General features: G+C 48.6%; 2 protein-coding genes across 6 annotated transcripts; one reads left to right on the top strand and one right to left on the bottom strand.

The window, feature by feature from the left end:
* Nucleotides 1–35,094: 35,094 nt before the first annotated feature.
* Chn (zinc finger transcriptional factor charlatan) lies at nucleotides 35,095–50,388 on the bottom strand. Of its 4 annotated transcripts, none has more exons than XM_076803334.1 (8): nucleotides 50,253–50,388; nucleotides 44,797–44,958; nucleotides 43,978–44,163; nucleotides 41,346–41,653; nucleotides 40,326–40,921; nucleotides 39,801–40,112; nucleotides 38,189–38,293; nucleotides 35,095–36,722 (listed from the first exon to the last, which is right to left on the bottom strand). In XM_076803334.1, exons 2-8 carry the CDS (start codon nucleotides 44,894–44,896, stop codon nucleotides 36,227–36,229), a joined length of 2,103 nt encoding a protein of 700 aa, XP_076659449.1. In that variant the 5' UTR covers nucleotides 44,897–44,958; nucleotides 50,253–50,388; the 3' UTR covers nucleotides 35,095–36,226. The 4 variants fall into 4 exon arrangements, with proteins under 4 accessions (XP_076659449.1, XP_076659450.1, XP_076659451.1 ...); XM_076803335.1 differs by lacking the exon at nucleotides 50,253–50,388 and adding an exon at nucleotides 48,070–48,339; XM_076803337.1 differs by lacking the exon at nucleotides 35,095–36,722 and adding an exon at nucleotides 36,783–36,955.
* Nucleotides 50,389–56,236: 5,848 nt separating this feature from the next.
* On the top strand, nucleotides 56,237–69,571 carry Dhit (regulator of G protein signaling double hit). Of its 2 annotated transcripts, none has more exons than XM_076803354.1 (4): nucleotides 56,237–57,428; nucleotides 64,079–64,428; nucleotides 68,217–68,592; nucleotides 69,067–69,571. In XM_076803354.1, exons 1-4 carry the CDS (start codon nucleotides 57,420–57,422, stop codon nucleotides 69,304–69,306), a joined length of 975 nt encoding a protein of 324 aa, XP_076659469.1. In that variant the 5' UTR covers nucleotides 56,237–57,419; the 3' UTR covers nucleotides 69,307–69,571. The 2 variants fall into 2 exon arrangements, with proteins under 2 accessions (XP_076659469.1, XP_076659468.1); XM_076803353.1 differs by having other exon boundaries at nucleotides 64,079–64,431.
* Nucleotides 69,572–71,556: the final 1,985 nt, after the last annotated feature.

The following is a 71,556-nucleotide window of genomic DNA, read 5'->3' as shown; positions in this document are numbered from 1 at the left end:
CCCCGTCGGGACATTGTTGAAAAATGTTTTAATGGAACGAAAACAGCGCGCGCACGGTGTTCCGGTTCGACAGTCGTGTTTGCGCGAACGGGGGCGCTGTTGTTTATGTTGAAATCGGGATCGGCGGACGTTAATTAAAAAAATTGAAATGGACCGCCCCGTTGAGTAGGAACGATTAATCCTTAGCGTTTCGATTCAATAACGGAATCGCGGGGAAAAAGCTTTTTGCCGTGATTCCCGCGTCGCGTAGCGTCGCGTCGCGTCGCGTCGCCTTCCGTTGCACTCGTCCGTGTGCAGCTTTTATTTTTGTTTTTGTTTTCTCGCGGCCCCCTCCACCCACCCAACCCGGACGACAATAATTATAAAAGATGGCGCGACGGCTACGATGAAAAATGGCCGACCTCGAAACGAGCAATTAATCTTCGTTCGACGCTGTAATTGACCGAGAGAACAAGTGCACAACGCAACAACGACTCGCCCGGGCGTCTCAAGTGTGATATATTAACAAACGCAAAACACGTTAATAACCGTGCTTTTACGAAAGATATTTTTTAGCTCTGGTTCCGACGTGACTCTAGAACAATGGGTCCTATTTTTCTTCTCGACCGCGTAACGATCTTTTTATACACGGTGGGCCAGCGAGAACTAAAATAACTCGGTTGTATCGAAATACAACAACAACTCGAACAACTATAATCTCACCTTTTTTATCTCATTTGGTTTTGACATATGAAGGTGACCTTGAGTTCTTAATGAGAATGAATCTTTCTTTACTACCAGGTTGTTGTCGATGACAACCTTGAGTTGACCTTGGCTCGCAAGATCAAACAAAATCGGAAAACAGAATTTGATATCCTAAGCTTTTTGCTGAAAGCGATTTCAGACGATTTTCGCGTGGTTTATTTATGGGAACGAACGGAGAAAAATTGGCTGTTGGGGGGTGGGGGGTAAATGGCGGAACAGACAAACATCCGGTTAAGACCGAAACAATCCCGCCGCGCCGGTTCGAAATATTTTCGCGAAACATGCCCGCGGAGAACATACTTGCCGGGGTGGGAGGAACGCTTTCGCCAAGCGAGCTTTGGAATGTTGTTCGGCAACGGGGTGAAGAATCCGGCCATGGCTCTCGAGACGGTTTCCCTTGGTTTCTTTGTGCGAGACCGATGCAGAAATGACGAACATTATTCGAATCCCGGAGGATTTGCGCACACAGCTTTTCCGGGAGATCATTTTACAGTTAATCGCCGGAAGAATTGGAAAACTGCGGGGAACGTCCGGATATTTCTCCGGGCGATATTCGTTTCGCCAACGGAAATATCGCGCTTCGTTTAATTATCTATTGTTGAACCACGGGGATGATGTTTATACGAACTCCCCGGGCTCTCTGTGAACGAGTTCATAAAACGAGACTAAAATGTTTTTCGACAATTGTGCAGCGCTCGTTAAATAAAACACGGAACAGAGGGGAAAACTAGTTTTTAATTAACGTTGTTCTCGGGTCTACTCCTATTTATTTCTATAACGACCGTCCCGACTACGCCGTCGAAAATAATACGTCGGAACAAAAGACATCAAATCGAATACCGCATATGAAATTAATCTCTCGGATCTGGTAAAGGAAATTTAGACAATGTTTTAAAAAATTATCGAAATCGTCGGATCCGTTCGGACCGAGCATTTACCAACGGAGGTTTATCCGTCTGATTAAGAAGTCCGACGGCGTGTTGCGTGAATAATCAACGGCGGTTAATTGAATCAACAAAGCTGCAACCGATTGGTCCCGGGGAATGCTAAGGGAATCACGTCGGTGGCATATTTTTTCTTTCTTTTCTTCGTTCGACTGCGCCGTGTTCAGCATAACAGAGGCCGGTGTATTCCGGCGGACCGTGTAACGAGTTTGTTACAGTACGCGCATTACTGTAACGAACTTTCGCTCGTTCCAGTAATGCGTATTACAGTGGGCTCGCGTGTGTTTTGTTGGTGTTAGCGGGGAGGACCGGTTCCGGTCGTAGCGGTAAGTTCCGTTCAACTGCCGTATAATGCCCTGTGCAGTATCGGGGGAAGCCGAGCAGAGTGTAAGAAAACGGGACCGAGCGAAACGCCGGACTTTTCAGATCTATCGCGCGTTTACGCGAGACAATGCACGGCCCGCACGTATTTCTCGGATTTAACGCGAAATTATTTTTACCGGCCTCGCCGTTTCTCGGGAACGTATTTCTACTCGGGGATGAATTCTGAAAATCGGAAGAAAGAGACGTACAAATCGTTTCATTCGAATATTGTCGGTACTCTGCGGCCACCCTGTATATTAACCGAAACCTGGCTGTGAAACTTCTCAAGTGTATTTTCGAGCTATTCAGTCCCGGGAACAAAGCGATCCCGAACCGATAAATCGTCGGAGAATTCGTGCTTAACTCCCATAAAACGGAGTGGATACTCAACAAATTGATCGCAGGATCAAGTTCACGGTCCCCTACAATCTCACCCCAGTCTCGCGTGACTGAGAAAAGAACACGGTCATAAATGATCAACCGTTTCCACGGTGTTCTCCGCGAACCCCAAACACACATTCGCCAACCCTCGAAAAATCTCTAGTATCCGTCCAATGCTGTACCTTTCATAAATTACAATATAGAGTGGGTTAGTCGGGTATTCGGCGAGCGATCTAATTACAAACAAATCTGCCGAGTCGAGAGAAGCCGGCCACGTTCGATCGGAACACGAACTCTGAGGCGAACGGCAGAACAAATTCGCGGTCTTCTAAATCGAATGGATCTTGTCGCTGGATTTACGTCTTCCGTGGCGCGTTGCAGGGCGCTTAGTTGCCTCGGCGCCCCGGAGTATCTGTAAAATTAGGAACACATACATAATCCAAGGCCATCGATCTAATGGCGGTCCCGGCGAGCAAGAGGAGAGAAAATGAGAAAGAAAAAGAGAGGGAAGAAACGAGAACGGAGGGCAGGTGAAGTACAAATAAATCTCGAGGCAAGACGTCGAACGTTTCTCCCCCGGATGGCCGGTTCGATGGCGCGCAACAGTCCCGACAACATCGGAGCCGGATCTCTTCCGGCCTGATGCCAGATCAGCCAGAAAGGGAGCAAACCGTCGAGGGGGTTAATAGGTCGAGGATCCCGAGGGAAACACGAGCAACGGTAGCCCGAGGGAAATTTATTTCCGCCGCGCCCTGTCCGTCATAGATCACCGGTAAATCGTCCGCGAAGATTTAAGTGGCCGACCGCCGGTTCGACGGTCGCCTAACTCGACCAGAATTTTCCCTTAGATTTCACACGCCGGACTCTCTCGATCAGCTGACTCTTCGGGGGTCGATTATACTCTCAACGAGGCTCTCGGCTAGGTCTGGTTTGGCCTAACTCGACCAGAATTTTCCCTTAGATTTCACACGTCGGACTCCTCTCGATCAGCTGAGACTTCAGGGACGTTGACGATGCTCTCCGAACGAGGCTTCAGGTTAGGTCCGGCGGCTAAGCCTAACTCTAGCAGAATTTTCCCGATCAGCCGAGGCTTCGGGCTCGAGAGGACTTCGGGGAGTTGATGATTAGGCTCCCTCCCTCTCGAGCCTAAATACGTCCTCGAAGTCATAGCGGGCGAAACGACGAGGACAACGGCCAAAAGCAGGATGGTCTCATTGATTTTATCAGGCCGGGAGAGCCCGTGAAAGAGCTCGATGGTACAAACTGGATTTCCCAGCCTCCGGTTCTGCTATACTACGTTCAGCCACCACCTTTCCCTAACCGTTCGAATTTATCTTTACGGCCAGGGACCGCGCGCGCCGACCGGAATAAGATCTTTCGACGCTCTGTGTCCCTCCGTCGGAGCAATATATTTTCCTTTTTCCTCGACGAACACGCGCGTACCCGACCCGCTATCGAATCGATTCCGTCGATTCATCGACTCGGCGGCGAAACGATCAGCGACCTCGACAGAACTCTCGATATATGTCAGCAACACGGGTTATGTTTACACTCCTTCGCGTCCGAGGCCTCTCGATCTCCGTGCCCCCTCGCGGAATACACCCCTAGGTAGTGGGGACAACTCCGCGACGTTTATCACCGAGGCGACATATACAGAGAAATCGCTGTAAAATTTACACACGGCTCTAAATGGCGACGGTATTGTCATCTACTTGCTCCTGCCATCTCCTACGCTGGCCAGCAGATGGACAATTAGATAACAACACCTCCGAGATTTTTTCGAAAGCAGAAAGCTTGAGAGGAAGGGGTGAAGGTTTGTTCGCTCCTGATTAGGACGTTTCGAGGAACGGTTCGAATCGGGAAGGGCGCGGGATATTTGTACAAGGGTTATCAGAGCCGTCGATGAATCGAAGCAACGTACCCGGAAGCGGCCGAGTGAACTGTCTCGGTTCTTAGCCCATTTCGAGCAGCTGTTCCGAACGAGGTACACTGAGGCAAACAGCTCCGAGAGGACACGTTTCCGGGCGGAGTCCTCCGAGCACGACGTGATGCCGCTTGTTTTACGACGCCGAACGCAGTCCACTCCGTGGTAGAACCATGGTAGATGGCCAGTCTGGCGAAGATGTCGTTCATGTCGGCGATCATGCACTGGCTTGATACCCTATCCGATTGCCAGCGGCTGTCGTTCGCTGCGCTATCTCCGCGTATTTTGATGAAAATTGAATGTGTCGTTTAGCGTCCGGCATACCGACACCGTCAAACCTGTTTATGGAACGGGACACCATAAATCGCAGTGACTTTGTTAACGGCCGCACACACCGGGGGAAAGATAAAAACGATCTTATCGTATAATGGAGATGTTGTGTGTAGACATGATATAGCCATGCAGATTTTACGCGCTCGTGGTCCGAACCAGAGAAATGCTAAATATTGTACGTTAGATCCGCAGTCCAAGAACTTGCGTTTTAATCGTTGGTAACGAAATGAGAAACTTCGTCGGTGCATCGCAAGATTAATTTCAAAATAAAGTGCAAACGGTACATTGACTTCAAATGGAGCGCATAATTGCACGCTGCACCAGCCCCCATCTCGTTTAAGATAAACCATGATTTATCGCCGTGGTACACGTACATTAGCATTTATTATTCACAGCGAAGGTCTAGGTTGAAGCGTTTCCCATTTATGCATGAGTCCCGGTGAAAACGTCTCGAGGTTACGCATCACCTCACCACAATAGATGATTTTTTTTTTAAATTTTGACTTTTCGCAAAATAACTAGTAACTTAGCAGTAGTTAATAATTTGTAAATTTGGAAAATGGCCCTAATGGTCCTAGTCGTCCCAATTTCTTCACTGGGTGGGGTAGAACCAAGGAAATGGTAATTAAACCTGTAGGGAAAAAAGAGTGACACCGTAGCCGCGAACCAATCGCAGAAAAATGTGTACCGTCGCTTCGAAAAGAATTCGTGAAAATTGTGAAATTTGTGACATTTCGCAGCGTTCGCATGACGACACCAACTCCGTTGAGGTGCGCGGTTGGCCGTGCGTCGGTGACATTGCCGACCAACAAACAATTCGAGCAGCTCGTTTGTCGTCGGAATTTCGAAAATATGAAACGCGGTCGATTGGATTCTGCGCCGGAGTCGGGCCAGCGAATCTCGGAGTGTGCTCCGTTCCGATAACGCTTTAATTCAGATCGTTGCATCCGGCGCAATCTGACCGAGAGACGCGAAAGGCGCGAGCTTGTTACAGGATAAAAACGGCAGATAAAAGAACGGTACTTTATTCGTTCCGGCCGCTGATAGCGGAGCAGCTACCGACAATAACGCGAATTTCATGATCCCCGGCGATACTGTTTCGGTATTGGCTCAATGAAACCGTATATTGGCTCGTAAAGCGTCGTTTGGCTAGGTCAGGAACCGAAACGGCGGCGCGGGTTCGACTCGATGTCATACGCCGGCTTCTGCTCAGCTTACTATGCCGACTATGTCTCTTTCGAACGCATTTTAAATATTTGCTCTTTGAGCATAAAGATTCTGAGATTATAAGAATATAATAAAGCATAAAGATCGCCATAAAGATTTCTGGCAGATTCACGGTTTAATAGCTCGCGAGGAACTCCATTTTCTGGATGGGCAATAAGCATAATTAGAACAGAGATTATTGTTTGTATTGCTCGACGCTAGGTTCAGTGTCCATTATGATATTAATGATTCGCGCTTCACGGTATCGTAAGCAATTACGAATTTGAGCAATCAGTGCTCGCACAGTGTGCGATGCGACAAATTCTTTAAACGTGTAATCATCAATACGGAGGAACGAGCAAAATTGCGGAGAAATTAGCAAAATGCAATTTTTACGGACCAGCAGAGATTAGAGCCAGTAGAATTAGGTTGAATTATAGTTGATCGCAGTTTGATCCGTGTATGTAAATCCTGCGGGATAATAATACTCCGTAAGCGTGAATAATGATCGTATAATTGCACCGGGGCTTTCATGCGTTCGAAACAAAAATGGTCACAATAACGCGACGGATAAAAAAATCAAATTTTCTTCTCCTGCTTTGTTCGATGTAATGATAATGCATCTCTGTAACTATAATTCTAGTCGATTTTCCTGCCCTACGCGAGGGCCACCCCTTAAGTTTGACACGAAGATGAACCAGCGCGGGGGGGGGGTGAGAGTTAATTTTTCAAAATTAATTAACAAGGGTGCAAACGGAGCGAGGGTCGTACAATGACGTCGAGAAACGTGGTCTATGCTGGTCGTTGAATCGAGCCCCGTTACACAGGGTCGGCGTTCTCGTCGAGGCGTCGCGTCGCATAGCGTCGCGTTCCCCCGAACTCGTAAACCGTCCAGAAGCCCTTCAATTATCCCGCACTCTTACGTAATCGCGGCATTTCCTTAATTACCCCGGGGAGGAGTTGGACAGAGGTGGGGTGGCAGAGTCTTACCGGCAGGAGGGTGCGGGTTCTTGGAGTCACGTTGTGTCCTCGGTACAGGACGCATGAGGCGGGGAACGTGAGCGTGCCGGCGACGACAATGTAACCGCTAAGGGCCACGATAATCCTCGTGGGCCCAAGCACCAGCTGGATCATGGGCAACCGAACTAGGAAACACCAGACACCGCTGGACACCAACGTGCACGCTACGGTCAGCAGCAACGTGCCGCAGAAGAACAGGTAGATGCTGACCACCGACTCCCGATGCACCTGTATACACCACGCGACAACGTGAGTACTCTCCCAGAATCAATACTGAAAATCATGGTCAATTATAATGTCTCCTCTTTGAACGTTTCGACAAAGAATCGCGTGATTCTGCGCCCTCGGTTCGGCGGAAATTCAAGTAAAATATCGCAAAATTAACTTCAAGGTCAAAAAGGTCATCCATTTCTTTCGATCGCATCGCATTCTACTCGTCGCGAGGAGTGAAACTGCAACAGAAACCATCGGTCAAAAGTCAACCGTTCTCCTGGAAAATTGTGATAAAGTTTCCTCGTGATCAAACTGATTTCATTTATATTTTATTCTCAATATATTTCCCCCAACGACTTCATCAATATCACGGCTATACACACCAATTCCGTCCGACCGAGAAATTAAAATATCAGTAAAATTATTCTTTGAGAGAACAGTTTTGAACGTTTTTTCCTCTTGCACTTTTCACTCAAGTCGCCCCGCGAAAATGTTAAATACAAGAAATTTTGCTATTTTTCGACGAAGTATTATTTCGGCGGGATGGTTTTAACTGGCTCGCCCCGTGCGCGAGTGAGACGATATTACGTTCGAGCGTGGAGGCCGCGGAACGTCGACGCGGCCATCTTAAATCGTCGTCGGAGCTCGCGGTCGGTGTTATAATACAGAGAGAGAGAGAGCCAGGCCGAAGAATACCGCGGGGAGGATCGTAGATTCGGAGACAGATAGACCGAAATCCGGCGCTCGCCGCCAGGTGAATACTGAATACATTACCGGCGTAATGCAGTTCGCACATAAATTAACATACGCCACCGTGGAATCGCCCGTTCCGCGAAAGCTCCTTAAACTTTCAATGGGCCGCGAAAACTTTGCAGCGAAATGAAAATTTCTCGCGAGCCTTCTCCTCCTCCTCCACTTCATCCTCCTCGTTCTTCGTCTCGTTCTCGTCCGTTCGGTCTCTTCACCTTTATTCCCCTTTATTCTTGCGCCGGTCTCTCGGGTTATTATGAGTTCGTTAAAGTACCGGAGCTGGAAAGATCGGACTTATCTGCATCTGTTCGATCGATTTCACCGTTTTTGAATTGCATGGAGGAGCTTTCCCGGCGCGAAGCACATTGTCGACGGGGCCCCTGGAACAAGGAAAGTTCTACCGTGCGGAAAGTTGTGGCGATTCGCGGAAAGAATTTCGCGGCGGATCGATCCGCTTAACTGTTAATCACGTCGTCGGCGACTACAAAGTAACGTCGTTTCCGGGGGGTTTCATTAATTATGCAACATTACACTTGCCGCGTTACACGCGTACACACCGACAGCGTCGCGCTAATGCTGCTAAAACGCAATCGATTACTGGCAACCAAACTCCCATTAAACGATCCTAAACCTCTCGCCGCGGTTCGTCCAATCAAAAACTCATTCCGACCGCCTAAACCCCGATGGGGGGTGGTTCGACTATCGCCTCTCCCGGTTGCTATAGTCGGATCTGATTCAATTTGTCTTTCGGCGAACGTCTGCGTTCCTCGATCTTCGGACCGATAGAAATTCGGGATAACGAAGTCGGGAGCGATTGAACTATGCGGCGGAACAGAGACCGCGACTGGACGACTAACTATGCCTCTAACTATAATCGATCGTCCCGTCGAACCTTTCTTTTACTGTCATTTTTTGGGTTGCTCGATTTTAGAAGGAATTTTTAAATATTCCAGCGCTTGAATTAAGCGTCGAAGATTGCACTTTAAAATATGAAAGCATATGGAAAAATTGAGAAAGCAGTTTCAGGGTCTACCCCATCGATCAATTATGATCTTTGCGTCGAACCTTTCTGTTATTGTCATTTTTGGGTTGCTCGACTTTAGAATGTGTTGGGAATTTTTAAATATTCCAGAGCTTGAATTAAGCGTGGAAGATTGCACTTTAAAATATGAAAGCATATGGAAAAATTGAGAAGGCAGTTTCAGGGTGTACCCCATCGATCAATTACGATCGCAGAGCGACGGGGTGTACGTTCGGAGCTGGTATGTCGGCATTTACGGTTGTTTGGCATTGATTTCGACCGAATCGGATCGGTAAGCGTGAGAAGCGACCCGTTTCTCCGTGTATGCGCTTCCTCGGCTCCTAAGTCGGAGGGACGTCCACGTATGGCAGCTATAGCTCGCGTCCGTTCGTCAAATATTTACAGAACGCTAAGTACAGGGTTTGCGTTCCACCTGTTACAGCAATACTTATCCCCGGCGTACCTTCTAATAAAGCGAATCGATCATACAACTGCGACGGGGACGTGGCTATTAAAATAATAGACCCCCGCTAGTATTATTAGGTTCCAATTTTACCGTTTACTAAAAGAAGAACCGTGAGACCGGTAATTTGACCGGGATAGTGATGACTCTGCAGCAACTTCGATTCCAAGAAACCGTTTTCATGAGATTTCGGAATTAGCGATGACGAGAAGAAACCCGGGCACTCGAAATGCTCGATTCGCGTGTTCTTCCACCGGGCGAAATATATTTTTGCCGAAACGGCAGGGGCTGCGGTTAACTGGCGAAACTGATAAGGTTGTTTCACAGACGAACGATCAAGTGGCGAGAGAAGCCCCTTTCGCGAGCCGGGCTCAGACTGTACGCAGTATCCAATTATAGCGCGCGCGTGCGACGTGTATTCGGCGTCGAACGAAATTTTCTCCGAGAAACTGGCTCCGTTAATTATTAATTACGAGGAAGTTATCGAACAACGTTAATTGCCAGGCTGCGGACGACGCGAGCCGCGGGAACAAGGTGGCCATTTGTTTACCAAATCCCCGTGACTGCGAGCATTTTTGGAAATTATTGGTGGCCCCCGAACGTCCGAATAATACCCGGGAACGTTATCGATGAATGCACGGGGGAATGAATTTTGTAATTAATTTAATGACTGGTACGCGTTGACCGATCATAATCGACTCGTTAATAATGACTAATTATAACTCTTTTCACCGGAAATGCTCGGGAATTTTTCACGGCCGTTCGGCCAAATCGAACGCAGATTCGCTATTGGTCCTTTGTACAGGTATCATTAATGATTTCATCGATATTAATATTATTAATAGCTTTTATTGGTACTACCGCTACAATAATAGCGGAACGCTTATGATTTTGTCAGCATCGATTCGGTCAAATTAATTTCCCGCTGTTTCGGTGTTTCTGCAATTAAAAAACCGCATTCGCGTGGAGGCACGGGTGGGGCCCGTCCAACGCTTGCTTCCCCCACCAACCTCCCCTCCGCGCAGCTCCGTCGCGTTCATTGACATAATGCTCCCATTAGAAATGATTAAATAAAGCTTTTCGTTCGAGCACATATCGCTGTAAGAATAGCGGAAAATCTGAATGAATTCAGTCTCGTAATTTTTACGAAATAAATTCAATCTTGTCACGGTTTTCTCCACCGTATTTGTCGCGACGTAACACGAACTCCTCAAGGCCGTTTTTACGATTTTGTTAATAAATGTCCATAAACGCATCTCCGCGACGCCGGTCGGAACACAGATTATTAAAAGACAACACAGGGTTGTTTGTGTAAAAGCTAGTTGCGCAGAATCACATGCAACATTGAAACAACAAACGTTCCGGCGGCGGGCGACCATTAATACGGACAAATTAATAATTGTCAGGACGGCGCGACGATACTGTTATTATGTTCGCTTCCTCGCCTTCGTCTTTGCCCCCCGCGATGTTATTGTTATTGCCGGGGCTGTGTAACCGCGCGATATTATGCCATCCCCGTAAACGCGCGTGTATGCATGCACGTGTGTATGTATATATATATATATATCACCGTAGTATTAAGCGTGGCAACGACGGCGGCGTCGCGAATCCTCGAGAGTTTCGGGGACGCTTTATTCGGGGCGGCTTTAGTCGCGAGAGACGCCTCCGAAATTCCAACGGCGAGGCAAAAGGCCAACCGGGCGCGTTCAATTACGATACTTGCCGTTGTTTTCGCCACTTTTAGCGGTCCCGCGGAATTGCCGGATGCTCCTAACCCCCCGGGTGAATATCGAAGGAATTGTTGCCGGTCCGTGAATGCCGGACCGTGCACCGAATTGCGACGTTAAAGGCCCTAGAATCCTTCCGGAACCCATCATGCGCGAAATGTTCCGTGCAATTGGCCCAAACAGAATTTTTCGCCCGTTAGAAACGATCGCTCGAGTCGCGACGCGTATCGAGGCCGTTCGCGCTCGGAAAATTGCAGTCGCGAAACGTAACGTTCAACAAGCACAATCTTTTTCCTGAATAAACTTAAATACAATTAAAGTTCCGAGCTGAATACACGGTTTCTCAAAAAGGGGAAGAAACTGCCCTCTAAATTTTCCACAAAGGGGAAGGAACTACCCTCAAAAATTAGAAAATCTCAAATAATTATGTCCACGGACCGAACCCCCACCACTGTGAGGATGCGTAAGTGCATCGAGGGGACATAGCAGAAGTGGGTGACTTAGGCTTTTTCGGTTCCGTTTTGTGCATCTACCGAGGCTCTCAACCGTAGTAGCATGATTTTCTATCAGCCGGATCGTGATGTTTGGTCCAGGATGCGAGGCTTGTACATCGAGAGCGCAAAATCGATCGGCGATTAACGGTCTTACCGGTAAAAAGATTATCGTGTAGCGCGTTGGCGGCGGCGGCGGCGGCTAAAGAGATAGTATTGGTTACAGGGTTGGCCATCCGACGGAGGGAAGGAAGGGCGGAAGGGAGGAAAGGGTATCATCATCCGGACGCTCGTCGAGCCAGAAAATTGCCACGACGTCGACGACGTCCTCGTTCCGTTCGCTACCTGGATTTATTCCACGCAATTACCGCGATAAGGGGCCGCTTTAATAATCGTTCGTTAATCGTCACCCCTCCTCCCCTCCCTCCCTCCCCCGACCGCCAACCCCGTCGGCTTTTCTCGTTCGAAGCCAACCCTCTAAGGGCACCGCAGCATCCAACCGGGCAGGGTCTTATCGGTTGTAAACGATGCGTGGACAGTATTTCGACGTTTTTCACTTTGCCGCCCGTGATCGATGGGATTGTTGAATTCTTGATCCCCCGTGGGCTAATCTCACGGAATAGTGAGCGACGGCGGTTCGTGGCATTGATTGATTCTTGGGATCTCCTTGGCCCTTGGTCTAGAAAGTCTATCTCGCTTTTCTATGACGTATACTTTTCTATCGAGTTCGTTCCACTCTTAACTCTCGCGCGGGGGATAGGCAGGGTCCATTCGGACCCGTGCGCAGACGTCATTTGTCGTTCGAAATGATTTTCTGAAGTCACGGGAAATTGTGACACACGCACGACAGATGAATCGTTGCGTTACATTTGCAAGCGACTATCGCTTCAGATCAAAATTCTGACAAGCACATGACGAAGCGGAATCAACGATAATTACTGTCAGCCATTTAATGATCGAAGAATGATTTCCTGCGACTGTTTTATTTGTCGATCACGTGTATATACGTCTCTGACTCCGTTGAAGCCTTATTATATATAGCCTTATTCGGCTATTTTGTTTGAAGAGAAATTAATTGCCAATATATCGGACTTGAGTGCTTTAATAGAGCACATTAGGAAAGCAATTTACATAGTTCGCTCGAAAGTCATGGCACGGCAGTTTTATTAATAGTTGGCTAACAGTTTTTACACGGGCCACCACCACCCTATTGGCCTGGTTTATGGGAATCGAGCTCTAAGCAAATTGGCCCGCCTACATGCCCGGAAATTAGTTAATTAAAATAAATCCATTAACGAGCAGCTATGAAAGCAATGTTCCAATAATGGCGCGGAGATTGCTGTGCAAATGTTTGTTTAAAAGAGGGGACAAGTCACGACGAGGTGTCTCGAAGACTCACGGTTCGCGCAATTTAGCGGGGCCGCGTTCCGGAAGTAATTACTTGTACACATAAGTACTCGATAGTCACATAAATTAGTCGGCGACGCTGGTTATTGAACTGAAAATTATTCTTCATTGAAATTTACAACCCATTCGGAAAAGTATATTTAACTATTATTTCGTGCAGCCAGAATTGAAATTATTTATCATTTTAATTATATGTATAATTAAGAAGAGAAGCAGGACCTTTAGAGACTAGAAAAATGTGGTTGAGAGCATGGCGAAACATTGTGTTCGTCAGAAAAGCAGCTCGCTTTTTGTTGCATATTTATATCGTTACATCCAGTCGCATTTATTCGGCCGCCTTTTATCCACTTTCCATGGACGACACAATGATGCAGTAATTTTAATTAACGCCAGCACCGGAGCCGTCGATATAACCTTCGAACAAATTTTCCGCCCGCCAGCCAGCCCCGATATACTGAAAATTCGTTGCCGCGATACATAATCAATAAATTCAACGGGACCGTGTCGCCTGTCGAACCTTTCAATTACTAGTTATTGAAAAATCGAGGCTGCGCGTGGGAATCATAATCGATACAAATGAGAAATCGAAGCTCGTCCCGGATTCCAGAGGCGGAAAAGGTTTATAGCGTGATATCTACAAGAGTTTGAAATTTCGCGAAAAAAAATTACCACCGGACATCCGTTGCGGATACATCGATCCATCTATTAACGCTGCCCGCCGCCATGTTGGATATCCGGTCGCGAAACAGCAAACTAACATCGGTTGGCTTTCTATTTTTCGGTCCACATCGCTGGAAGTATTTAACAATCGTCATTTCTTGTAATATTCGATTTGTTCGGGGCTAACATTGATTCACAACCGAATATACATATTTATTAAGGAAAGTCAATTAATCGTGACCCACGTTCCCTACGATTTTTCTCCTCTTCCAAAGATTTTCATCGATTCTAACCGGCAGAGCGTGAAATCTAAAGCAAATTTGCGATTGATAACGGACTCTGTATTTACCTGTAATACCTGGATTTTTGTGCAGAAACTAACAAAGTTGCGACAACAATTCCTATTTTATTAATACGAACATTCGAATTTTTGTTCCAGTACGAAAAAGACAGAATCGTCTGTAGCGCGCGGTTAGGGGAGCAATCGGCAGGTATGCGCGAGCGTAATGGTATATTAGGGTTGTTACTTATCCTCACGTACGTACGTCGAAACTGTATCCGTATAACGCCAATGCCGCCATTACTCCGTGACATTAGGCGTTTCTGTTCCCCGCGAGTGTCGCAACGTGGCTTCCACCCCCCGGCCTGCCACCCCCTGTTTCTTCCCTCGGAGCTCGAAACGGGTTACGTCAGCGAGATATTTACACGGAGGGGTGGCGCGGCACCGTCACCCCCTTCTCGGAAACCGAAGAAGCTGGATACGTGACGAGCGTCGCGACGCCTCACGGCAAATTATAAGCCGCTCGAGGTTTAACCCGGGACTCTTTGTCGTCGCGATTGTTTCCCCGTCGAATTTGTTCCCGTCGAAAGGGCCCGGGGGAGAGGAGGCCCTTTGTCGAATTACTCGAAATATTTCGCCAGGCGGTGTCAATTATTATACGGGGCCATCTGTGCTTTCGAAGGCAATTACTCCCCAAACAAAATACAGCGATGTGTCGCCGAGGACTGGATCATAAACGTCGCGGAGTTATCCTTGGGGGACCGCGAAGTTATCCTTAACACCAGATTTACGGGACCCGTCAAAATGATGGGTTTCATGTTCTTTAATTTACAATTATTGGGATTGTAAAAATGCATTTATAGGAAATTTATTTAACACATTTATTCCTTGGAACGTATATTATAGTAAAAGCCTGCTAAAACTCTGGCTGAATATGTTCTTGGTATTTTTATAAAATAATACAAACTGGCCGCTTTTAGTGCTCCGTAAATCTAGTGTTAAGGAACCGCGGAGTTATCTTTGGGGGACCGCTGAGTTATCCTTGAGAAACCGCGGAGTTATCCTTTAGGGACCGCCTAGTTATCCTTGAGTGACCGCCTAGTTATCCTTGAGTGACCGCCTAGTTATCCTTGAGGAACCGCGGAGTTATCCTTGAGGGACCGCTGAGTTATCCTTGGGGGACCGCGGAGCTCGAGAGGCCTCGAGTAAGTCTCCTGTACGAAACATGTCGCTGGCGAGACCCGTTTCGGTGACATAAATCGAGAATTTTCGATATGAAATTTTCTGAAGATCGCAAAAGTAATTCTTGTGCAGTTTTTGATCCGGTATGAGCCAGGATCGTGGTTCGGGCTTCTGTGCGTCGTTTCGCAGCCCTCTCGGTAAATGCGGGGGCGGTTTTACTGGGAATTGGCGGCAGTCACGTGGACAGGAGGGCGCATCGGGAGGGTCGTAAGTAGATCCGACAAGCTCCTCCTTCGGCTAGAAGCTTTTTGCGAGCAGCTCGGTTTCGCCGGACCCCGGTGATCGATGCTGACGGGGGTTGTTCCCCGTTTTATTGCGCGAACCCGCGGCCCGGCTTGTCCCCCGAGCATCGCTCGAACTGCGAGCACAGCCGTTCCTTGCGTTTCGGTAATTTTTATTGCGTAGCCGAGCGCACGTGCATCGCTGTTTGTTTTATTCATTAGCTCGGATGTTTACGAACGGTAGATTTCGGTTTTGGCACGCCCTGTGCGGCGCAACGTTCGTTCGTTCGCGTTGCAAAATTCTGCACGCGCAAACATTTCGGTGCAACGTTTTCGGATTTTTCCACCGTTTCCCGGGCAACCCCGTGTATTTCTCTTCTGTTGGAACAATTAAAATTGTTGATGATAAACGCGGTTTCGCGGATCAAATACGCGCGATTTGTTTATCATCCGAAAGCTTCGGCTCCGCGTGTTTTATCTTCTTATTCGTTCAAATCTGTTCCGTGTGCGTTTTCACTGGACACGGCGCGGATCTCGATGGAAAATCGATTTCTCCGGATCGCAGCACGTATGGCTTCAATTCGAGCCTTTCCCGCTCGTGACAATTGTCATAACTTGATGCGGTCGTCACACCAATATCGTGCTGCTTGTCCATACATTTCCAACCGCGCACGCCTGCCAACCGTTGATCGTTTGTAACAACATCATTCGGCCGTTTCCATTATTCTGTAATCCGCGCTAATAACATCCGCGTATCGCAGTTATTAATCTCCGCCGGTAAATAATCGGAACGAACGATTAAATCGTTCTATCGGCCGGGATTCAGCAAATGATGAAATCATTGGCGTCCCTGAAAAATAAATCGTCGAAGCGAATGGTTAATCATTTCGAGGCGAGCGCGAACGTCAACCGGGTTCCCCGAATCGAATTCATCGTGTCCGACCGCAGCGAAATTAATTAAACGCTCATGAAGTCATTCGGAGCGGTTAGATTGTATTTTTCGTTCTACACGGGCCGAGCGCGTTTCGTGCTCTCTCTTTCTCTCTCTCTCTCTCTCTCTCCCCGTCGTTCGAACAATGCATTCCCCGGCGACGATAACAATGGCCGATCGTTCACGGGTTCAGTGTACCGTTCTCGCGGGCAACAATCAATCTTGTCAGATGGCTCGTCTCATTGTCTAATAACAATCATTTACGCCGGGGACCCGATTAATCAGCGGCTTAATAACCCCGCAAACATGACTGCATCGATCCGAAATCATTAGCGGGAGCGGAGCGTCTCCCTTTAAACATTCATTCATCTCCGCGCGAATGAACTAATACGGCCCTGTGTCCCTGATATGTGGCCCCACCCCCCACACCCCCCGCCCCCATCCCCCGGAAACACCACGGGATCTGCGGCGGGTTGCCACGCCGCGGAATGCGTATCCCAAGGTGATACTAATTCTTCGGAGACGCCGCTGATCCTACAAATTGCACCGACTGTCGTCGACCTGTCGGCGACGTTCCGGACGATTCGTTCCCCACGTCGATCATTATTAAACCGCGCAAATTCGTTCATTAACCAAATCTATAATTTCATAGATTCCATAGGTTCAGCACTCTGGGATTTCTTCCATCAGTTTTCGTCTCTACTCGCTCCGTGCCACGTGGAACTTCCCGGTCAGAATTATGCGAGTAGTACAGTAAAGACTTGATCTAAGCCGAACGGAGCTACACGATCTTTGCTCGCCTATCCCCTTCACTGGGGGCCAACAAGCTCGAGGCTGCCTAGCAGTGTAAACACGCGCCACGTAATCCGATACCGGCTCAGGTATGTCGGTGTGAACCACCACTCATCCAATTGGACAATACTTCTTCATTTTTCATTATTTTCTTATGGGACTTTCGCCGGCTTATTTGTGGCAGTTTTCTGTTTAACCCACCGAGCCTTAAAAACAACTGATACGCGTTATCTTATAAAAATTACGAGATTGAATTTATTTGGATTTTGTGCGGCATTCTCTCCTAAATATATTTATTGAATCATTTCCCACGAAAGCACTTCTACAATTTCAGTAATTGTAAAATAAAAAATCTGGAACGGTCATTTTCGGCGGTGGTAGGTTTACTGTTAAAGTGACACTGAACACACGATACAATTTGAACTGTATTTAGTGGCTGCACGATCCATGTCACAGCACGGACCCGAGGATCGGACTTAGATCGAGACTGTGCTGTATTTCGAATGCATTAAAATTAGAACAAAACGAGAACACAGTGTGATATTTTCGCTGCAGTAACACCCTGTGGAATCGAGTGCAAGAGGGTGCGGAGCAGCTCCGGCAACATATTCATTTTCGCATCTCTCGTGGTAACACGTGTCGCGATAATATTTCCGGGCCGAGTGCGCTAATGGTCGATCGATTCGCCGGCTCTTTTAAATGCATAAATCATTGTATCGGCTCCGGGCCCGAGGATATATCGTTCCGAAATGAACTCTCTTTCTTCTTTAAGCCTGTCGACGGTGTTTTCCGTCGTGTTCGCCTGAAGCTAATCGACCATTGTCGGCACAATTTATTCACGTCCGGTTCTCCGCGCGGATCCTTCGTCGGCAGCTTCGAGATCGATTATCTGGTGGCAACCGGGTATATTGCCGGTCGGGAATTTTTCGCGCTGGGAAAGATGGCGGTGCGTTCGGACACGTTAACCCGATCCCGAGCTTGCATCAAACTAAATGATCCGAAACGGAATGATCCCCGGGACTCCCAGCGTTTGAACGGAACAATGCTCGGGATTTATTTTTCGCTCGAAACGCGAGATCACACGTGATTTTTAGGAATATCCGATTCTAATTGAAACGCGAGCGTGCATTGTCGGTAATTGGCGAAGGAAGAACCGCCGCGTCGTTTATTGTCGAAGGTGTCCCGAATGTTTTCCCGTTTTCCGAATAAACGCGACGCGTCGGCCCGTGAAAACAGGAACGTTTCTGTGTACAAAATAATTCCGGTTTAATCGTAGGCGGATTTTCGCGGAGCACGCGATCCGTTGCATTCGGCCCGATCGCGAATTAACGTCATTATTTTAAACGATTATCAAAATTACTCGGGTTCGCCGTGTTCCGCCCCCCGAGGAAATTCATCGAATTTTCTGCCGCGGTGGAGGGTCCGACGGATGACGATGGAAATTGCACAGTGACACTCATAACAACGAATAAAATCATTAACGCGCGCTCGACTGTTGCCGGGGCGCGGCTGTCACGTTTGACTTTTCTAATCCACTCGACTCGATAGCGCTGCTCCGACCGGCAACAAAATTTCTCATTATCGTGAACGCGATCGACGATCGACGAAAAATATTACTACAGAACGCTTTAAACGTCAGTTTAAATTCTGTCGGGTTCCGATTAAAATCGAGAGAAAATTGATAAAATTCCGTGTAACACAGTCCGGCAAAAATACGATTCTTCGCCGCTGTCATCCAAGACGATATAGCAGCTTCGTTAAATTCGTTTCGACTGTTTCGCCGATTCCGCTCGGTCGTAAACGCGTGACATTTATTGATCAGCGACTCGCGGACATATCCCCATGAATATCGAGACCGGCTCGGATTCTATTCGGTTTTTCCCCGAGGGTCCTGCAGGTGAAATATTCGCCGCAAAAGGAACACAGGTTGGCTCGGCGATTTTCCTTTATTAAGGAGACTCGGAATCTCGAGTGTCCTTTAAAATAAAGTTAGAGGGACAAGAGACATTATTTTTCATTGGAGCAGAGCAGAGCAGAGCACCGGTTTCCTCTGGCCGAATAAATTAATCGTACCGCGAACGGCCGGTCCGCGTTTTGCAGGCCGCGTAAGAGCGACAATTATCAACGGCATACACTGCGCCGGCCCCTCGTATATTCGTTCCGGAAATGGCACTGACCCTGCCTCGTTTCCGTCCTTCCTTCCTTCCTGCCCCCGTGTAGCCCCGCATATCGTGGTTGTAAATTCGTTTGGCCATTAACTCCGGATCCGATGGGGACTCTATAGCTCGGCCATCGAACGACACTATTAGCTTGCGCAACAAGCCTGTGTCCGCATACCAAACTTTCTTAAACGCAACGCATCAGATTTACATAACAGACTTTATCTACAAAGATTTATGCTTCTGATCGGTTACGTTACTCGCACATTTCGATATACTCTTATCAGTGCAACACCGGTATCCAAATCTCAGTGAATCTCAGTCAATTCTCGATATATGTCACGGGTCTTGCCAGCGTCGTGTATCGTACAGGAGACACTCCTCGGTCCTCTCGAGCGTCCTAGCCTCCCACGGGATATGTCCCCCGATAGTGGGGATAATTCCGCGACGTTTATCATCCAGGCTTTGACGACATATATAGAGAAATCTCTGTGTTAACAGTAATCCTTCGTTTTTCCAGGTCCCGTCAGCCTAGTCTCAAGTCGCAGCTGAAAATAACATGCGCGCGATACAATTGACTTCACGGTAGATCGAGAACCCGCTGAGATCTACAATTTGCAAGGGCGAGATCATCCGACGCGTCCGGGGCTCGATGATCGTTAGCGACTGGTGATTAAATGTGTCGCGTTAAGAATCGCGAGATTTAACGAGAAGAAATTCTCGCGTCGTCCCCGGTGGGTGGGGGTGGGGTGCTCGTTGGCTCATCGACTCGTTAATTTTACGTAAGTCCACTCCAGCGGCGTGATAATTGGTAAAACATCGGTCGTCGGGCACGCGAGAGGCGCCCGCGATGATAATCGTGCGATCGCGCGATCACGATCGAGTCCGGCGTCGTGGCTGACACGTGAAACAAGGCCACGGGCCCCGGAGGGAGACTTAACGAACGACATTAATTAGAGACGGAGATCGACGGAGGAACAATGCCCGGCACGTTTCTCTGCAAAATAGTCGTTAGCCCGCGAAATAATTACACGGACGAGTGTCGCTCGAAATAATAGCTTGTTATCGGTAAATAATTACTGCGACATTGATTGTTGCCGGCAGACCTTACTCTTTGTTCGCCGCGAGAGCACGGCCGATGATGGAATCGAACGCGATTTTATGCGAGTTTACGAGGATTTGCGTGACCTTGGACGGGACCGGTTCGTTGCATGTCTCCGTGTGTCGAAAGGGTACAGAAATTAGGAATTTATCTTTTTGAAGGAAGCTCTTTAAATACTAAATTTTTAGATATATTTTACAAGATTAAGTATTTGGTTGAATAGTCGGTGAATCGAGTCGCTAGAAAATTGTTAGAACCTGCCCGGTAGACAGAAAGAGTCCCTAGAAAGACACCAGGTTTTCTAGTGAATCCTAGAGTCCTTAGGAAGTTATTGGAAATTAGAAAAAAATATTTGTAGCTTTCCTGGGTTCTCAGAGTCCCTAGGAAGGCATTAGGAGCGTCCAGCAAACTTCAGATTCCCTAGGGAGACATTAGAACCTTCCAGTAGACTTCGGAGTCCTTAAAAGAGACTAGACGCTTCCAGTGAACTAGAAAGAAACTCCCTAGAAAGAAACTAGAAAATTTCAGTGGACCCTCGAGACATTAAACGGCAAGGACTCTAAAAATGGAAGAATAGAAGGTTAAACTGAATTTCACGTTACCGTTAAATCACTAAGAATCAATTTATTTAAATAACAATACCTATGATTTTGGAGCAATAGAATTTCGGTCCAGCAAACGGGCTCTGCAATAATGCGCAGCGCGCGTTGCATTCAATTAAGGTTTAACACTTTGAACGCCAAACTAGAAACCCCAAAAATTCCATAAAATCAAGGTGAGTTATTTAATGAAATAAAAATTGCAAACAATTAAATGTACGATGCTGAGTAATCCTCCAACTTTCTTGCATGTTACAGATCCTAATCAAGTTTAGTGCAATGAAATATATCAACGTAAAAATTCATTTTAAGACCTGCACGAATAATTCCGTCAGCCGCATACGGCTGACGCGGCGTTCAACGTGTTAAAAATGGCGCCGGTGAACACACGAAAAACTGTACTTCTACTAGTATCGTCGTTAATACGGGGCGCAACAGCCCGCGAAAAATGTCGAAAACGAGGGGAACGAGAACATTCGATACAGCGAAACCCGGGCCGACGTCTAACCACAATTTAGCGAATCGACGATCCCCGGCTCTCGAACCGCAAGCGACGCAGATGACGCGCGGGATCGAGCGCATCGCCGCGCCGCGCCGCGCCGGCCCTGCGCGCGTCCACGAAAATTATTTTTTCCCAACCGCGGGAATTTACGCGGGCAACGAGCAACCGGATTAACTTTTTAATTAATCCCGACCGCTGCTTACCGTTATTTCATCCGATCGGATTTGTGCGCGTGGAACGGGGTAAAACGTGCCGGGCCGGGCCGGGTCGGGTCGGGTCGGGTCGATCATTAAATGAGAGCCGTGAATCGATCCGGTCGAACAATATCGGGAGCCCCCGTGTAATCTATTCGAGCGAGGAGGGAGAGGGGGCAGGTTTCGCGGAATTTCGGCTGGCGAAAGTAATGAAGCCATCAGTCCGCTGGATCCCGCTGGAAGATAATGTCGGGCGCGCATCGGTCGACGGGTCTGCCCGCCAGAAGATTACGTGTTACGTCGTGAAATAGACTGGACCGGAGTTGTATTACGGGGGCTCGGAAACGCCGGCCCATCATCATCCGTTCGATCGGCCGTCGTTTCCGGTTATTTCCAACCGGTCCCCCCCCCCTCCCCCCACCTGGACAGATGCGAGAGCGAATCACAACGCGCGAAACGAGAATTGATTCGCGAACCATTCGCATTCGGAAGTTTCTGCCCGGCCGACGAAAAGAAGAACGAGAGAGTTCGCGGGGGTGGTGTTCGCCGCTATCTCGGCGTTAAGTTGCCACCCCTGCGACGGTCCCGTAAAACCGGAGGCAAAAAAGATAAGGGACTTCATTTCCCGGCGATATCGCCGCCGGAAATCTTTGATGGTCCGAAGAGGGACGGTTAATTATGGCGAGAAGGAAAAATTGCGGGGGTGGACCGACAGATAAAATATTCGCTGGGAGTCGGCAATCACCGGGGAGACTGGACGCGCCGCGGCCGATCCTGGGGCAAGGAAGATTAATGCCACGCGTGGCCGACGCGTACGTGTCAGCGCGAGGGTTCCGCCAACTTTCCTCGGCCAGAGTTTGCTAACATAATTGAGATGATCAAATAGCTTGCACTTGTTCGCTTTGCGGAAGCCCTTCGCAAGTTATCCTCTCCGGTGTGTGCGTGTACGTTAAACTTGAATGGGAAGGGTTACGCTCGAACTACTCGCTCGAAGCCGCCGATTTTACGGTTAAATTTTCATGCTAGAAGATGACCATCCTCCTCGATCTGACTTTGGAAGAGGGTCCCGAAGGACTACAATAGTCATCGAGCACTTTCCAAGGGTATCCGAGGGCTTTGAAGCTTGCGATTTTGTGGTTTCCTCGGGGGTAGATCCCTGCTGGATCTGTAGGGAACGTGCGTGGACTTTTTGGAACAATTGGCAGTAAAAGTAGCGTATATGGTTCATGGAAAACTAGAGAAAAATTGTTACAAATACGGAAAGAATTATAGAGCAACCGATTATTTAACACCGAGACATATTTAACCTACCGACCCTTAAAAGTAACTAATACACGTTGTCTTATAAAAATGACGAGATTGAATTTATTTATGCTCTCCTAAATATATTTATTTAATGATTTCCCACGAAAGCATCTTTACAATTTCAGTAATTGTAAAGTAAAAAATATGGAACGGTCATTTTGACCGGCGGTGGTAGGTTCAGTGTTAAGGGTTTGAGGGAATCCGTCAAAAATTATGTTCAGAAGTTATTTATTGCTTTCCGGGGACTCTGGGGTTCACTCGTCGCTTTCTGTTGTCTTTCGCGGGCCCTGTGGAGGCTCCGTGGGGGTCGGCAAAGGTCCCGAGATATGCAGGTGAGAAAGTTCACGTTCAACGTGACCTGGTTAAGCCGGTGAACCGTCGATAAACACCGTCAGGGTTTCGTGCGCGGTTTTATTGCTCCGTTTCGAACATTTTTCCCGAGCGAAGTCAACATCGAAGATTGCTCGTCGATGCCTCGGACACGCGACGCGCGCGCGTCCGGTTCTTTCGCATTAATTTCTCGGCCACGCGAACCCCCGGCCGTCACGAGCGACGATTACGCGATTATTAACGCGATTATTTATCGGCGCACGGGATCGATCGTTACGAATAACGTTAAATATCTTTCCAGAAAATCTGGACGGTGTTCGTGTGCGACTTTACGAAAAAACGCGGTCATCCACCCCGTCCGCGTACCTACGGAAAAATGAATAAATGCGATGTAACGCAGGAGAATGGGTGGGGGAGGAGGTCGATTAATTATTAGCTCGAAAATTACGACACCGTTCTACGAACGCGCACGAAAACCGGTCCCGGAAATTGTTTGGAAGCTGAGCCGGACTCATTTCGGTAATCCTTCGGATTGCTCGATTTATATTCGAACACGGCCGTGATTCCGTCGAACGCAATTAATCGGTTCGCTCGATCGATAATTCACGGCCGGGAATCGATGTTTTTAAGCGCGGTTAATATATTTTATCCACTTCGGCGCCACCACCTCGTAAAAATTCACTTTTCCAAAAGTCGCGAGTCCAGCTTTTCCATCTCTTCGACCTGATTTCGGGTCATTCTATCACAAGGTGCAATCTTTCAGCTTTAATTACAGACCTCGATCGTCGAAATAATTCTAAAGTTATCCCGAAAAATCTCCTAGCATTCCTGGTAATTTCTTTTCGGGGTGAACCGTTCTTTGACTTCAAAACTTCGTTTCGTTGGACGAAATAGTCACGTGGCAGCCACGTTTCCATTAAAAGGTAATAATATTTCTCATTATTCCCGTCGCGTGCCCGCTCCCGAACCATTAACAGAGAAAGTGTTCGCGAAACGACAATACGCGTTGGGTTCCCTTCAATTAATTGCCGATCCATTACGTTCTACAGTTTTCATTAACGAGGATCAGCCTTTTCCGCTGCGACGTAATGGAAACGGGGCGAGAACAATGATCCCCCGTTTGCTGAAAAGTTATTATACTCCTTTGCCCGGCGGTAAATATTTCGTTGAAATTGTGTCCGGTTAGAGACGGGCTGAAGCATCGTCCGTGCTGTCGCGAATTTTATTTGATAATCGCGCGTTCAAACACAATTGCGAATGTGTTTCGGGGTTAATACGTCGGAACACGACAGAGCGTAGCCGAGGTCGGCAACCGGTGACACGCGAGCAGATTTTGTACGGTTTCTCCTCGCGAATGAACGAAAAAAAAAAGGAAAAAAATTTGCGCGATCCCCGGGGATCGTTTGGTAATGCCGCGATAGAAAAATACCGCGCGTCCTCCCCCTGTCATTCTCTTTTTTTTTTTCGATAGTGGCGATGGTACAACATTTGTGACGCGCGTAGCGAAGCTTTGCCGAAGATTACGCGCGATTGCCGGTGTTAACATCCGGTCCCCGATCCCTTTAACATTGTTCCGGCTCAGCTCGATTCGTGTGCCTCGTAACAAAGAATTGCTAAGAGGATATTCTGCTTTTGAATTTTCAAAACGTTTTATTTTGCATTTTCTTTGAGCGTGAGTTGGTTGAGCATTTCGAAACATTATAAATTGAGGGCACTTACCACCCCACAGGAGCACCCTGTTCAGGAAATAGAATTTTAAAAAATCTCCCCGTATAAGGGGATTTCTTTGTCGGGATTTCCCCGGGCCCCGCAACCTCTAAAGGCGGCACTGCGTATTTATAGCTAAACGTTCGCTACGAATGTAAATCCAAACACTGTTCCGTCAACGGTTCGCGCGCTGCACACGTGTATATCGACGCAATAATAAAGTTTTAAATCTGGACGAACAATTGTGTCACCCTTATACGAGCGACGCGACAGTAAACAGAAGGAGCGGTTGTAACCGGGGTGCGAGAGCCTCTCGTTCATCGTCAATGTTTACCCCGGCAAATTATGTTGTAATTTACAATCACTTTCAATATTTATGAGGCGCCTTCAGCGTCCCCGTGCCACCATTAAACTTTGTAATTAATTTTTGAAACAGGAACGTTCAAACGCGCCTGACTAAATGTCGCGAGCGCTTCCGGATTAATTGCTAATTTTCATTGTCTACCGGTCGGTCCACTACTCCGTGCCGGACGGACGACATGAAAGTAGTTATCAAAGTTCGCGCGAACACGTGTACGCCATTCTGTCGCATTCGCACTCTACGGTTTTTAACAATTTATTAAGTACATCCTTCGACGAGAAACTGCAGTTGTCGCAACCTCGATATGTAAGCCCTTAAACAAATTTAAGACCCTGGGGTCTTTCGAGACCCCAGCTGAATTTTCCGTGTACCCCTTTTCGCTGGTGCGTTGCGAGACAATTGCAGATAGAAAGTTTTATTAAAATATTTCGAACGTTTGGATTTTGTTAATTTTTACGGAATTTTTACATCATTCGAGAGTTGAGTTTGATAATGCAACAAAAGTGAAATGCGTTGCAGTGCTCGATGTCTAACGGAAAGCAGATCAAAGATCAAAGGTGATCGATAAACAGAACGCTAGCGACTCGCGGAACAAAATCGACCGAAACACCGCGTTCGCCCGGTTGTTGCGCTATTGTTTACCATGACAAAAATCGAGGGAGTATGGAGCGTACTGTATTTATCGGGCAGAACGCTCCCCAATCGATCGTCGAGATTATATTTTCCCGGGCCTCGGAGTAAAATCCTTTGATAACGTTCCGCGAAGTTTTTCGTTGGCAAATGGGCCGGCTTATACCGGTTCTATCACAAACTTTGCCGGTTTGCGCTCTAGATAAAAATAAGACTAAAATATCATGCAGCGGGAAGTTCATAAACAACTAATTAAAAAGTTGTGAGCCGAAATGATCAGCTAACATGCTGATTAACCCCCTCGAATGGCGGGTTCATTTTAACACGGACCTGTAAACTTTCCTCGTGCAAATTCTAATTTTCTACTGGCCAGTTCAAGCCGTCCAGCGGATTTCACGGATGTGTGACAAGAACGGATAAGCGAAATAAAAACTTTTGGAAACGTTGAAACAATTTGTTAAAATTCATTGGAACTCTTGAGAGAAGAAATCAATTTCTATTTCGCATAAATAGCTACAGTATAATTGTTAGTACTACAAGCTGGTATTAAAAATATGTGGAAAATGAAATATTTATAACACTGAGCCTTGTATATAAGAGAATCCGACCAAATTTGATCCTCAGTAAATTGCATAGAAATTAAAATGCGTTGACATTTGACAAGCACCGGTACAAAGGGTTATAGTGAACCTTTCGCCTAATATTTTTGTTGTAACTTATTACGGATCGCTGACGGACCCTTCAGTGTAGTGAAAGTCATCATGAAAGTTTGGAAACCTGTACGGAGCTGGCTGAACAGACGTTGTAAGGTAGAGAGCGTGGGTGGCGCAGGTGACGAGGACTGGTACGTTACGACGATAAAGGGCTCGGGGTAACTTGTAAATTCGTGCCAGCTTTACGCACGCTTTAATAGATATAATGCGAATTTTTCGTGGGGAGGTGAAAGTTAGTGCACACCGGGTTCCCAAAACTTCGGGGAGACTTTCTATCTTCGTCTAACGTTCTTTAGGAGATCCCCCCGGAGCCGCGCGATACGTTTCTTGGAGCACCGATGCGAAAGGAGAGTCTAACGCACTGAATTATGCACGGAATTTAATGGAACGCGAGCAGCATCCTTGTTTAATTCACAGTTATCCGAAGTCTGGGAGCCGCGGCAGCGTCGGGGAGCAACTCCCGGTTCGCCTAGGAGGCGCTATTGACAAGGAAGTTTTAATTATTAATTAATAAATAGCCGCGTACCAAGGTGTTGTTCCTCCGACCGCGCGGATCAATACCTTATACGACGATACCCGTGAGTTTTTACGTTTTCGACTTCGCGCGGAAATGAAGAGTGAATTTTCGACGAGGCTGAAACGCGAATTTCCGCGGAATGAAAATATCAAGTGCGCGAACACACCGCGCCCCCGCCCCCGCCCCCGCCCCGCCGTTCCTTGTTAATGCCATTCAAGCCGCGAATTAATCCTACCCGGTATATCTGGCCGGTTCTTATTTTATTCGAGCGAATCGATACTCGCGCGGAGATTTTGCACATTCGTTCAGAGAATCGGAAATCAAAGAGAATTTCGCTTCACCTGCCAACTATTCTTTTTCAACGTTCCCCCTTCAATTCGGGTACCCTCTGCTCGATTATTATCGCGAGCGAGAACATTTCACTTGAATTTTCATTTTACAAACAAAGAGAGAGAATCGTCCTGATGCGGAGTGTCGGAAATAAAATTGCTTCGGTACGTGTACAGTGACTTGAGCATTTGTTCACATAACTTGTTCGCGTTACTTAGGGTACCTTGTTAAATTATTATCGCGAGCAAAACTTTTCTCTCCAATTTTCGTTTCGCGAAACTTTCCCGATGTACTCGGATATAAATTGCTTTGAAACGTACCGTGACTAGCACAATTGTTAACGCTTCACCTGTTTATTTATATCCCGGTTCCCTTTGGCTTCGGCATCCCTTTGCGATGGCCCTTGCATTCGTTTCTACGTGACGCTTGAAATTGTATACATAATTAGGACGAGTAAATGCCTGTGAACGAGTATGTGAACCGCTGCGCCTTGTTGGAAGTAAATGTAATTCAATCTTTGTACAATAAACACACGGTAGTATTTTTAACAACGAGAACAGACATAACTTTTCATATTTGTTGTACGACGTACTCTGTAAAAATGTATAATACAGATAATAAATAAATAAAGACTGCAAAGAAAAGATATATCTGCGTATTTAATTATTGAACCCTCAATTTTTCCCGAACGTCCCACTTGTCGTCGAGTAAAACTACTGAATTTCCTGCCACCTCTTTCAATATCATATTCTCCTAATAGAAAATGCGAGTTTGGAAAATTTTCGGAAAATATTGAGAGCCTAATTTTGCCGTTGACTTGTACAACTAAAATTTCGGAAAATTTCGACAGTCTGACTTGACGTTTACTTGTACTACTGAAAATTTCGTGCCACCTCCTTCGATATCATGTTCTCCTAATACAAAAGTTCAATTTTTCCGAAATTTTCCGAAAATTCGACCGTCTGGCTTGTCGTTGACTTGCACCACTGAAATTTCGAAAATTTTCGAGCGTCTGGCCTGACGTTGACTTGTACTACTGAAATTCGGATACCTCCTTTGATATCATGTTCTCCTAATACAAAGTTCAATTTTTCCGAAAATTTTCCGAAAATTCGACCGTCTGGCTTGTCGTTGACTTGCACCACTGAAATTTCGAAAATTTTCGAGCGTCTGGCCTGACGTTGACTTGTACTACTGAAATTCGGATACCTCCTTCGACATCATGTTCTCCTAATACAAAGTTCAATTTTTCGGAAAATTTTCGGAAAATTTCTCGATCGTCTGGCTTGTCGTTGACTTGTACTACTGAAATTTCGAAAATTTTCGAGCGTCTGGCCTGACGTTGACTTGTACTACTGAAATTCGGATACCTCCTTCGACATCATGTTCTCCTAATACAAAGTTCAATTTTTCGGAAAATTTTCGGAAAATTTCTCGATCGTCTGGCTTGTCGTTGACTTGTACTACTGAAATTTCGAAAATTTTCGGCCGTCCGGCTTGTCGTTGACTTGTACTACTGAAATTAGGATACCTCCTTCGGCATCATGTTCTCCTAATACAAAGTTCAATTTTTCGGAAAATCGTCGGAAAATTTTTCGATCGTCTGGCTTGTCGTTGACTTGTACTACTGAAATTTCGAAAATTTTCGGCCGTCCGGCTTGTCGTTGACTTAAACTACTGAATTTCGTGTCACCTCCTTTGCTATCATGTTCTCCTAATACAAAGTTCGATTTTCGAAATTTTCGAGAAATTTTTCTCAATTTTCGGATTTTTACTAGGAGAACATGATAATAAAAGAGGTGGCATGAAATTTCGTGTTCAGGGTGGGAGAAGAGGAACACATTGACTGTTGTAACTAATGTACTTTATTTCTCACCAAATAAATTACAATGTTAAACGTGTTCATATAGAAAATAGAACAAAGTGGAACTAAAATGCATGCAGATCGAGTGGTACTTCCAGGTGATTGCAGCTGGTACCACGTGCAGTGCCGACGAGAGTAACTCTCCTCTTTCCGAGGAGAAGATCTAGATCTAGAGGATCTAGAGAATCTAGATAGGTTCTACCCGAAGACTGAACGCGAAAGATGCTCGCAGGTGCTTAAAAGGGAAGCGGCGCAGAGTAGAGTGGAGTTCGAATTGTTGCTGTAATAATTTTCCTGGCTACACCGGATCTTCCAAAGAATATTCCTAAAAGTTGTTCAAAATAAAATGGCTTCTGAGAATACCTTGCAATGTGATAATCGTCTCCAGATCGTGGAAGAGTTAAACCATGGAACATCGGATTTCGGAGCGTAATCCCTCGGGAATTTATAATAAGCGAAAGGACGCTAAAAGTGACCGTATCCTCGAGTCTGTTGCCACGTTCTCCAAGTGGGCAGAACAAAAATGGCCGGGCGTTATTCCTTAGCCTTTAGCCGGTTCGCCGGCCATGTAAAATGCATTCGCGAGCAAGTTGCGGGGTCGTCGGGTACGTAAAGCGTATTCATGAACGGGTCGGTGTCTCCTGCCCGGGCGGCGTACCGGATGCGCCGGGTACGGGGGGGGGCGGCGGGTCGCGTAATGGCGCGTAAATTACAGCCGCGGCCCTATCTTCGAAAAATACAGGACAACTCCGCGACGCGGCGCGTTTTCGTCCGCATTAACGGAACTTCTGTTATCGTGGCCCCGCAGAATCGCGATTATCTCGGCCCGGCGTATTACGTTTCTCGTGTGCAGCCGCCGCATTCGACTCGAATTTCCCGCGTCCCTCCCCTGATAAACGAAACGGCTACCCGGGAGAATTTAGGGCGCGTGCACACCGCCGGCATGACCACCGCAAAGCGTTTCGTTCACCGTTCTATCCGGTATACGGAACAATGCGGTATTTACCCATACGGCCCGGCCGGCCGGTTACGTTAGATCATCCCCTAAACGCTTGTCACCGTGATTCGTTGCGCCCTCGTTTACGCGACCCATGAAGATAGCCAGGACATGCAAGACACCCTGTAATCTAAATCAACAGCACCGTAAAAATGGCGCGCGATATCTCGGGAGTATTCGAGGGTTCAAGGGAAATTTATATAACCCTCGTTAAAAGTTTTACCCGGTTCGACAATTTCATAAACTACAGATACAGCGGAGATTCGGAGATCCAGCGAAATAAAATCGAAAGGACTTACGTGGACATCATCTTTACGACACGCAGCGTCTGATTGCTTAAATAAAATGAAGTAGTTGGAGGAAACGAGAATCTCCGAGACGTTTAAAATGTAATCCTCCAGCTTTTACATCGCGCTTCTGTAATTGTTCTTCCCTGTTCCCTGCGCTTTATTGACCTATGACTCCGAAATGATTCCGAGGGTGTGTGTGCGTGCGCGTGTGTCTGTGCGGAACCGTCGGAAACAACGCTCTCGCCGTAACGCGTGCCGCATTAACGTATGAATATTCATAACATACGGTTTTTTTTTTAATATCTTAACGGTGGCAGCGCTGCCGCGAGGAGCTCGTGGGAATTTATATATACGCCAGCGGCAGCCAAATGATAAATGCAATTCCCTTTTCCCTTTTTTTCTTTCTCCTCTAAAGCTTCCGCCCCCACCCCACCCCTTCCGGCCCTCTCTACCGGCGCGCATCCTCGTAATCGTTTATTTGTATCTCATTTACTCTCGCGGAAATGCGCTTTGCATTTTAATTACGTCAATTCCGCGCTGATATAATTCCGGGTCGTAATTCCTGTCTGCGATACTCGGCGTCGCGTCGCGTTGCAGCGACGCGGTTTGGGATCAAAGAATCCTCGACTTTCGAGTGCTCCCCTAGGATTGAATCCTGGATTTTCGGTGTTTTCTCGCCAAAACTTACAGGATTGCATTAAAACAAGTCGAAAATTTCTGGCTTCCCGAGGTGAAGTTTAACCACCGATTCTTGCAATTGCTGCAAATCTTAAAATATTCTACCTCCGCTCGTTTTATATTCCCCACTTTCACGCCCCTGGACTCGGACCTTTTCAGACTGTTTATCGCTATGAAACCGAGAGAAAAACTGAGACTGTTTATCTTCATTTGAACATTTACACATCCAAATGAGTCTACGGGGTTTAAAAAATTTCTTGCACGCCCGTTTTGATATGAATTAGGTAAGTCTACACTTTCTGTGTTAATGTTGTCGAGCGGTGTATATTATATCGTACGAAATCAAATAGTGATACGAAATTCCGTAATATACTCGCGGCTGTATCACAATTTATATTTTCCTTGGGATGACCAGGTGGCCGGTGGACTTGTAAACGAGACTGTACGTCACCGGTGACGCGTACTAAATCTTTATTTGCGCGCCATATGCATTTCCCGTATCCTCAAAAAGAGAAACTTTATAATTTATGTGTATCATTTCTCCTGAGCCCCTGAAGATTCAAAATGGCGCTGCTGCGGCGGCAGCGGAAGTAACAAATAGGCTCGGAACCTTTCCACGAACTCAGAAGCTCGTAAAACAACTAAAGGAGGCGTTGCAAAAGTTGAAAATAAACTAGCCACGCCATTAATCATGTCAACAATTTCCTCTATTTAGAACTACCAATTATTTTTACGATTTCTAAAATTCATGATGACGAACCTGATCGTTTACTGATGAACCAGAAAAAGAGGCAGCGGATCACAAAAGGAAATAAATTCTCAATTATTTGCCGACAAATAATGATATCGCAATCGCTCGATCAACAATTCAACGTTACTAATCGCTGCCGCGCACTTCACGTTCCATTATTAATTTTTCTAACAACGGTAATGTCGCGTGAGGACGAATAAATAAACCAGCGGACTGTCGCGGTCGATGACATTAAAATAATCCGAGCGATCCGAACGCTGTCACGCGATCGCTATCGACCGGAAGTTGTCGCGTGACAATGTCCCCGCTCATTCTTTCTTTTTTTTTTTTTTTGCTAACCTGTTCCATCGCGGTTATCTGCCGGCTCGATATCCCGGAATTTCCCTGGGACCGTGCACTTCCGCTTCGATCTCGCGTTTTCGCTTCCTCCGCGCGATCTTCCGCTTTTCCGGTGCGCGCCTCGCTCGGATGCAACTCCATCGAATTCTCGGAACACGAGCCCATTGCACAAGTCGTTCACCATCGACGAGAACACACGTACCGACGCGTGGGACTACTACCGGAACCGGAAGTCCTCGAGAGAGAGAGAGAGTCGACCGACTTCGGGCGAATTCCGAACAGCGCCATCGCGAGACCGTTCCAGAATTCGTTCCTTTTTTAAATTCAGTTTCAGTTTAATCTCAACCTTGTAAATCTCTGAAATTTTGCTCCTACTACTATTATTAACAGTGAAATAAAAAGTTAAAGTCGACCTTTCATAAAATCCGCAGGATGCTGATATTTTTCGAGGAACACGAGAAAAGATTTCCGGTTTACCTCTGCAAATTGTTTTCGAAAAAATATGCCACCGCGGAAGAGCTGTCAGCTTAATCGCATAATTCGCTTTAATGAACGGCAGCAGAAATGATCGGAGAGAATTGAGGGAATCCACGACAAAGGATGCAGGAGAATGTTCAAATAAAAACGAGATTGCCGCAGTGTCTCTCTTCTTGCGCGGCAGACTACCAGAATAAAAATTACCGAAAATTATTCGCCCGTAAAAATGTCGCGAATAAATTTTCATAATATCGTTTCGTGTCGAATTTACTTGGACGAGATCGGGATAAAAAGCTCCATTTTCCCACAAACATGAGAAACACGGTCTCTACGAAAACATTCGCGTCGGTCGCCGTTTGAAGCATCGCGGAAATTACGCAAGAAAAATGTTCGCCGGGAAATATTTCCCTCGGCCCTTGTATTTTCACCTATTAAACAACGTAATTCCGTTCTAAATTGTTTTTGTCTTTCGCGTCCACAACGAGCCGCCGTTCCGAACACGTTTGTAGCCGTGTGACAGCTCCGAAAATGTTGGCCCGTCGTTTTTTCGAATGCGCGATGGCGATGGCGCTGGCCGCGCAAAGTTTCGACGTGATAAAGGTGACACGGCCGACGGATTCATACATATATTCAACCGGGCCGCGAGTTACGAGCGTCCTCGTAACGTTCCCGTTACGCGACAACGCCGTCGATTTTCCATAATTTAGGAGATGAATTTCAAAACGGCGCATCCAGACTTTTCAGACGAATCCGGGCTCCTGAAGACTGACTACGACGATGCTACGCTGTAACGCTGGTTGCCTTTCATAGGCGCTCTCTCGAAAAGAAACTTACACTGCGCTCGACAACCTTCCGTGGTTCGGAGGCCCCTGATTGACTGCAACGTTGCATGCTGTAACGCTGGTTGCCTTCCGTAGGCGCTCTCTCGAAAAGAAATTAATTCCTTGGAAGCCATATTTAGATTCATTCAAATTTGAGCTTGGATTAAACAGCCGTGGATTCGGAGGCCCCTGAAGACTGACTACAACGATCCTACGCTGTAACTCTGGTTGCCTTTCATAGGCGCTCTCTCGAAAAGAAACTTAGACTGCGTTCGACAGCGTTCCGAGGTTCGGTGGCCCCTGATTGACTGCAACGTTGCATGCTGTAACGCCGGTTGCCTTCCGTAGGCGCTCTCCCGAAAAGAAATTAATTTCTTAGAAGCCGTAGTTACATGAGCTCGGCTTCTATACGTACGGAAACGATATTAGGTTCGACAACGTTCCGTGGATTCGGAGGCCCCTGAAGATTGACGACAACGATGCTACGCTGTAACGCTGGTTGCCTTTCATAGGCGCTCTCTCGAAAAGATACTTATTATGCTACGTTCGACAGCGTTCCGTGGTTCGGAGGCCCCTGATTGACTGCAACGTTGCATGCTGTAACGCTGGTTGCCTTCCGTAGGCGCTCTCCTGAAAAGAAACTAGGTTAGTAGGTGTACAACGTAATTCGTGGCCCTCGGAATTAACGTTCACAAGACGAACGCGTTTGGCGATATCATGGCTAGATCCATTCAAATTGTGATGCATTGACAAGACAATGGCTTGAACTTGCTACCGAGAAATTAGAAGTAGGTGGAACTTTGTTAACTCTACGCTTTGTATTAGGCAAAGTTGTGTACATTGTCTGATAATAATTTTGTCTTGTAAAAATATAAACTTCTTTATTCAAACACATTGTAGCTGTTTCGGAAAATTAGGGGAAAGTATTATTCGTTAATAATCCTCTCAAATACAGCTGGATCAGTGTTTAAACATTCAACGGACGGTCGAGTCTCGCTTCAGTTTCTATGCTAGAAAACCGGATGGTCTAACAATAAGTAATAACTAACAATCGCGAACAACCGATAAAAGATTTGGCCGTGAATCGTGCCAAATCAGAGTAAACTTAAGAAGATGAATTAATGTGTGACTCAATACAAACTATGAACCTATTACTTTACAAGGTAAAGCTTCTATCACATGTGAAAGCATGAAATACGCACGATTGAGTCTTATTTTTCATACAAAAGCGACCGTACATTTTCCGTGAAAGACTCGAGCAAATCATGCGAAACGAGAATAAACTTGAGAAGGTGAATGAACGTACGACTCGACGCTAGATATAAAACTATTATTTAATAACGTCAAACACAGACTCACAAATACCGAACAGCGGAACGAAACATGTCTCCAACGAAGGAAAGGTCGAACAAAACGTAAGACCGGAAACCGCCGGAGTCCCAGAGAGTCCCGGGTCTCTGAAGCCCGACGTGCTCCGAGTGGCTCGCGTGGTCTGCTTAAGTACAATAGATATAATATATTTCATATAATAACGTAAACAAGATAGTGGTTTTTGTACAAATATCCCTTAATATAAAAATCATGCTTGCCCGGCCGAGAAAGCGTCACGGCTTTGCTCGTCGCCGTTTCGCGTCCGAGAACCGTGGACGACGACGACGACGTTCGTAGTTAGGCGAACGAACGTTTGATCGCGCGATTACGGTTCGACGATGGACAAGAAGTGCACGGATGCACCGATCGATCGGGTGTGTGTTTTATCGGTCGGCGCGCGTTCTGTACATGAAAATATGGTCGGGTCGCGCCTAGCTTCGCGCTCCTCGACTCTGCTTAATCGTTAATAGGACCTACATTGTGATCGGGAGGTTCGCGAGGAAACCGCTTGTCAAGGTACTTTCGATTAGTTTCATCCTTATCCTAACTGCGCCCGCCTTATCCCCGTCCCTGGCTTAAATTATAGTCCCGTTCGCTGTTGATCGCGGCCCTAATCCGCCGCGTCTCTCAACATCGACGAAATTGGTTTCTATCTACCGTTTCGTTGGCTCCGACGGAACGTTCCTCCTATCACTGAGATGCTCCCGCGGGTTCGCGCCGAACCCGTCAGGTCCGCAAAAACACCGGCATTCCCTCTCTCGGAAATCACATTCCTCTAGACGCTAGATAAGCTAGACACACCAAAAGTCCTCCCCGGGGTAATGAGCGTGCCGTTTTGTCCCCCATCCGCGTAACGATATCACCTTGAGAGAGGTCCCCGCGATGCACCGGGACCATCCCATCGAATACCCTGAATCCAAAAGAACAGCGACCGAAGCCGGTGGACGTCGCGAAGCTGAGGTTAAGGTGAGTCAAGGATGACGGAGCGACTGGTCTCAGAGATCGACGGTGTCCAGAAGCGTCCCGACGTCCACCGGCTCGATCGCCCACTGCTACGTCCTCGAGAACACCGCGTGTTATCTGTGGTAACCGTATCCGGGATTGGTGAAGACGGTGGCCTTCAGCGTGATGGACGAGACCTGAGGTCGGTCCTTGAGCAAGCAGGTCTTCGGACACTTGTCGTGGGCGCCGTGCCGCCATAGCTTGTGCAGCGCCAGGGAAGCCTTGGTGTGGTATGGTCGGTAGATGGATCCTCTGGCGAACGAGTCTCGGGGACAGAGCCTGCACTTCAGGAATCTCGGACCGGCTAGACGGTGCAGGTACCTGTCCTTGAGCTCGGCGAGTCTGATAGTCTTCTTGGGTGACCTGGTAGTCGGCTCCTCCTGGCTCTTCTGGTCAGGGACCGTCAGGTCGTCCTCCTCGAACTCTTGGTTCCAGGTTACCTTCCTCGGCTGACTCTGCTTCCTGGAACGCCTCTCGCTCGGCTTCCGACCAGCCCAAGGGCACTCGGACGGCCCTCTGGCGGCTGAGCTCGCCTCGCTCGCCTCGCTCGCTTCCGGAACCGCTCGGTAGCTGCACGCAAAATCACGGTTTAGTATAGTAGAGGTACCCGCGGCTGGTCCAACTCTGCGACCCGCCGGGTTGCCAGGCCTTTCGGAAGCGTCGTCGAACTGGTCGGACTCGTCGCCTGTCAGGTCGCAGCGGTCGTCACCGCTCGACCGCCTCTCCTCTTCCAATGTCGGGTACGCCATTGTCGCTGCAGTTGCAGGGGAGTTTACCATCTCGTGGCTGCAACCACCGCGGCACTGTTCCATAAGTTACGTTCGCGTCATTTTTCTACCAAACGGAACGCGCGACCCGTCGACGCGGGTACACGCTCTTCGAGATAGATAGAGACAGAGAGACAGAGAGATACAACACGTGATACAACAAAATGGTGGGAGCGAGGACCGAGCCATCCCGGTTTTTCAACCGGCGGCTGGCTGATCCCGCCGCGCGAACACCGAAAGCAAACAAACGAAGCGTGCACACGCGAACGGAAAGGAGAACGGTCAACCAAAAAATGACGCTGCAACGTAACAGAAAATTGGAAGGGGGCGGGGTGGAGCGGGACTTCCGCGACGGGTCGCAATTGTCCGGGAATTTTTAACCGATGCTGACTATGTTCAACCATTGTGTTAACTGGTTGCCCATTCGCTACGATTCTCTTAAGAATTTTTTCGATTATCCTATAAAAATGAGACTACTTCTTCACAATCTATAGTCTCGAAACGAATTAGCAATCTTCAGTAAAGCTGTGATATTATTTGCTAATTCGGTTGACAATATAAAGGTTAATCAGCATCAAATTCCGGAGTCTAGTTACTAACAATGGCACAACTATTGCGACCTGTCGCTGAACATCTGTGACCCAGTGAGATAAATCACTATACTGTGACGGCCAAAGGAAAGTTATTGCATATATACATTTCACTACAAAATTAGATATATTTCAGTTTTACTTTTACGTATTTTATATAGAATATTAGCAACTAATAATTTGATCTTTCCTGCAGCCGTCACTTTAGAATAAACACATTAAAAAAAAAGCGTAATAATCACACTCGCAACTTAAATCCATGTCAATGATACCAAACCAATTTGTGTCACTAATGACCATTTTGAAGGTCTATCAAATCGATCTCTACTGTTAACGAAAAATGGAGTAAAAACTCTAGATTCTAATATTAACCCCTTGTCTTCTGAATTATTTTGGAGCTAGCCTGACGATTTATATTTTCAAAACACGTTCAGAGCAGGACGGTGAAGAGGTTGAAAGAAATCGAAAATGATTTCGCATTATTTTCAACTGATTCCTGATTGAATCGGTAAAAGTCTGCAGTCTTATGGAGACGAAAAAACTCTCGCTGATGCGATGCAACAAGACAAGGGGTTAAAGACAAGAGACACTGACGTCACTGCAGAAATATGAGTTGCAGGGCGGATAAAATGAAAGCAGAAAAATAGCATGAACGACATCGCACAGGGAGAATGCTCACCCGAGTATCGTTGTCGGTGGTATCACGGTGGTAGCAGGTGCGATGGCCGGCGCTGGTGCGGGAAAAACTGGTGGACCAGGTGGCGGCCGACCTCCTCCCGCGGGACTGTAAATTTCATAATTCTCCATAAATAAGGACCCTCGTTTATTAACCACGATCTACGACTCTACGGTGATCAACAATTCTGCGAAAAACGCGCGCCGAGTTCGGGAAAACGCGCGCCGAGTTTAACTGTGGTCAAAACTGGTTAAAGTTTCAACCCTTCGCGCTCATAAATTCACTCGAAAACCGAGAAATTTTATCCAAATTAGAACCTAGTTTTCCCAGAAGTGGCAGTGCCAATGGTGCTGAGCAGAATAAAATATTAAACGTCAGTGTATTCTGTCTATAAAGCCTCGACAAAAGTGACTGAAAATGATCAGAAAATGCACCCGGGAAAATGGTTGTCCGCAAAGAGTGAAGAGAAGCGATACACACGGAATAACATTGAATGCCTGCGCTGCTAATTCGCCGAATAAAAAGAAAGATACACTCGAGATCCGGGGTTCCCCAAATTCGAAACTACCCCTGTACAAACGGGACAAAGTTTCTAATCCCCCGTGCAGCGGAAATCAATCGATCGACGCGCAACGCTTCTTTGTCGGACGAAAGGCCTCATCAGGGTTCGACGGTAAATTTGTCTAGTAGAAATAATTCTGTTTAACGGTTACGGGTGGACGGGGGTGCGGAGGAAGGGAGGGTGGGGCTAACGAGAAAGAGAAACACGCGTGTTCCGGTGCACGATTGAAGTTTAAATCTGGCCGACCGCTCGTTACACATGTTTGCCCGGCGGACGCGACCGAAAAAGTAACGACCGGGATTAGTCGGTGTGATCGGCTTCCGATTAAATCGTTTTAATGAATCTGCCGCGCCGGCGGAAAGCACGCGAGCGACAAACTAAACACGGCCCCTCTCGCCGACCAGATTTACAACGACCGACCGAAGCCGTTCCCATCGGACTTCAATTAACGGAGCCGACCAGAGAAAAACAGAGGGAGAGCGGTTTCGTTCCCACGCGGCATCCGAACCGATCCGATCCGATCCGATTCGGCTTTGCTTCTCGTCGCTCGATCGCGTTTTCCGAGCGATCGGCAAAGACGGATGACGACTGCGACGCTACACGCTCGTTTAACCCTTGCCCGTCGCTCGAATAAATTTCACCAGGAACATAAATCCCTCTATCATAGAAACGCGTATCCTATCTTTATCCTACACCTTTAATTATGCTGCAATTAACACTTCGACTGTCACTGCCAAATCAACCCCCTACAATTTCAATTTTAAAACAGTGAAAAACAGTTTCCTCCCCAGAAAAAAGGGATAGAAATTTTTTAACAGAGCCCACGACAATTTTAGAGAACAGAGTGTAACAAAAAGTCAAAAGTGTGGTCGCCTGCAATAACCATCGCACAGCCCTTAACACTTTCGCTATCACCTTCACGGACACGTCTTCGTAAAGTAGTGAAATTAATTTTATATAATTTTATATATATCAAAATGTTCATCGGTGGTAGCGAACGTGTCGAAGGGAAATTGTTCGGACGCGTAATGGAGCAATTTAACGCGCTCTTACTGCAAGGGTTGTTGATGGCGATTATTTGGCGGCGGCGCGGCCTGCGCCGTGGATGTTGCAGGTGCGTTCGCGCTGCTAACACGGTGCACATGCAGCTGGTGCATCTGCAACTGTGCTGCGTCCTCGCCTAGGAACGAGCACCTCGAACACTGCCGCCTGTTGTGCACCTTCAACACATGCGTCGCCAGACGTTCGGCGCGTGCAGCTTTGTACTCGCAGAGGGTGCAAGCGAACGGCTTCAGGTGCGTGTTCAAATGCCGTTTCAGACACCAGTTGTCCACGCCGCTCCACGAACAGTAGCAGCAGGTGTACCTGCAAAATTTCGATTGGTCAGTCGAACGTAGAAACAGAAATAGTCTCGCTATCCTATCAGTTAACAAGTGTATGAATTTTGTGTCAAATTAAAATCTAATCTGCTCTTCGTCGGAGATCTCTGAATTGACGTTACGTAAAATAAATTACTGGATAAAGCGTTAATTTTCTATTTGAATGTTCAGAGAAAAAGATCAACGAAGAACCCGCTACCTTCGTTCCTGGGCGCCTTTCGAGCCACCCTTCAGATGACTCTTGCTGTTGCACCCTCCGTTCTGGACCCGTCTGCCAGTGGTGCAGTTGGTCGCGTCCGGTTGCATAATGCTAGGCGCGGGCATCGAAGTCGCCTGATAGATGCTCGCGGTGGTGGTGGTAGTGCCGTTTCCAGGATTCGGCTGCAACTGGTAACTCTTGTTATTGTTAAACCCGGTCGAGTAGTTCGTGTGCTGTTGCTGTTGCTGTTGCTGTTGCTGTTGCTGCTGCTGCTGGCCGTTCGTGTTTCCGTTTCCGGTGTTGCCGGCGGTCGAATCTTGCTGGAGAGGCTTGGGCGCGCTGGACCCGGCCGGTCTGCGTATCCTGGACAGCTCGTAGCCGTGTTCCCGGTGCATCCTCAGGAAGTGTTTCTTCACGTGATCCGCGCGGTTGAACGGTTTGTAGCAGATGTAGCAGTGAAACGGCTTCTCCTCGCGATGGATGTTCTCGTGGCGGGTGTACAGGTCCCGGCGATCTGTCCCGTACGGACAATAGGGACAGGTATACCTTTTCCCGCTGGCGGACACTGTGGCGGACGTCGGCATTGTCGTTGTCGTCTGCAAGATTGTTCATCGTCGTAAACGGAATCGTCTTGAAAAACTGATTCGATCGCGGAGCCGTGTATATCGGACACATTGACCCTTGCAAAATTTCGAATATAGATTCTACCGCGGTCGAAATGACCGGTTTTATATTTTACAATTATTGAAACTATAAAAATTCATTTGTGGAAAATAGTGGAAGAAATTTCCTTCGCCATATTGTATTGAGCGAGTCGTAGAAGAATGTATTCATTCGCTTAGGAGACGAGTTGAAAATAAAGTGACAGTATTTTTGGATTCAATGCTTGTACTATTTCGTATCGAACCTATTTATTTTTGTCGGAAGCGCGTAAAATCCGCAGTCTAACGGCGGTACCGAAAAAGGATTTAAAAGAATTTCCGAGTTGTCGTGCACTGATTAGAAATGACGAAGGCTTACCTGATGAAGGTGTTGCGGCGCAGGGGAGGAAGGTAACTCCTGCAGCAGGAAGGTGGAGGTGACCGGCAACAGGGCTGCAGGTACCGTTTGCGTCTCCTGGGTCCGTCTCGACGGAGGCGCTACTCGCTCAGCCCGCTCGCGTAGCCTCTCCAGGTACGAGATCACCTCCTCGATCTTCAGGTCCGACTGCAGGTAATCCTTGCGCGGCGAGTGGTGCCTGTTCCTGCTGTCGTCGGCGAGGATCCTCGAGGAATGAAGCTCCAAGAAATGCTCGGCCACGTCGCGGGGTCCTCCTCCCATCACGTCGCCTGCCGGACAATGGGGTTTGTCAGTTCCTTCGAAACGCACGTGCACCCTCTACCCCTAATCACGACCCCTCGCGCCAACTTCGAAATCTCCTTCTCCCCCTATTTACCTCAACGGCTCCTCCGGGGGTTTTGTCTTCTTTTTAACGCGCTTCCTCATTCGAAGCTGACATGCAAAAGATAAGCGCTCTTGCAATTCGACTGTTACGTCAGTACCCTACATTTTCTTCGGCGTTCAATGACATCACACGCACAGGTTGGCCCGAAAGTTACTAAATTATTCTAAAATTTCGAGAAACGTATTTTTGTTCGTGATAGGACGAATGTTTTCGAAATGGTTGTTCGATTTTTAAAATGGTTTAATGGCTTTTGGACCACCCTGAATGTACTCCTTTGTATTTTGCTATTTTGATGGACAGTTTCGTGCCTCGAATTTCAATCGACCAAGAATATATATTTATATATTAATTTGTGTAAATCTGTATGTTAATTTTGTATGACTTGTGTTTTGTATGCGATAAATCGAAGACTTGTTCGTTATTGGACGTACAACCGCTTTGTCAGACTTTCGACACTCGATTTTAAATTGTGTGACTAATGCGTCATGCTACTTCCAACTGTATTGTTCGGTTCTCGGGTTTGTCAGTCTTAAGTGACTCAGACTCGCTCAAATGAGTATATTTAACCAACGTGGGTCGTAAAAACTAGACCCGGTTCGCTGCGACGAGGAGAAATAATAAAATGAGCGATAGACTGTGCAGATCTTTACGCAAAATATAAATTTTCTACGTTAATTGTAAAGAGAACAGTTTTTATATTATTTATTCGTTTCTGTTAAAAACGCATAAAATCCGAAGTCAATGTATGGTACGTACATCTTCGTTGTAACAATTTTACCAACACTATATATCATCCAAAAATTGCTCCCGTTCAATTGTAACAAAAAAATCATGCAACTTTAAGCAAGTCTAGGAATACTTTTGGACGGTGGTGTACACCGAGTGAGAATACAGTCACGTAAATATTAAACCCACAATTGACGTCGAAGGCCACACACATTTCTCATAAATAAAATATAGTATTTCATGAAGAAATTAATGAATAGAGCGACTCCATACCAGCGTTACAAAAAAACTATTGAAAGTGTCTCGTTCCTCTACCGCGTCTTCGAACAACAATATGCATCGTTAATTGTAAACATTTACCAAACAGGCTACCGGAAACAAACGGAGTAATTCGCGTTACCCTTGAGGATTGGTGTTCCGAGGAAAATATTTGTGTTATCGCGTGAACCGAAACCGAGGTGAAACAAATAAACGGGCGCGATTCGAACCGATTTAGAAATCGAAACGACGAATCGGGAAAGTGTCGCCCGATCGATTTACCCGGCTGGTTCCTTCACTTAGTGCCCGCAGTATAGTACGCGCGAGCTCCATTAATTCCGTGTACCGGTGCGCTCGGCCACGTAATTGGTTAAATTCGCCGTCTAACAGACCGAAAGTCTCGCGCTGACAGCGCCGAGAGTCGTCGAACGTGACACACACACACACACACACACGCGCGCACGAGCAAGAGCGCGAAGGTAATAAACAAGGCCACGAGAAGACTTAAGGATATTTAGCGTCAGGTCAGTTCGTCGCGGTCGTAGGGGTGGGAAAAAGCATTGTGCGAGGGACGACTGTTTTCCCCCGTTTGCGAAAGCGAGACACTGGAATCCTTAAGCCGACGACTCGATGACGCAGAACGCGCTGGAAAATTACCGAGCGGGAACAATAAAACCGCCTTTTGTCCTCGGGAAAGTACCGTGCCCCACGGCCCGGCCGGGTTGCATTTCGTTATTGTTTACCGCTCGAGATTCCGTGTCGATTTGCCCGTGGGGATCTCTTTCGTGCTTAGTGACCCGTTATTTCGACGATACGTTCGCCGTTTCTGCCCATTGACCCTCGACGACGGTGTTACAGTAATTAAACGAGGCCTTCCCGAGGCCAGGTAAACTTGAACGCCGCTTTTCTCGCGAAATCTTAACGCGACCCGACTTCATTAATTTGCTCCCGCCCGGCTCCGCGACGCTTTTATTTATTCCATTTGCATCTTTAACAATTCGTTTCGATCTCTAGTGTGTCGCTCGGATTTTCATGCGAATTAAAAGAGCTGTCTGGACTAATTGCGTGATCTGAACCAGTTAAAAATAGTCCAGCGGTGTCTGCAGATTATTTCAATGTTTTCTCGAATGTTTTGCACTCGCTGGCTTGGTTAGACAATTTTATAGCGTTCAGAATGTTCGGAGGCTCGATTTTGTGACATTTTAATAAGGAAAAGATACGAACCGCATTCGTAGCACCTCCACGTCGCTTTTCCAGCATGATAAGCCGCGATACGGCTTCCATCCGTCCCTTTAAGAGACTCCTCTTCGCACGTCCAGTTGACATCGTCGCTTCCGTCGGTGCCGTTTCCGGTGTCGTCGTCGTTCTTGTACGACACCGATGTCTCGAACTCGTTTTGCACGCTCGACGCTGCACGAAAAACCAATCGTCAATCGCGTTTTCCTCGACGAACAAACGTCAGTCCGCATACAAGATGTTTAAAAAATTTTCCAGTCAAAAATTATACGATTCGAAAGCGAATTGTTCAATCTTAAATTGCAGTAAATTCACGAGAATGCATGAAAATTCCTGGCAGAAAATGTTCGATCGGAACTGTGAATACGATTTTTAAACTTAATCGAGCGTATATCGAATACGGAAAACAGTATCGTGTGCACATTAGACAAATATGGTACAGTTATTTTAACACTAGGTTTACGGAGCACTAAAAGTGACTATTTTGCATTACTTTATAAAAATAACAACAACGTGCAACCCACATTTTCAGCAATATTTTAAGGATAATATATACCCAAAGAAATAATTTTGCTAAACAATTTCTCATGTATGCATCCTTAGAGTCTTAATAATTTTAAATTAAAAATACTAGAACCCGTCCCGTAAACCTAGTGTTAATAGAACAAAGAAAATCATTTATTATCGCATTTGCTCTCGTCGTTGATGTGAATATTTCCTACGCTGGAAATGTAAATTAGACGCTCGACTTGTTCGCTCGAATAACCTTTCAGATTTTAGTATTGTATAACTTAAAGAGTTGCTCACTTCTGTGATCAGGATCCTCGCCGTAGAGTTTCCTGGTGATCTCCTTGAACATGTCCTCGTAGCAGTCGAGCCTGCTAATTCCGGTGCCGCTTCCCTCCATTTTTGAAGAGCCGGGCGGTCACCCACTATCCTTGGAACGATGAACCCTGCCCGTTCGGCTACCTGCGCACCAAGTTGTCGACTGTAAGTCGGGTTACAAACTAATAATCCACGAAACACTCGCCTCCCCCCCCCCCCAACCCAACCCTCCCGAAACTCCCCCTCCCGCAATTCCATTTGCCCGCCGTTTCCGGCAGACTTTAAAGTCGACGCGGGCCCCGATTCTTTCTTTCTCGCGTGTTCCTTTCGCTCGCTCGAGAACGTAACCCTTTCTCCCGGTTAATTGGGGCTGAATCGATCAAGGAGCCACGGTAATTGGGTCATCGAACTTTAATTAAATCTTCGCGGACGGCCGAAACCCTCGAACGATTCGCGTATCGTCCGGAAGACTCGAGTTATGTTTACGCTCCTCGGCGTCCGAGGCCTCTCGAGTAGTGGGGATGGTTCCGTGACGTTTATCGTGTAGGCCTTCGCGACATATACAGAAAAATCATGGTATTTCATATCACGGGAATATCGAGGAGGATACGAAAAAATTGCGCCGTAATCTACGAAAAAGAGATGACTATTCTAGAGTATATATATATATACCTCTGGCGCGAGTTTCCCGTCCGTCTCACCCACTTCATTTTTCTCCCCTTTTGCTCTTATCTTGTATATGTTCAGCTGCACCGGCGCGCACACAATACACCCAAGCGAATCGCCTTCTCGTGGAAAGCAGAACCGCGCATTCAAATCCGTTTGCGCCGCGCGAATTTATCGGACCGAAAAGCAAATGTCGAGGACTATCTTTTAGACGAAGATCTCGATCGATCAGAAACGCGATCGAGCCGAGGGAACGGGAGAGAGGGCGTAAAGGGACGCGGAGAACTCGGCGACGGGCGGTTTTAACGAGCTCCTGGGGGTAGCACGACGGTATTAGAATCAGGTTGTTACGGAGCGTTTAGGTGCAGCGATCGACGTTACGGATCTTCAATTAGGGGCCCTCGGAAATCAAGTACACCGGCGCGATGCAATTATTATGCGCGGCGGGCGTGTTCCGAGACGATCGTTTATCGGCCTCGAGGAAACTCCGGCACGTAGACACTCTAATTCGATCGACGACTCTAATGGCACCATAATATTAACTGATTAGATCATTTCGATCGGGGCGACGCCGCCTGTAAAAACCTGAAGCTCTTCCTCTCGATAATATTTTCTTAACACAATACCAGACTGCAGTTTCCACGCAGTTTTCGCGCACTTCTCAAAATATTTCTCAAAGTGTTTTTTGCCTGAAATTGGGGGCTAATTAGCCAGAAAATTGGTGAACGTTCTGACCGCGTGTTTAATTTTAATTTCGCTGGGAAGCTCGTCGGCTGCGTGTATGGATTGCCGGATGTTTAAGGCCGGAAGGGAATAACAGGGGGATGCTGGGAAAGCATTCGAGGCGAGGCAATATCCTTCAGAAAGGATCCGCGACGGCGAGGAAGGACCGTGTAACAGTTAAGGATATTCGATCGACGGTTAAAGTCAGTTTGTAATATACTCGAGCGCGAGCGATCTTAATTCTTCACCCCCGCCCGGGGGAGCAGGGCCGGGCGAAAAATTCAATCCTGATCGTGTTACAGGACGTTAAATATTCATGAACGCGAAATCTTTCGCCTTCCGAGCGCGGTACAGCGTAGAGGCTGGCTGTAAAGGGGTATCGATTTTCACTTAGAACTCGAACGAGAACCTTCGTTTCCTTCGCCGCGAATTTCGAACGAAGCTCCGCGAATCAACAACTGAACGATGCGCGTCTGGTGAAAATGACGAGATTGTAAATATGAAGGAATTATTCGAGAAATTTGTTTCTTTGAGTTATTGAAAATATATAGCGGAATAAGGCTGTTGATAATAGAACTTTGGGGACCACGGATACTAACCGAACGCAAATCATCCCCCCTGCCAGCGGCCGAACAACGCGAACCCTTCGAGCATCCAGGGAGGGATGAAAAAACCAACCACATGGCCCAGGATTGAGATCCATCGTTCACAGACCCAACCGACGCGCAGCCATCCGGGCGTTCAACAGATTTCTTACCCTCAACCCCGATACTCGAATAGCCACCACCTACAGAAAAAAAAAGAACCCGAAAGCGGCCTCGATTTACCAAACGCTAGACCGACGTTCCCATTACGACCGCCGTATCATCCGCAGATGGGTGACATAACTTGTCGTCTTTACAGCGGGATATTAAACGGCAGAGACGCTATACCGAACACCGTGTGGCCTAAAATGATTGTCCACGGACGTGTCTCGCGCGTCATACGGTCTTTCTTTCAATGAAACAAAGGACACCCGACGAGTTTTTACTCTGGGGAAACGGTGTACGTGTCTAAGAATAATATTCGCTAATCCTGGACAGTCAAGAGTGAAAGATCAATACCGAGGCGAAAGTCGATATTACTTTACTTCTGCAGTATTTTTCAGCAACTATACCCTTGCATTACTTCGGATTGATACCGGAGCGAAGTTTGGTCGATATGTCATTTTCGCACAAGGGTTAAGAAATGTGGGGTCACAGCAGACCCCAAAGAAATTTGTATTCGCAATTGTATATGTCAAGTTTCTTCGACTTCTTTAGAATATTTAAATTATTTAGTTTTGAAAGCTTAGAGGTATCCCGAAAATTTGTACAGAATTTTAGAAAAGCGTTAATACGGTACTTCCTACTCTAAACGTGGTGCCGCTTAAGGGTTAATAGGGATCGAAGTCAAGCATCCGTTGATTGAAGGCGCTCCAGGGCAGTGAAAATCAATATTGGGGTGAAACTTGGCCAACACGGTATTTTTGTTAAAAAGAAAATTTTCGAGGGGATATCTTTGCGAAAATATAAATAGAAAACAGTGAAAATCGATATTGGGGAGAAACGTGGACGCCAATATTTTTAACAAGATTTTTAAGAAGTTATCCTCGTGGAAATATTAATGGGGGTTGAAATCAAGTGCCGGTGAAAATTGATACCGGGCAGAAACGTGGGCCCGAATATTTTTAACAAGATTTTCAAGAAATTATCCTCGTGGAAATATTAACGGGGGTTGGACGAAACCAACGCACGGACGAAACAAAGTTTACTTCCCCCCGGGAGGCATTACGAGTAATCTGTTATTTCTAGAGAGTAATCAAGAACAACGAGAAAAGATGGGTACCAGGCTGGATCGTCGCGCCGAAAATTTCTGCTTCCGCGCAGGCGATTTTTCAGCAATCTGAACGGTCGTGTCGGAGTCATGGTCGAACAATGGAGCCACGAAGCAGCGAGATCCGAAAGAAAAAGTTGCTCGTTCAACCAGTTGATTCAGCCCCGAAAGCACGTATCGAGCTGGATCCCACCCCCGTCGGTGCTCCGATTGATTTCGATCGAGCGACGGAGGTAGCACACGGTTTTCGGGTGGGTGCTGTCCGGAATGAGGAAGAAGGAGCCTGGTATTGATCGGGCTGCCGCGTGAGTGGAAAATGGCGAGCGAGAGAGAGAGAGAGCGAGGGAGAGAGAGCGAGAGAGAGAGAGAGAGAAGACGGTCGGATCCAAAGCGGAGGAGCGAGGGAGAGAGGACGAGAACAGGGGCGTAGGGGGAGAGAAATCGTGCAACCCTAGTCGGCGAACACGTAGCAGCGCGACGTGCACGTCGGTGGTGTGTAGAGGCCGTCGTGTACCAGGGGTGGGCAAGAACGTTCGGTATGTGGAAGGGGTTATACATATACTGGCTCGGGGAATAAATCAATATTCCCCTCCGAGCGATCGAGGACACGTCCTGCAGAGGCGACAGATGGGGGCGGAGGGGGTGTACATCGGAGGCGTTCGGCTTCTGCGCCGGTTGAGAGCCACTGTCTCCGAAGAAAACCACGCTGGCCTGGAGGGGAGATGCGGGTGGGTCGGCCAGAGGGAGGTATAAACGCAGACGGTGTCGAGGGAACCGAGAGAAGAAAAAAGAGAAAGCGAAGGGGCAAGAGAAAGAGACAGGGAACGGGGAGCGAGAGACGAGTCGACCCAGCTCGTAGAGAGAGAGAGGGAGAGAGAGACTATCGGAGAGAAGCGGTTGAAGAGACCGCATGGAGGGGTTAGAGTAGGGGAGCGAGGAAGGTGGGAGGATCGGAGGAGAGAAGGCGCGCGCAGTGTGCCATTCAAATTCATCCGGAAATTATTACCGACTAACCAAGGACGGCGAGCGGGTCGGTGCGCGCGCGCGCACACCGTCCACGCGAGATTTAGAAATGTATAGAGAAGAGTGGCCGGTATACTTCTCCGGAGGACGGTTCGTGCTGAACCGTGTTTCTCGCTTGTCCAGACGATCCCAGAGCCCGGCGACTGACTCTCTTGCAGCGGTCGCGCGCGCACACACGCGGAAACGAAACCGAGGAGGAAGAAACGGTCGAAGAAGAGGAAGAGGAGAAGGAGGAGAAGGTGAAAGAAGAAGAAGAAGAAGAAGAAGAAGAAGACGACGACGACGAAGAAGGCTCGACCATCGAGAGGAGGCACGCACACGCGACGCGAGGCGACGCGCTGCGCCGCGCGGCATATCGAGCGTTCATCGCTCGTACGCGTCCCAGCGCGATCCACTTGCGCGCGAGCCGGCGTCGTACATACGCGCGTGCACCGTTCCTTTATCTACCGTGTCTCTATCTATATCTCTTTCTCATTTCCTCTCTTTCTCTGGCTCTCTCTCTCTCTCTCTCTCTCTCTCTCTCTCTCTCTCTCTCTCTCTCCGTCTTTCGACGAGAGAGCGAGCGAGCTAGCGAAGACACGCAACTTTATTCCGCGCGATGCACACGGCACGCGTTCTCCTCGGTCGTCATCGTCGTCGTTGGTATCTCTCTTCCCCGTGTTCTGATCGCACGGCGCACTCTGTCACACTCCGTCACACTCTCTCACTGATTTTGCCCCCGGTTCTTCTTCCCTCGTTCGCACCCATCGATTCCGAATTTCCACGGGGAACGCGCGCGCGACTCGAACCGAACCGAACCGAACCGAGGAAAACAGAAGGAGCAAGTGTCGAAGGAGAAGCGTAAAGAAAGAGTACGCGGCCGCTCAGCTCGGTGACAGCCGAGAGGAAGACAGCTCCCGAAGGACATTGACAACAGGACGTGAAAGAAGAGGAGGAAGGAACGGAGAAGAAAAGGAGACGCTTCTCTCCACGGGGGGGTCACAGGCACCCGGTGTTCCGGTGGTAGGAAAAAAAAATTGAAGCGCGCATCGGTCTCTCGTCGGTGGCACGACGAGACAATGATATCCGTCGTTCGATTGCGGACGGTGGCGGATCGCGCCGCGAGTACGGTGGACGGAGAGAAAGAGAGGAGGTGTTGTGTGTGTTTCTGTTGTGCTCTTTTGGGTACTCACGGTTCTCGGGTTGAGACGGGTCGGACGGGTCGGACGGTCGACGACGTGGTTTTCGGACCGCCAGGCCTTCGGTGGTGTAGCCTCGATGGAAATTTCGTTGTTCGAGAAAACGTTGTGCTGGTTCGGTTGCAGGTTGTTTCCTCGACGGCAGTCGGGTGGCGAGTGGGTGGGCAGGCGGGGTGGCAGGCGGACAGAAGTGGGTGGTGCGGGTGGGTTGGGAGCAGCGGCGTGTGGGTGGTGGGAGTGGGGTGAGGGAACCCAATACCACCCTCCTCGCCCATTCAATCCTGCAGTATTAGGGGGAGCAGTCGAGCCTGTTCCCGACCCTCTCTCCCCCTCTCGCTCCCTCCCTCCCTCCCTCCCTCCCTGCCTCCCTCCCACCGCCCCATGCCACTCCGCCACGCATATCCCAGGCAGGAACGTCTACGACGACGAGGATGATGTCGGCGACGACGGATGCCTGCACGCGTGTTCGTGCTCTCTCGCCTCGCCTCGCCTCGACTCGCCTCGACTCGCATAGTCGGTGCGTGTGTGCGCGACCGCTGCTCGCACGCTCTAGTAGTGTAGGCTTCTCGCCCGACCCTGTCTCTTCTTCTTTCTTTCACGCACGTACCACACGGACACGATCACGAACACGAACACGCACCCATATATGTATGTACACCCGATACATCCACCGCCAGCCGAAACCTCCCTGCACGTGTTCACGAACGCAGCCTGCCTGCCAGCCGAGGGGCGGATTCGCTGCCAACCGACAGGGGAGGGAGGAGAATTTACAGAGGCCCTTCGAGGTCCTTGCCGAGAGAGAACCGTTCCTCGGTAGGGTCTCGAACCTTTCGGGCCCCGACAGCCTCCCCCCCCCCTCCCCCTTCTCCCCGCGGCTATATTTCTTCGAGCTGCGCTAACTCGCGCGGGGGTGCGCAGGATATGCGCCGGATGCTTCTAGCTTTCCTAGGAACACGCTGGTGAAGGCTCTCTTGGAATATTCTTCGACTGCTCCGAGAATTGGGCCGTTCGAGGGATTAATGTGGCATGCACGAGACAAACACCCTTCGATGTCCAATGAAATCGTTCGAAATGATTAACCGTTCTTCCATTAAACGGCTAAACTGCACGGTAACTCTTCCAGTCGGTGCCGAAACTGCGGCATATCCACCCTACCTCTCAACCCCTTTACGATCTGTTTCACGGTCACAGTGGTTACAAGTTCCTCGCGGTTCATAATTTTTCAGAGGAAGAAACTTTACTACTTATCGCAGGCTTCGAATTCTCGATTCAAAAGAAATAAACATGCTGCTGAGATAACATACCAGGCAATTATTCTCGGCCTTTTCGATATCTGGATTCCGCTAATGAACTTGCAGCGAACGGACAAGACGGAGGCGCGCAAGGGAGGCCGCGGATTGAAAGTTCGCGCGCCAGGTGTTTTCGAAGGCTTTCTATTTATAGGAGAATTCGATATCTGGGGCGAAGAGTCGATAATCAGCTCGCGGACCCTGAAAATTGCCTCGGCGTTCGATCCCCCGATAAATTCCCGGCTTTCAATCCTGCCGATTCCGTGGCTCTTCCCTTTTATTCCTATTATTAATATCCTTTTCCATCGGGTCCGATGAATGGGGAGGATCCGGGGCGAGCTAATCTGCCGTCGGTGCGCGATTCAATTTCGCCGGAATCGCGCGGATGCTCCCTGACGGAGGATTTTAATGCCGCGGAACGGAGAAATCGTTTATTGTCTCCTTGTCCTATGCCGGGTCCTAAGAATTACGGACGAAACGGACGACGGGAGCGGGTGTATCCTGCGATTCGAGTAGCTACAGGTAACTGTCCTGCCGACGGACACAGGTGCGGCGGTGTATCGTCGTCGGTATTCTCACCGTGGCTGCATTGTGAGCTTGAACGCGGGGCAACTAGGTGCCAGCAGGCACGATTCGAAACGGTTTCGGGTCTGCTTTATCCACAGAGTTGTGCGATCACCCCCTACGAAAGGGGTAAGTCGAGGGGTGAATTGTAAATTCAGGAAAACCCTCCATTCTGAAATTATCATTTCAGAATATTCTGTAGAATATTAAGATCTACTCATTGTGAGATACAAGACGGGAAAGTGGTTCCTTCGAGTAACAAGAGACGAATTTTAGAAAGGTAAATTTGCATTCCATTGAGCAATTTAGCGTATTTGTTGGAGCGCGTTAAATATTTGACATTGTTGCGGCGAACGTAATTCTTTGACTAACGAGCCGAGCCGTTCAGGTCCATTCTTCGTTCCGCCCCTATGCTAATGGGGGTGACATTGAATGTTAATAGCCTGAAATTTCCCAAAAGGACGAATAAAAGTCGGTGTCCGCGGTCCGTGGTCCGTGGTCTGCGTTGTGTGAAAACGTTTCGCGGGGCGTGCTATAAATAAATGAGACGAGTACACCCTAAGGACGGGAAAAGGGCGGTCAGTCTCGCGTAAAAGATGACGCACCGTGACGTACGGGTGTGCGTAAACGCGCAGGAAAATTATGGAACGCGTGTCATTTTCTCGGAATGACTGAAGGGCGTAGGGAATTCGGAGGATCGATCGGCCGGCGTTCCCGCAATACCGGTGTAAGTTACGTTCGAACCGTTAAACAATCATGCGGATAACGATCTCTTGAAAAAAATCGAGAAAGTAAGAATATTCGTCGAGGAAACAAAGAATCGACAAATCGACGGAGAAAGGCTCTCGACGTAAGTTGTCGCGTGATATCATTTTTCGAGAACGTAATCCTGGAAACGATAACGCTAAGCACACTGGCCTACGTCAAGGATCAACGTCATACTGTGTCGCACACGTGGGTCGCGTCATCGCTTATTATTCTCACGCAGATCACACGCGTGCTGTTGCGCCGGGAACCCCGCGAAAATGGCACCTGTTATGTGTCCCCCTCCATCGATTCTGTAAACATTGAGTCAGCCACGGTTTCTCCGAAGATGCTCGACATATAAGAAAATATTACGGCGAAATTCGCGAATAGACTGCCGACTTTTATGCAAAATCTAACTTTTCTTTTCGTTCTTCACACTCTCCAAAAGTTTCTCCCTTTAACAGTTGTAATAAATTGTAAATAATACTCTGATATTATTTAATTATTTTAATCGTTCCCATTATCCAACTGACTGTTCCGACCCGCACCATTTTACATTAAACTACTCGTATTAGTTATCTAGGCGCCATGTTATCCCCGTTTGCGATCCCAAACAATTAATAGCTGAATCAGTGCGAGGATAGATCGGAGGGCAGCCTGGATCGCTGCGCTGGAGTGGGTAGATATAGTGGTGCTCGCTTAAATTTGCAAGATCTGTCGCACTTAAATTTACACGACCCGACCCCACTCTTCCCAGACCACTTGGCGCCTCGAACTCGACGGAGCCTTATCTCAGTGGACAAAGGAAGAGAATAAAACTGCTAGAGGAATGGAGGCAGGCATGCTTCAATGAATCGTGCAGTAAATCAAACTTCAAATTCAGTAATTTTGGTTTTATCTCTTCGAATATTGTACTAGTGGATTATTTAGATTTTTCCGATTAAAATGAGTCCAAACACGGCATACTTCAGGCTACTTTTGTGGTACAAAAGTAGTATAGTATAGCATAATATAACATAGTACAGTACAAAGGTATACTACAAAAGTAGACCGATTTGCATCGTGTTTGGACTCATGTTAATCGGGACAATCTCAGCAATCCACTGGTACATTGTTCGAAGAGGCAAGGCGAACATTACCGAATTTGAAATTTTCTTTCCGAAGCGTCGCGCGTCGAGTCTCGAGGTGTCTATTCTCTTTTAATGTCGCGCGGTGCTCGGCTCGAGGCTGTAACGTGAGAGTTCGACTTCCGGATCCGAATTTTTGCAGAAAGCGAGCAACACCGTATCATCGGGTCGTTCGCACTCGGGAACCGTTGTTGTGAACTCTGTCCGGAGCCCGGTTCGGCTCGGCTCGGCGCGGGCTGCGTCGGCGTCGGCGTCGGCGTCGGCGTCGGCGTTGTTACACGTCGGCGGTGGCGTCGGCGGATAGGTTGGCGTCGCGGTGCCTCGCGTCAGCGTCGCTGGGACCGTCGACGGAGGCAACAGTGGTGGCCAAACGCGTATCGCGTGACCGCGTAAATCCGCCATATTGGCCGCGAACTCTTCAGCCGGAGGCCGTGGGTGCACGGCCGCGCTCGCGAAGCTTCGCTCGGGATCCGGTGGCGACGGGAGGAGGCCGAGGCAAGGGAGGTCGAGGCAGGGGGTGAGAACGAGGGCGTAGCGCGTAGCAGCGTGTCGTGTTTAACCCGGTGCGCGAGAGAAGGTCGACAGGGGTGGTGGAAGAGGGCAATAACGTCGCAAAGACACGCCGAGATACGCCTCGAATGTTTTCCACGGACAAGTGAAGGAGGGTGAACTCGAGAGGGGAACAAAGACAAAAGCAGAGTCACGCACACACGACGCACGCACACGCACGCACGCACGCAGAGAGCGCGCACAGAGGAGGAGGGAGACAGAGAGACACGAGACGAAACGAGCGAGAGAACCAGAGTACCGGGGGAGGAACAGAGGGGTGGAAAGAAGTGTGTCAGTGTTCGGTGGCTGAAGAAAGTGTGTGTCCAGTGTGTCAGATGAGTCCCGTGTACCGACTTCACCACCCTCGGCCTACACCCTCGGACCCACGAAAATACTGAAAATCTGCGCGTCCCGCCATCGATAGCCTCGAAGACTCACACTCTCTCTCTCTCGGAATTCCATCGGATCACTCGAGATTCGCGACTCGTCGTTCGTTGAACCGGCAGGTAGCCGGGTGACGTCGCTTGTTGCAACAAGCCGCCATTCTCGAGAGTCGTAGGACTCGGCGCGTTACCGGCGCGCACGGGGGGTGATCGATCCTCGATCATCGTGATTTTCGTGGATCGAGGTGGTGCGATAGGTGAATCACGACGACTGGTCGTTCGCTCGGTGTCCAGCGTGACAACGCCGTGGGCTCGTCTCTCCCTCTGGTCTCGACTTCTACCAATCAATAACCAGCGCACCGACTCGTTCACGCTCTACTCTCTTTCTCTCTCTCTCTCTCCTCTCTGTCTCCCTCACCCTTCTATATCTCTCTCTTTTTCTCCCTGGTTAGCACGCTCTTTGTCTCGCTCGCTCGCATACTCTTTCTCCCTCTGGCTCACCTAGGTCGATCAGTCCGGCGAAATCAGTCCGGCGGCGCTGAAAAATTGCCTAGATGCATTGAGAGGCTCGCGATGTTTTCCTGTTTCCCTCTTCCGTCCGATTTGCGTCCGTTCCCGGTCCCCCCGCGACCGCTTCCCTCTTTTGTCTCTTCTCCCCTCGTTTCCGCTGTTCCTTGCTCGCCGCCCTTTTAAAACGCGTTCCCTCTTTCTCTTTCTCTCTCTGTCTCTCTTACTCTCTCCGTCGAGCGAGGCGGGCGGCGAGTTGTAGTCGGCGTGTTTCGAGCGACGAGATACCGGCGAGCGACAGTCGTCGACGGAGGGAACACCGCGACGCTACGAGGCGAGGCAAGGCGAGGCTAGGCGAGGCGACGCGAGGCGACGCGACGCGACGGCATCGGCCAGAGGCGGCGGCGGTAGCGGCGCTCTAGCTGGCCGCGCCAGCGCCCTGCAGCTTCAAACAGCCACGAAACCTATTTATACACCGTCAACGTAGCGGACGACGTAGCGAGAACAGCGCCGTGTTCGGCCACCCACGCGAGCAACAGCTCGAGCGAGAGAGAGGAAGCGGTGCGACGACAAGCGGAAAACACCGTCGTCACGGTAGCAACAGAGGAAAGAAAACCGTGCCCGGGATATCCGGATTATAAACCGGATACATATACAAGATCGTGTTCGAAGATCGAGAAAGAGAAAGAGACCGGAGGAGGTACACCGAGACAAAAGAGGAACCACCGTCGTCGCTGTCGTCGTTGTCATCATCATCATCATCCCTCGGAGAATCCGTCGAGCAGAGCCGCGTACAGGACGATCAATCCTTCTCTCCTCCTCTTCTTCTTCTTCTCTCTCTCTCTCTCTCTCTCTCTCTCTCTCTTCTATCCGTTCTCCGTCCTTCGGTTCGTTGATCGTCCTTCGTGTTCGGCCGGAAGTTCGCTGGCCCGGTCGATGGACGCGGCCGCAGGCAAACGGGACCCGACGAGATGGGACAGGATCTTCGTGGTGATCGTGACGGGTGTCGGGAGTGCGGCGCGAACGGTGCCCACCCATAGGGGACGCCATTGAGAGTCTATCTTTCCCTTGGCCGTGTGATCGACCGTCGCGCATCCGCCTTCCCTTCTCGCATCGCGTGCGATCTGCGCGCGGCTGGGACCCGCGGCTCGCTCCGTAGAGGTGGATGGGGTTGGGTCACGTCGTCGCGTCGTCGTGTGCTCTCCTCGGTCGCTCGGTCGGGTGTTGTTGAACGTGTGCTGCTGTTGCTGGCCCTGGTGGTGGTGAATCGTGGCCGAAGGCGGTGGTGAACGGCCGGAACCAGAGAGAGAGAAAGGAGGATATCGGCTCGAAGTCGGAGTCGGTGTCGGTGTCGGCGACCAGGGCTAGGGCAGCCTGGACGAGAAGAGAGGAGGAGGCCGTGTCGCGCAGAGGGAGGCGGGAAATGGCCGGTGGTGTATAATGCGCGAGGACGATCGTGTCGTCGCTGGACCTCGCTGCGCCGATTCGAGCTGCTACTCGCCGTTCTCGAGCACGCCGGAGTTCCCGTAGCGTCGAGGAAGAGGGATCTCTCCTCTCTTCGAAGAGAGAGAGAGAGAGAGAAAAAAAATAAAAAAAGAGAGAGAGAAAGAGAGTGGCTCCCGTGCGAGTGGTGAATTACCTGGTGCTCGTATGTGTCCGTCCGTGAGTGCGTGAGAGAAAAAGAAAAGTTCCGCGCCAGCCCCCGGTGTGTGTATCTCGGCCGGTTCCGAAGGGTCCGAGGAAGGAACGGGAACAACCGGGTCCGAGAGACGAGCCTGCTGGAGAGCATGCAGGGATCGGGCGAGGCCCGCAGAGGCCTCAGTCCCGTCGGCGGACCAGGATAAGCTGATCCGAATCCCGCACGGCAGGGTGGAGGTGAGAGATCGGCGAGACACCTCCTCGCCAACTGGCTGCTCCGAGACCGTGAACACGTCGTATAGCTGAGATACCTCGAACGCGGGAAGCGAGCTGGACTCGCTTTTGGGCGCATGGAACATGATAGAGGTGAGGCCGATGCGATATCGATTGAGAGACCCAGAGCCTGTCGATGGCTGCGAGATGTCGGAAGATGTCTGCTCGCGGTCGCCGCCGCGCTCCGTTTTACTCTCTCTCCCTCTCTCTACTTCTCTCTTCCCCCTCCCCTCACCCTCTCTCTCTCTCTCTCTCTCTTCTACCACCCCTCTCTTTTTCTCTTGCTCGCTCTTGCTCGCTCTCGCTCACTCATTCCCGTTGCCCGATGCGAAAGCGACGCTTTTAGCCGCGATTCGGACATACGCTATCGCCGCCTTCGAGACACGCCGAACCAGAACAGCTGGAAGGCTTCGGTGAACCGTGGATTTGGGTTAGACGCCTGCTAGCTAGCCGCACACGGAGCCTGTTGATCCAACCGGGATTTATATTCGGCATGGACGAAGCGCGACCGACACGCGCTCAAACTACCAGGCCTTCCGCGCGATCTACTCGCGGCGATCGAACCGCACGGTGGGGGGATGGGGTGCCAAGGATCGAGCCTCGAACCTTGGACCACTTCGGAACATCACTATGGTTTTTAGCCTGAACGCCTCACTCTCTCGCGCTGTCCCCGGTCCGAGATATTACATTCTTCTCTTCTGGAAAACACAGAAAACTAATTACCAAGACGATTTCACTAAAAATTGCCGTACTTAATTTTCATATCACTAGGTTCGTGTCTGGGAAATTGCTAAACGTAAATACGAGTAGTGGGAATAAATTTTGTAGGCGTAACAGGAAGTGGATCGTGTACAATGTGGAAATATTCCAGGCCAGGAGAAATATCCTGAGCGCAAAGGATTCGTTTTAAGAAATTTTTTAGCAATTTTAATTCGACAAAGTCTTGTTCTATTTACTGGTTTCATCCATTTTATCGCAACAAGAAATTCATCCAAATTCAGATGAACGAAGGAGAATTGGGGTGAATTTCCAATTGATATTTGGAATAATTTATATATCGCTGAAGAAGGGATGAAGAGTAAAATTTCGCTCCGAAGCAGATTGCCCGCGGAGGGTTTACCCGATCAGAGACTCGGGGCTTTCACGGGCAGGCGTTTAACAGTTCTAGGTGTCCCGGCTTTCGGGTGTAAGCCGGGTCCTAGCGGAATTATTTTCTCAACATTTCGCAAGCCTCGCAGCTAGCTTCGCCGGGGGGTCGAAGACACGCTGATACTCCTCGGGAAAAATAATTCCGCTAGAGCTCGGCTTACGCTCGAAAGCTTCAACAGCGATTATTACTCGACTGTATCGTCTGACCCAGAGGTTCCCAAAGTTATTTGCCCTACTGGCCCATTTTCGGATAAAAAGTTCCTCAACCCTCCCTCTAAAAATCCACATTTCCAGTGACAAATTTCCGTTACTTCATCTATTTATACACCGCTCCCTCGAATCGCTCGAGCGCCAATGGGGCGCGAAAAATTGAATAAAAATCCTTCTCGTGCACGGAGGGTTAACTGTTCGAAATGTTTGCAAGTCCGAGAGCACGAATCAAACCTGCGGCAGGAACGTTCGCGAAAATGATCGCCGTCGGAGAGGAACGCGTTTAATTAACAGCGCGGCGGCGGGGTCGAAAGAATTTCATTTGCGAGAGGATTCGTTCGCCGGGTAGAGTCGAAGTGATTTCAGCGTTAACGACAGGGAAAAATACACAAAAATCGTGGCCGAGCCGAGGGGCGGAGTATCTGCACGCGCAACACGTCAAAACGAATTTAGGAAGCCGCATTCCTCGTGCGGTGCACGTGCTCGCCAATTGAGCAACGCGTCGACGACGACGACGACTATCGTCCGCTGATGATACATCGGCGTCGATGAAAAAAAAAGAGAGATCAGGTTCTTTTCTGTTTCGAGGAATATTCGTGCTCGGGTTCGGAAGCCGGGGGACGCGCATCAACAAGTGTCCGGAAGGAGCGTTGCATAATTAGAACAAGTGGCGCGATTCGAAACGGCCGCGCGGTTTAGACGCGATAGTTTGACGGCTGAAAAAATAAAAAAAAAAAAGAAAAGAGAACAAGACAAAGAATAAAAATAGCCGGGGCGCGACACTCGGCCGACGCGACGCGCCATTTTATCGTTTCGGTATTTTTCGCTTTATTTTTCCGCCGCGGGTATTTCGGTGCGGAAAATATTTTTATATTCTGGCCCCGGGGGGAATGTAAACATTGTGCGAATGCACTTTTTGGCGCGGCTCCAACGGTCGCGGGGTGATTCAGTACCCGAGAGATCTCCCCCCGTCCATCTTGTATCTGTTACGCTTCCCGTATATCGCTCGCCTAAATATTATTTTGTTAAATACGGTTTCGCGACGGTCGCCGTTCGAAGTGTAATAGTCGCGAGATGTACGCGGGTCTTCCTCGTTTACACTTCGATATCGGTGCACACGCGCTCGACGGTCCCCGAGACGAACATTTTCCCGGACATATTTTCTTTCGTTGGCTGACTGATATCGCTCCATTGTGCTCTCGCACGCTACACTTCTCCGTCTTAATGGGAAACGTAGCTCGGAAGCTTCCAACGCGATCTGAAATTACTCTCGGCCGAGAGTATTTTCGAAAATACCGGCACCCGAGAGATTCAAACAGCCGCCGCCGCCGCCGCCGCGAGGCTCGCTTATGTAAACAGCCAATTTCAACGCTCGAGAATTTTTGAGCTGTTCCCATACTGTCCAACGCCTTCGCGAACTATCGCTGTTATCGCACCAGAAAACATAGAAACATGCTCGGGAACCTCTCATTTTCCTACGCTTTTAATATTCTAGAAGATCATACTGATGCATTTGTTTTCGAATTAAAATCATTTTGAATCCTTCCCCTGCCTCGCAATTTTTGTTCCGAGGTTTCAGACTGAACCTAAATTCTGCTGGGGATTGTAATAGTTTGTACTGCTTTAGAACCGATTGCAGAATCGTTCGAGTCGCTGTTACGTATATTTATGAAGGAAAAATTTAAAGTTTGGTATCAGAAATTAGTGACGTCTCTGAGACACCATTTTAGAGGGTTGAGGAAAAGCAAGAATCCGAGGTTTCCCGTGTTTCGAACGGGAATACCTCGTCGAGGAGGGTTTTCGGGAATTCGCGAAGTTTCTAGCGGGCTTCGGTATTTTCATCGACGCTCTGGAATCTGAGATTGCGATTTTGTTGTTGACAATGAGTCGAGCGATGCTCGAGCTTCCATCCGGACGCACACACACGTGCGCCTCGGCTCGCGGATCTCCACGAAAGTCTGCTGTTTATCAATCGCTGCCCACAGCCCGTATTAGCGGCTCTCGAGTGTGGTCGTTATCGTGCGAAGCCTGAGCAGATCATCGATGTACACCGTGGCGTAAAAATAAAGCGGCCCCCAAGAGAGCGAGCTAGAGAAGGAAAGACGGAGAGAGAGAGAGAGAGAGAGAGAGAGAGAGAGAGAGAGAGAGAGAGAGAGAGAGAGAGAGACAGAGAGAGACAGGCATGCGCGGTGCTTTGCTTACCGGAGCCTCGATCCACGAGGTTCCTTTGCTGGGCACTTGCTGGATCGTAGTCATCCGACAATTACACAATAAACACCACCACCACCGCATTGTTTTTCTCCTTAGACAAAGTTCGTCAGGGAAATGAGATCCCAGCGGCTCACCCCTTGGGCGTCGACTACCAATTCATTTAACCCTTCTGTTAACACAAAATTTTCTGCGACGTTCTGTCACACGTTCTACTTCATATTTTCATCGTGTATTCACACACCTGTACGTCAGTTCGCGATTATGCAAGAAAATAAAAATATATACTTTTACTATTTTTGAAGATTGAAATGTTGATTCTTTTATGTTACTGGTTGTTGAACCTATTAGTGGCAATCTATCGACAGTTTACATTAATTTATTTATCATATTTTTGGAACGTATTCCTGAAGGCACTTCTGGTATAATTTTTCTAATTAATTCGCTGGAAACTGATTAGGAAGGAGAGAGAAAACTATACTTCGACCAAACGTCGGAATGATCCAGAAGGAATGTAACCGGTGTATCGATGGTGGATTTGTCTAAAATTATCCGAAACAGGTTTAAATCTCGAGTTCCGGAGGCGGTGATGTTAAAATAATGGGATATAAAAAGAACAGCGGTGGGCGCCATTTTGTCTTCCGCCCTTTGAGCGTGACGCGAACAGTAAATCTCGCCGGCGGCTAGTCTTTTGCATTCCGGTGTCGTTGTTTCCGCGTTAACATCGAAAACACGATGCGGATCGATCGGTGCAGCTGAGCGTGCGACAATGCTATCGAAACTAATTGGCTGCCTTTTCAAAGCTTATGTGTCAATTACCGTACGGTCAGGTTGTTTCAATTAAAGCTTAACGACTTTATCGTGCTTCCGCGTACGAATCGGTCTGTGTGATGTTTTTTTCGAGTGGTCAAATAAGTCGGCGCCGCTCAATCTGGTTGCCGCCGGTGCACGCTAGATCGGATCGGCGTCCCAATTCCTTTGTGGACGATTTTCACTGACCGCCGACACTAAATCCCCTTGAGCTGCCAATTTTTTCCAGCAGACAGACTGGAATTTCACACACGTCACGGGACATGTTTAATTGCCAATGAAAGACACTGTTAAAATCTGAACAGTGATTTCTCTCTGTATATGTCGCCAAGGCTTACATGATAAATGTCGCGGAATTGTCCCCACTACCGCGGGGTACGTGCCATGAGAAGTGTAAACAACATAACACGGCTCGGGTACCGTCTCCTGGACGATACTTGACGCTGGCAAGACCCGCGGTGTCGACATATATCGAGAAGTCACTGTATTCATTTCCGACCGAGTTCCCAACGAAACTTCGACTGTGATTCGACCCACACAGTCGTGAAAAGTTCCGCGAATACGCTTACGCGGAGATAATACTCCTCAGTCCATTAATTTCTCGCGCCATGATCACTTTCATCGAGTTCGAATCCTCCGGAGGAAAAGCTCTGAACTGTTCTAATGAGAACTGATAAGTCGTACCGAATTGATTTCGAATTTCTAAGCTTAACTATCGAAGTTTACCCTTTTTTTTTTTTATTTCAACGAAGCTGCAGTTTACGTTGCAAAGTTCCGTCGCTTTGGTCGGCGAAGCTCCGTTTATGTCGCGAAAGGTTCCCGATCCAGGCGAAACCTCAACAATTTTCACGTTTCCAACTTTGTTGCCTTTGCAACGTCCCGGGAAATATTCGGCCCCGTTAAAAAGCATCTCGCACTCCTAACGAGAAGCCGTTGTTTCATGAAACTCTAATAATTACCTTCATTACAAATGTTTCTTTCTTTTTGTGGTTTATGTGTCTCTGATAAAACTCGTTTCACCGCATGGAAAAATTCATGAGAGCGATATTCTGCGGATAGAAACTTTGTTTATTGTGATACCGTGTTTTTCTTTGGACTAGTTTTAAAATGTCACAGCCGCCACAAGTAGGTCAACGAAGAAGTAGGTCGATCGTAGATTTAACTGTGTACTCGTTCGAAACGCTCGCTTTCATTCGGAATTTGAAGAAGCGTTTGAAACCGATAAGCGATTAGATGTTTCAGAGAACAATACTCGTTATAGAGCGGTCACGTGGTCGACAGAAAGTTCGTTCACCTTTGCAGCTCGTTAAAGAATTTCGGAGCGCTAGAGTTCAATTGACCTTAACCTGTTAACTGGGGACAACAAGTGTGCTCTTCATTTGTATTCACCTCCATCTCCGACTTCCAACTTTCTTACTTGTTTGCCCCTACCGATCATCGCAATATAACCGTCGATTTATCCAGGGTTCACCGAAAAACATATCACTTGACCTTGGACTCAGCAACGACGACCTTGCAACGTCCTCTATACTCTTAAAAACACATTTGTTAAATCAGAATCGAATAAAGTAGTCTCGAAGGCGTAAGCGACAATAAACAATTCTAGGCAATGGGAGGTAGATCCCTGGAACTATCCCTTAATGATTTAAGGGATGATTTAAGGGGTTTAAGACTGACTGATTTTTACGAGTACCGCGATAATCGAGTGGCCGATCTCGAGATAACTGGACGGGAGGTCGCCGATCGAAGCCCTTCGGAGGGCCAGGCTCCTGTCCTCCGCGGAAACCGGGTCGCGAAGGTTAAGGTCGAGTGTCCGCGCGGCGGCTCGCAGCGGCGCGCTTTATTTTCGGAGCGGAGAGCGGGTAGGGGCGGGTACAGCGCAGAGATCGTAAGTTGCCGAGAATCTACGATCTGCATTCGCGTGTTGTTGTAAACAACCTATCACGATATAAACTATATTATTATAAATACTCCAGTAAGTGGAGCACGGTAGAGGAAATACCGGTTTCTCGAATCTTTCCGGTTCTCAATTTTTTGCAGCAACAGTTTGCAACTGAAAAATCGGAAAAAATTCTGTAACCTGTGGTTCGATATTTTGAAGGTGTCAGATTATTGTTGAGAATTTTTAGGTGCGATTAAATATGGAAAATGGAGTAAAAGCTGGGTTTTCCTCCCCGTAGAGACATAGGGTTGAAACTTGGTAGAAAGGGTTGTTTCTCGGTAAGGTGCGAACCAATTTCTGTCCAGAATCGAGTGAAGGGCGTTTCGACCCCCTCTGGTTAGGCCCTTCAGCCGTGTATAGCTTGCGATAATTACAATGCTTGCACGGTACACGTCCCTCTGACCGGACGCGATGTCGTTTGCAGATGTCGAGCGGAATCGGTCCAACTGCAATGGGGATCGGCGTTAGTCACGGGACCGGGGGTGCCGAGGGTGTCGCCGGTGGTTGCCGGATGCGCGCCCAGAGCCAAGCTCAGACTCCTGCGTCCGACTCCTCGACGCAGCACAGTAACCCGCAGCAATCGCCCCAGCAGCAGCAACAACAGCAGCAGCAGCAGCAGCAGCAACAACAACAGCAGCAGCAAACGCCCTCGTCGCAGCAGCAAACGCCCTCGTCGCAGCAGCAGCAACCGCAGCAACAGCAACGCCAGGGCTCCGGGATCATGGGCCGCTCGAAGAAGGACAACTGTTGCCTGTGTTGGTGCTGCAGTTGCTTGTGGTATTACCGTTCCTGTATATTTGCATTTCCGCCCAGAGTCTTCCTGTTCGCGTACACGGTCGGTTGCTGAACGCTATTAGCTTGTCTTCCAACGGATTTTTCACTATCAAGTTTTACTCGGCTAGTGACCATTTTGTTCCATGACCTTTGGCTACCTTTCTGGCAGCTTGGAGGCGTCTTGGCACTATTTCAACAGTCGCGTGTGTTACAAACAATTTGTAAAATATGTTCCGCACATCCCGACGGAAGCTAGCAACCGGCCATTTTAACGGACAGCGAGAATCTGGCTTCCGCATTCAACGAAATTCTGGCGTTCTTGTTTTGGGAGAGCGGTGACTGCAATTTCGTTGGAATAATTTTGATCGATTAGTCGAAGTTGCTGTAATTTACTTGATCAAGCTCTCCTTCTTTCGACGCGATGAAACTGAATACAATTCACAGACAGGGTTTTATGTTTTCCATGTTCGAAAGTTTTTAATCGAGGGACGAAAAGATCAGATTCGGGAGGCGTCTCGCGCCGACTGCAATTTTTAATCCGCTTGCTATTCAAACTGCCAAGACAAGTAACGCTGAAAATCCCCGGATTTCGTCACAATGCGATCTCGCCCCAGTAATTTCTCCGACATTAACGATTTCTTCCGTTGTGCCCGGCTTCGAGAACGCGCCGCGTTCTGTAAGCCGCAAGCTGTTCGAAGACAACGGACAGTAGCGAGGAACGGAATGAATGACCGAGAAAAATGAGAAAAAAGAAAAAAAGAAAAAGAGTGAACGAGCCTGTCTGAAAAAAAGGTTCGTTCTCGGCTCGGTGAAAAAGTGGGAACATCCGGCGATCGATCCTCGAAACCGACTGCCGATAAACATGCGTATATCCTGCCGCGTGACAAGCCATTATCGCCCCGTTTCGTAATATAATCGTCGGCGGAACGATGTCAGTCCATTGTCTTTAAACGGAGCTACGACCTATTTACCGTCGAGCTGACATACCTACGTACACTCTTTCTCTGTTTCATGCCGCGCGTAGGAATAAATGGTAAGCAGGCCACGGGGCTGGACTTCCTTCAAGCTTGCTCGCACGTAATCGCCGGAGGTCTGCGAGAACTCGGGAATCTCGGGCCGGGTCGGGTTCTGGATCCCAAAAATCTCGGGGACCCAACGGCCCGGAAATTCTTTTGGTCGGATCGGAATTCCCGAAATTTGTAGAGCTACGATTTGAATTTTCCATGATCGATTTTTCGAATCCATCTCGTGACATTTTATTCTCGCACGCCTCCAGCGATCACTATGTCCCGATGAGATTTCGGGACGGGTGTTGCAACGAGAGCCCCATCACTGGGAGAGAATTCAGAATTTCTGAAGCCAACTTTCGCTTCCTTGACACCTGATAAATTAATTTTGCCAACGAGAACCTGGAACAAATTTGAAAAACGAATTGAAAGTAGACATCGAGATATTGGCACAAGGGTTGAACATGCGGAGTTATCGCGAACGGATTTTCCAGGCTATTACAATTTTAACGAAGTTCAATTTATTTCGCTTTCGGTTTAATCAAGTATTCGGAATATTAGGGTCTGCTTTCAAGTTGTACTTCCTTTCATCCCCCGTTGAGGGGCTAGATGAAAAGAGGCTTTTAACTTTTTATGCGAACGAGCCATGCTCGCGGTGGTCGCGTACAGTTTGAGAGTTGTTTGTGTTCCGATATTTCGTCTATATTTATATTTTTTAATGAACGAACCCGTGAACGTTGCCAGCAGTCCGCGGACTTTATTCACTCGGCATTAATTCACGTTCGCCGACCGCGACGGATCACCTTTTTAATTAATCTTAATTGGGGTTTTACCTCGTTTCCGATCAGTGATTTTTCATTTTTCAAGCTTCGCTTACGTTCGTCCAATGTTTCTTTTATTTCATCGTCGCGGTGTTGGATCGAGGAGCTCCTCTAATTTGATATACGGATCAGAATTATTCAGGAGGATTCAGTTTACCGGAGGGCTGTTGATGCATCGAGATTCTGAATTATCTCTTATATAATTTTTCAGCCATGGGGAAGATCGATAACAGTTCTCAGGCTAACGAGAGAACGACCTGAATTTATCCACTCCATCCGCCATTGTTGCCGAGGACCCGCATACAGCCATTTCCGAAATCTGTAATTCAGTCTCCGATCTGTTCGCTCTGAAGTTTCGAGCACTTTTTCATAGACTAATCAAAACTTCATGGACGTATCAGTTTCAGAAAGATTATTCTTTGTACTGTTATTTTAAACAATATTTTACTTCACACGTCTCTATACTCTTCTTTTATTATAGCTGCTTCTGCAGTATGAAGTACATTGGCAATGCGTGCTAATAATTTTCCAAGAGTAGATCAAAAAGAGCTCCAACCTTCGCAGTGACGACATAACCATCTTCATGAATAAATACCGCCCCGAATAAATCATTCGTGTAACAGATCACGTCATAAAAAGATCCACGAAGAACAGAACGAACGGTAGAAAGTCTCGGTATAGAGAGCGATCGATTCCTGAGAAACTTGGAAAAATTGTCCAACAGCCTCTAAAAGAACCGACGAAAGAGGGGGGTTCACGAAAGCCAGAAGATAGTTTTCGCAAGGGGGTGAGAGTTTCTCGAGGCAGCCGGAGGTATTTATACGGGGACAATTTCGCATCGGAGGCGGCCAATCTTTCCGCCGACAAAGATTTCCCAGCGATAACCGCCCTTGGGATCGTTGGCGAAACCGTCGGCCGCGGAAAAACCCTCCGGATGCGTAACACGTGTCCTCCCTCGGCGGAAATCTGTCCCGGCAAGGCGAGGGCGGAACGAAGGTTTTCCGGCTGCCGCTATCTGCTTATTTATCCGTGCGTCTCTCCTCTCCAACCCCCGGGCCCACCGTTCGGCCGTTATCGTCGCGGTCGACTGTTTGCAGAAACGAAACGAGCAAGTCTCCAGCATAATCGGGGCCGGGAAACGCGAAGGAAACCGCTCTGCCTCGCACTTTATTCCTCGTCCGGTCCGCGGCGGACGAGCGTTTCCCTCCCAGTTCGTGTCGTATTCGGCATTGTCGTTGTTACAACGTCGGACAACAATCGTTCTTTGTTCCTCCGGGAACTCTCTTTTTCTTCGTTCTACGTCGGTCGCGATAAGTTTTCCGCGATCCCGTCGACATCGGGGGTAGTTCTGATACAATTCCCGCCGGATAAAGCAAATCCCTGCGACTGCCGGAATCACGGTTCCCGAATCTCTCCTCGGGTTGACCTTGAGGAAACCCTGGACACCATCACTGGATCATTCGTGAGTACCGGCGTGGAACAGTGTCTTTGCTTGGTGATCTGTTACTCCTATTACTTCAGCATCACGTTTCGAATATTGTTATGGTAGTTCTGGAATTAAAAAATCTTGAAAAAATGTCTACTCGTGTGTGCCATCGCGTAGAACGTTAACGAATTTTGTCGTAATTTTTCGTCAAGCAGAACAGAGAAAGTAGGGCAGAATTTATTAAAAATATATTCACCCTGTAACCACCCTTTCGGTGGGGGTACCGACTCGAAACTTGCCACAGAGGGTTTTCTTCGGGGGTGTCTATCGAACGGTGCGAGTACCCTTTCACCTAACTTCACCGAGCCATTGCCCCAGCCTAGAACATCATCACGCGCGATCCTTGTCGGTCACCCGGTGTCCAAGGACGATTGTCGCGATTCGCGAACTACCCTAAGCCTGGATCACCGCTCCGGAAGCTATCGCAGGAGGACAGGGAGACAATGAACATTAAAGATGGCGTTTTGTCGACAGTTTGGCGGCGATCGGCGGTAATTCGACGGGTGCAGAGGGCGCAGGTGACCAGGGGAAGAAGAAGGTTAACGCGGGCGTCGGCGGCGAGCTCGGGAGCAGCGTCCTCGGGCACGCAGGTGCGGGGAACGGCCTCGACGACACCATGGAGTGCAGCACGGAGGAGGTCAGGACATGGGGTTCCTCCTTCGAGAAGCTGATGAGGAGCGCAGCCGGCCGCAAACTGTTCAGGGCGTTCCTCAGGAGCGAGTTCAGCGAGGAGAACATCGCGTTCTGGTTGGCGTGCGAGGACTTCAAGCGGGAGAACAATCCTGAGAAGATCAAGAAGCAGGCGGAGATCATCTACAAGGAGTACATATCCGAAGACTCGGCGAAGGAAGTGAGTCTTTCTGCGCATCCCTTTCACGACTTTGCTTGATCCTTGAACCGTACCGATCCTTCTTCCTTGATTCCTGCGGTTCGCCGACTCCGTGCTGTGTTCGACCGTTTGATCCACGCGTTGCTTTGTTACCCCCTTCATTTCCTTCATCCTCTCCTTCCCTGGATCCTGCGCTTTTCAGGATCTCTTTCCTGTCGACCCTTTTACTCGATTTCTGCGAGGCACCTTTTCTCTTTTATTCTGTTCTCCTTTGATTCTTTGTCTTCACTTGTCGATTCGAAGTCACTTCTAATTACCAGAGTAGTTAATTCGTTTCCCGCGGCTGTCTTCCGATATCCCAGAAGAAGGGCCGCGCCCTGCTAGATATCCTTGCTGAGCCAGGTGGCAGTCCCAAGGTGTCCCTTTCCTCTTCCTTCTGTTACCGAATCGAGTTCCGTCGAGGTTCGTATCACTAAACGGAAGTGTCGGCTTCAGGTGAGCCTGGACGCGCAGGTGCGCGAGATAGTGAACAACAACATGCTGGAGCCGACCCCGCACACGTTCGACGAGGCCCAGTTGCAGATCTACACGCTGATGCAGCGGGACTCGTACCCCCGTTTCGTCAACAGCGACATCTACCGGCGGGTGGCCCGACTGGACAACAGGTCGGCGGCGGCCGGCAACGAGGACCACGGGGGTAGCGGCAAATCGAAGGGGAAGAAGGGCACGACGTAATCGGGGTGTCGGTGCAGAAGGGGTGGCAGCGGACCAACACCCTCCGTCTCCAGAGCGCGCGTCCGCCGATCGTTCGGGTCTCGAGATCGTTGGATCTCTCTCGATCGGGGACCGCGTTGAAACGTTGCCCGGCGACGAGACGACCCGGCACAGGTGGCATATATCGGCGATCGTAGATCACCGGGGCCTGGATCGCGAGGGAGAGGACAGCGTCGATCCACGGCCTGGACCACCGGACACACATCCCGGGGTCTCGTCCGGATCAACCGGAACACATCCCTCTGTCGCGAGAGGCAAAGGTCCCCTTCGGCGAACGGTATCCTCGTTTCGAGAGGACCTCGGGGACCGTCGAGGACGAAGATTTGCGATGACGATGATGTTCGCTAGCGACTCGCTCTTCCACGACGCGACGCCACATCGGGGCCACGTGAACACGCTCGCCGCGTCTGCGAACGTGACGCACGAACTTGACGATGGACTGAATCATTTCGAAAGAAAACTCACAGAAAACCGGGCAAACGAAAAACACTGGGAAGAAGAGGAACCAGGGAGGAATCGCACACGACGGGACAGATCGAGGAGGAGGCGACCAGGAGAGAGGATCGGGACGCCGACCCTTCCTTCCAGGATACTCGGCCAGGCTAAGCTCGAACATGATCGGGACGCACGCGAGTCGGTCGGGGATGACGTTCGTCCGTCACGGAAGTTCCTAAGCTCATCGTCCGAGTGTCTTGCACGACTGATCGTCGCCGATCATCTCTCTCTCACTCTCTCTCTCTTTCTCCCGCTCCAGCGATCTTACTCTCATTCTATCTCGCGTGCATTCTCTCTCTCTCTCCCTCTCTCTCTCTCTCTCTCTCTCTCTCTCTCTCTCTCTCTCTCTCTGTTTCTATCGGGCCCTTCGACCCCGCCGTTTTTTCTCCTCTCTTTCTCGCTCTCTTTCACCGTGCCCAACCCGTTTCATTCGTCGAAGGAGGTCTCGCGGGACGATCGTCGAGGATCCACCGTTGCGATCGAGCCACGGGAGAGAGCTCGGAACGCGATCCTCGCCGCGAAACAGGCTCCTGGGTTGATGATTCTGTTGTTCGTTGTTTCCGATCGTTCTCTTTCCCTGTTTCGCTCGAGGACGTTCGAGGGCACAATCGATCCTCGTGTAACGCCAGAAGCCAAGAATCGTCTAGCGATCGAAAAGTTTCGCAAGTAACGTACACGTGCTCTTTCATTTAACTCGGGACACATTCTGTTCGACGAAGACGAAAAAAGCCCTTTTGTACCTTTTTTCTACGCCCAATAGCAATCTTTCGTGACGACATCCAGAACGACAGGAAAGAACATTGCATATCGATCGCCGCTTCATGTTTTACCGTAATCCGCGCTACGTAAAGATTCCAATGGACCACCTCGTGCAGGGTGTTGTGCAATTAAAAAGCGTAATTTCGAAAACAAGTCGATACCGAGTTCGTTCCTGCGAGGCTCCGTTTAGGAAATAACGAATTCATCGGACCTCGGATTTTATCCATTTACCGCAGCCTCGATCATTTAAAGCTGACAATCAGAATGATTACAAGTTGAACGTAGCGAAACGAAGTCTCTATTCTGCTCTAATGTTGAAATCTGCGAATTACAGTGAATTCTCTATGTCGCCGGAGGCGTGGCCGATATATGTCGCGGAATTATCCCCACCACCGTGGGCTGCATCCCCGTGAGGGGCCAAGATAGCTCGATAGACCTCATCACGCAACAATGCTCTGCTTTTTCTACGTTCGACATCAAGACTCGCGTTGCCGACATATATCGAGAATTCTTTGTACACGTAACAATTAGACGGATCTTTAAGCTGTCGGCATTCATTGCGAAGGAGCCAAACGGGAAACTTCCTTGAACAATTCGACGGAAATTATTAGAGTTCCTAGATTCTCTGATTGCATAAAATCCGCGGTCCGGTGCATTCTCCGGAGAAGAGGCCTCGCTTGATCGAACTCTTTGTTTCCGACGGTAGGAACGCGTTCATGGCACCCTGCGCGAGCATCGCGTTACACGAGGCGCGGCTGTGCAGAAATTTCGCGGGACGATTTCCGGTGGCTCGCGAGCGTCACGAAAATGGCGCGGAAAGGCTGTCTCGCAGGCCACAGGGGACGCTCGTCGCAGCGGCGGACGCGACAGAAGCAATATTCATCAGCGGGAACGAATCTCATCGATCGAATCGATCGTTAGTATACGGTGGATCGACGGAGGAGCGTCGAGGACGCC

The sequence above is a fragment of the Halictus rubicundus genome, chromosome 18 (genome assembly GCF_050948215.1).
Source record: "Halictus rubicundus isolate RS-2024b chromosome 18, iyHalRubi1_principal, whole genome shotgun sequence".
Classification (NCBI taxonomy): Eukaryota; Metazoa; Arthropoda; class Insecta; order Hymenoptera; family Halictidae; genus Halictus; species Halictus rubicundus.
The sequence above is the reverse complement of the archived record's forward strand: the minus strand, read 5'-3'. Positions and strand labels throughout refer to the sequence as shown.

Bases quoted from the DNA above. Each gene is read 5' to 3' on its own strand.
- Chn (XM_076803334.1), bottom strand. From the start codon at position 44,896: ATGGAGGGAAGCGGCACCGGAATTAGCAGGCTCGACTGCTACGAGGAC. The intron at 44,164-44,796 runs GTGAGCAACTCT...TTTTTCGTGCAG, and splicing joins CGAGGATCCTGATCACAGAA to CGTCGAGCGTGCAAAACGAG. The intron at 38,294-39,800 runs GTAAGAGCGCGT...TGAAATTTACAG, and splicing joins CGCCATCAACAACCCTTGCA to TCCCGCGGGAGGAGGTCGGC.
- Dhit (XM_076803353.1), top strand. The intron at 64,432-68,216 runs GTATTACCGTTC...TTTTGTCGACAG, and splicing joins TGGTGCTGCAGTTGCTTGTG to TTTGGCGGCGATCGGCGGTA. The intron at 68,593-69,066 runs GTGAGTCTTTCT...TGTCGGCTTCAG, and splicing joins CCGAAGACTCGGCGAAGGAA to GTGAGCCTGGACGCGCAGGT.